The 71,182-nt window shown below is 50.3% G+C and overlaps 2 protein-coding genes across 13 annotated transcripts; both read left to right on the top strand.

Moving 5' to 3' along the window:
- Positions 1-21,336: 21,336 nt before the first annotated feature.
- LOC123089954 (lecithin-cholesterol acyltransferase-like 1) lies at positions 21,337-22,182 on the top strand. The gene has a single exon (XM_044511478.1). It carries the CDS (start codon positions 21,337-21,339, stop codon positions 22,180-22,182), a length of 846 nt encoding a protein of 281 aa, XP_044367413.1.
- Positions 22,183-22,859: 677 nt separating this feature from the next.
- On the top strand, positions 22,860-48,934 carry LOC123090979 (serine carboxypeptidase-like 7). 12 transcript variants are annotated; one of them, XR_006442699.1, is made up of 16 exons: positions 22,860-23,152; positions 23,235-23,380; positions 23,469-23,545; positions 23,655-23,777; positions 23,899-24,001; positions 24,991-25,028; positions 25,138-25,239; positions 25,336-25,416; positions 25,498-25,650; positions 25,772-25,843; positions 26,467-26,585; positions 26,678-26,791; positions 26,908-26,953; positions 27,040-27,124; positions 27,337-27,416; positions 27,515-28,110. XR_006442699.1 is itself a non-coding variant. In XM_044512365.1 (14 exons), exons 1-14 carry the CDS (start codon positions 22,962-22,964, stop codon positions 48,794-48,796), a joined length of 1,449 nt encoding a protein of 482 aa, XP_044368300.1. In that variant the 5' UTR covers positions 22,889-22,961; the 3' UTR covers positions 48,797-48,934. The 12 variants fall into 12 exon arrangements, 6 of the variants coding, with proteins under 6 accessions (XP_044368303.1, XP_044368298.1, XP_044368300.1 ...); XR_006442698.1 differs by having other exon boundaries at positions 27,497-28,110; XR_006442700.1 differs by having other exon boundaries at positions 27,251-27,416.
- Positions 48,935-71,182: the final 22,248 nt, after the last annotated feature.

Genomic DNA, 71,182 nt, shown 5'->3' with positions numbered 1-71,182 from the left:
TTTCTGAGATCAAGTTTGACCGTAAATTTAACCAACGCGACCGACTGCGGCGGGAGCAAAAATTATATCACTGAATTCGTATCGAAAATACGAATTCAATGGTATAATTTTTATTCCCGCCACAATCAGTCCCGTTGGTTAATTTTACGGTCAAATTTGAATCTCGGGAAGCGTAGACCCACTACATTGTGGAATGGAGAGAGTATTAGTTATATGTGTGTTAACCATGGTGTAGTTTAAGCAATGAACATCACGTTCATTTACAAGCCTTGTGCACCTCGTCCAACGAGAGCATCTCGTTCTAGCACACTTGCGCACGACCCAATTGGCCCAGCGCAAGTAGCTTGATCCCCCGGTTCCCAGTTACCATATCTACTAGATCGGGATTGCGCCTTGATATAAGGGTGCCAGTCCCAATATTTTGGTCAAAGCAAATAATGCTAAGTTAGTAGGAATCCTGGTTTAGCATATGCATTCGTACATAATAAAGTGAAGAAAAAACATTCAATTGTTAGAGGAGCGAGCATAGTGGTGCTCGATATCGGCATGAGATCATAAGTAGGAATCGATTTTGGTGTGTTTAGAAGACCACAAAAGATAGTCACTTGACATGAAGTTCAATACCAAAAGTGCAATCACTCGACATAAAATTCGATACCAAATGTGCGATAATAGGAGAGGGAGTAATACAAGCAAATAAAGGAGAGACAACTGCCGAGCCATAGCTACTAAGCACACTAATAGGTGGCTTCATTATTCAATTGCCTTGTCAATAAACTTTGTAGGCGCCACCACACGATCTTGATGCAAACAAATCGTGAGGTATACTGCATATCATAATTTCTATATAGAATGCACTTGCGATTTTGTAACTTACCCTCTTTTTAAAACCTATGGATGGTGAGTGTGTCCCCCCTGTCAATCTCAAAGTCAAAGACGCATATGTGAAACTCTTTGAGCCTTGATGCCTTGACAAAGTCTGGCCAATTCTTTGATAAGGTGGCCCTCTTGTATGTACCCATTATCATCCGGACGGGTCTCATAACACCTCCAGTGCTGAGTTTGACCGTGATGTCCTTGACTGGTTCGCATTTAAATGGTCCATTAGATGTAGCTCTGTGAAGTGACAAGATATGTACTAGAAAAAAAAGTGCATTGGTTACAGTTGGGTACTACGATTTGTCAGAAGTAGGGTCTTTAAGATCCATACCATCCTCTGTCCAGGAGCGACAAATGTCTTGTTCATCTTGCAAACATATTACTCGATGAGAGGATCGGTCGAACCAACGTAACGCTCAAGTCATTTGATCTCGCACGGGGAATGTCCAATTCACTTGCATAGACACACTCATATCTGAAGATGTCAAAACTACCCAGATGTGGTCCTACATAATAGCATTTGATCTTTAGCCCATGGTTAGAAAACCATCTGTAAACATGATAAATTGAGATGAGCTTGTTACCCCATGTCACAGTCCTATCACATAGACACGGTCCATCACACGTAGCCTGAACCTTTCTCTTCTTAGTGTAGTGGTGTTTCTCTTAATATTCGATAACAGAAAAAAATGGGAGGAGGGATCCTTCGGTGTCGGTGTGTGGTTGCCGCGGCCTGAGCGGCTCGAGTTGATATGGGGCGGAGGGAGAGAAGGAGAGTGTAGGGGCGCCGACGGTTGGTAGAGGGTAGACGCCGGGACTGGGGAAGACAAGATCGCCGCCGTTGGGGTTGGGATTGGGGGAGAGGGAGGCGGCGGCTGAGTTGAGTGGGAGAGGAGGAAAACCTCACTCGTTTGGATGGGGTTGGGTCGCGGGTACGTTTGGTGTGTGTGCGTGGGGGTTTTCAGTTCCGTGGTGGTTTGAACAAAATGTAGTACTCCCTCCGTCCCAAAATTCTTGTCTTATATTTGTCTATATACGGATGTATCTATTCACATTTTAGTGTTAGATACACCCGTATCTAGATAAATCTAAGACATGAATTTTGGGACGGAGGGAGTACTATCTCGAAGAGCCGGGCGGGACACACGCCAAATATCTTGGCGCGAGAATTGAGAGTCACTGTGGGTGTTTGAGGGTTATGAGCGGGAGGGCAAAGTATTTCGAAAGAAGCGTCGGCGTGGGCGGTTTGGACCTGAGCAATAATTCAGCCTGCCTTCTTCTCATTGGTCAATCAGGCCCTCCAATTGATTGCCCCCATGGAATCGATCTCAGCCACCCATCATTTTTAGATCCGACGAGAGAGACATCACTTCACGCGGATCATGCCCAGTAAAACCTATCAAACTTTCCCAACCACTCTGGTGTAAATTTCTTTCTGGGGTATCATAGATTTGATGAAAAGAAATCGGAAATATTAACGCCCACACGTGTGGGTGTTTGCACATCGCCCACACGCCTCCATCACCACTCATTTTGCCACGTAAGAATAGATGACATCAGCAGATTTTTTTTGGTTTGCGGCTTAAAAATATTGTATCTCCTAAATAAAAAAGCGAACTAAAAATCCGTTTTCACCATTAAATCCGTCTCGACGAGATCTTCAAAACTAGACCCCATGTTTGATATGTTTTGACGAATTTTTTTTTTGCCAGAAGTTGCCACGATGTTTACACTGCAGTTGCCATAGGGCTTAAACTAAAGTTGCCATGTGGCAATTTTAGTTTGTAGATCATGGCAATTTTAGTATTTTGATGATGGCAACTCCGGTACTTTGACCATGAAAATTATTTTTTGTATGAACCATGGCAATTTTACGTGCATGTATCATGGCAATTTTAGTTTATGGTTCATGGCAAGTCTAGTTTCTTAATTCCCCGTTTTATAAATGTCAAAATTTACTTTTAAATGTAGAAGAAAATAGCTGAAACATATCATGGCAACTTCAGTGTAAACATCATGACAGTTCATATGCAATAGACATGGCAACTTTTAATCCAAAAAAATTTCATCAAAACATATCAACATGGGATCTAGTTTCGAAGATCTCATCGCGAGGGATTTAATGGTGAAAACGGATTTTCAATCGGATTTTTCGTTTAAGAGATAAAACATTTTAAAAACTGAAAATCCAAAAAGATTCCTGCATGCATGCATGCGATGACGTGGCAATTTGTTTACATTAGAAACGTGTGGTGCGTCTCCCTTCCTGCCACATGTGTGGCAGTTAGTGCGACCCAAAAATTTTTAGAAAACAAGTCTACTATAAATACATGAAACTGAAAAATGTGAAAATGATTTTTTGGTAATGGCAGCCTTTAGAATTCTTTTTCGCGGTTGTTGGTCTCGTACTCTCTTACCTCCTGTGATGGTGGATCTTGTTTGTGTTGTTTCAGAACTATGTTGTGTGGCTTTATTTATAAAATCAGGCATATATGCCTCTTCTCTACAAAAAATAGAAATTATTTTTTTCCATGTGACCAAGGGGTTGCCATTTAGGAGTAGTGCTTATTTTCTTTCATACATCAAATTTTTTAGGCGTGCCTTTCATCTAACTAGACCTTGACTCGACAATGCCCCAACAACGACGAGCTTGCCCACACGGACATCCTGGCGCGCTCCCGAGTTGATTGGTGCTCAACGAGCTTCATGAGGCCCGGTCTTCTACGGGTCCTACGGACCTCCTGGCGCCGTCGCCGTCCCTCCTTAGGCACATGGCTACCTGACGCCCTACGTCTTTGGTGGACCTCCCGACGCCATTGTCGTCATCATGTTCGGTGTAGCTTCACACCACCATGCACTTCATTTGAAAGCCCCAAGCTCGCCACCTCTTCTATTGTTCATTGTTTCTGAGATAGCTCACTGCTCATGTCAAGTTGTAAGCTCGCCACCTCTTAGGTAGCACCTACAGCTATGAATCAGGGTTAGTGGCAATGACATGCACCAAGGGGGAGGTCTACACCCTTCATCCGGGAGACTGTATGCACCGGAGCCAAGGATTGGGCATTTGGACGAAAATAGATCGGGCAAGGTAATTATTCTTGTAAGCTGGCCCGTGAAGCACTAGATTATTCGCGAGGCCTTCTTGTGTAATTTTCATGTAACAAGCATGAATTTACAAGACCAATAGAACAAAAAGAGCAAGGGAATCATGGACGGGTCTTCCCTAGCTAGGGACAAATGTGGCAATGGTCAAGCTTAATTGTCACCTATTACTAAAAATTTAGGCATGATTAGACAGTCATGCCTTAGATAGTGGTGGGAGAGATTATCACATGTGGCTATTCGACACATGCCGAGTCAATTCCTTGATTGTCGATCCTAAACGCCCGCTCCGCGCGCATGAAAACAAAAAGATTCACTGGTGGAAAAAAGGCCTTTGGTCGCGGTTCGCAACTGCCATTAGTCGCGGTTGCGCAACCGCGACCGACCGGGCGCGACTAAAGGCCCCCCCCCTTTAGTCGCGGTTGCTTAAGAACCGCGACTAATGGCCCGTCCACGTGGGCGCCAGGTGGCCGTCGGGGCGGAGGACCTTTAGTCGCGGTTCTTCTGGCCAACCGCGACTAAAGGCCGCCGCAGGTTTAGGGTTTTAGCCCCCCCCCTAAACCTCCCCCCCTTAAACCTGTTTTCTGTTTAATTTGTATTGTTTTATTTCTTTTGTGCTTTATTTTAATTTTGAAGGAGTTTCATATATTCTACGGTACTACATACATGCATATGAATGTACAATTTCAAATAAATTTGAAATTAGAACCAAAAAGAATTCAAGAGGAATATAGAATATATATTCAATATCATCGGATGACCATATACAATTTTGAACAAGTTTCCATACATGATTTAATGCATATAAAGTTCTACGTCCTCGTAATAGTGTTCTCCTTTAGGATGGAGGACTTCCCTGCTGAACCATCCAGCTAGTTCCTCTTGAAGTGGTCGGAAGCGAGCTTCTGGACTAAGCATCCACCGGAGGTTATTCCTCTTAGCATTGGTATCACTCGGAACCCGCTCAGAGGTGTATCTCCGGATCATCTCACAGACATAGTATCCACATAGATTGGTCTCCGGTGGCTGAATATCCCCAGCATTCTTAGCCTTTAACATTTTGAATTCTAGCTCTTTTTTGAATTCACCGACCTTTGTATCTACGAACCGTCTCCAAACCCTACGAGGCAAAGAAAATTAAATGAACAAGAGAGTTATTAATTAGTTACTTGATATTAGGAAATGAACGAAATAGGCCGATCGATATAGAGCGCAAATGAATGAAAATAATTACTTCTGCAGCATTCTTCTCATGCCGCCCCAAAGCTTTGGATCCATATTCACAGAGTCGTGGACGAGACATTCTGAGGTGTTAACTTTAATTACTAGCAGAATCCAGTGGAACCTGCGGACACGATACATGCACAGTACGTCATGCATAACTCATCGATTAGCCGGCCACATACCATGCATGGAGTAAACAAAAGAGAATGTGCTCAAGACAGAAACACTCACTCAAAATGGTAAGGAAATAGAATATCACTTTTGAGTTCCTACTTTGTAAGAAACTGCCACATGTCTGCCTCCACGTCGGCGGGGTAACGCTCCAACACATGTCCATTAACGATGTGTGGGTCAATGAACCCAACATCATGGATGTTCCTTACTCTGCATTCCTTAATCTTCATTCTGCATGTATAATAGCGGACACAACAATATAGTTAGGACATATATATAGTGCAGGCAATATGAACGAGATGGGGTACAAATTAATAAATCACTTACAGAATGTAGCAACTGATGATAGATTTATCGAGCTCGCGCAGATTGAAAAGCTGGAACAATTCACTCAGTTCAATTTGTACATAGTAATGTTTGAAGTGATGCTCATGTCTAACTTCCGCATAAATATATTCTTTGGCGTTTTTATTTTTTATGTAACCCTTGTACCATTTCAGCAGACCTTTCATTTGTGGAGGTAGATCCTTTTCCTCCGCAGGCTCGACGAGAGGCCCATTCTTGACATATGTAATTACTACCTCCTTCACTGGCGCCTCATCAAGGCCTAACAGTTCACGAAGAGTAATACCTAAGTTGGCCGCTTGTTCTCTGGCACTCGTTACAGTCAATCCCTGTGCTGCCGCAGCTTGTATGATCTCGGGGGCATCAGGACAGAAGGCTTCCACTATAAGCGGGGCAATCGATTGTTTACTTTGTTCCCCGAGCTGGGCAACTTGTTTCCCGCTTTTTTTACTTTCGGCCTTCTCCCACTCTTTGTTCTCCTTGAACATGAGTGCCTGCCTGCGAAGTTCACGTGCATAGTCGTTAGGCAGATTCTTCGCGGCTTGGGACGGTGTGCTCAAAAATGACTTAGCCCACTTCTTTTGCTCATCAGAAAATACTGGCTTGGGCTCGGGCTCTGTTTTCTTCTTGCAGTCCGCCTTCCATTTCTCCAAATCAGCAGCCGCGGCCGCGTCGACTTCCTCGGCACTACGTTCCCAAGGCCTTGTGGGGAGAGGCTTCAGTGATGGCTCCGGTACCTTTGTGGTCTTAGGTACATAAGGGTCCGGGTTAATAATCCAGGACTGCTTCTGCTTCTTTGCCGGAGGTGGATTGGGGGGCGGCGTCTGATCACCCGCCGGACGAGGACTGGGGGGCGGCGGCTGATCACCCGCCGGACGTTGTGGACTGGGGGGCGGCGTCGGCTGACGTGACGGAGGTGTAGGTGAACCGCCACCACCACCACCACCACCACCGCCGCCACCGCCACCACCACCACCGTAGGGGGGTGGACTTGTTGTCCTTGGCGCCTCGCCTGGAAACTTGATAAACTTCTTTTGCCATAGAATGAAATGGCGCTTGACATCTCCAAGTCTTTTCTCCCCTTCAGGTGTAGCAATGTCAATCTCCAGGTCCTCAAACCCTTGGACTATGTCCTCCACCGTGACACGAGCATAGCCATCTTGAATGGGGTTGTTGTGGTGGAGTGCTCCAGGTAAACATGGTAAAGCACTGCCGATGGCTACCTTCATGGACATGTTCCCGATAGGATAATACAGATGACATTCTTTCATCTCCTTTATATCGTCCACGGGGTAGCGAGGAGGCTCCGGTGAAGTAATTTCGACCACCAGAGGCTCCGGTGCAGTAATTTGGACCACCAGAGGCTCCGGTGCAGTAATTTCGATCGTCGGTGCATCTGCACCAGCCGGTGGGGCCTCCGTGGAAGCCACGCTGCTTCTCCGCTGCTGGCTTCCGAGATCCGCTGGATGATCTTCATGCTGCACCCGAGCTGCATCTCTTTCGGCTACTAGTACACTCATGGTTTTCTTCATCACATCCATTTCCGATACCAACCGCGCCACAACATCTGCTTCCTGATCCATCTTTCTCTTACGGCTTCTGTAACCGTACGGGTCATCGTTCTGGGGGAACCCTATTTTCCACGGAATGTGCCCCATGCCTCGTACACGTCCTCCGTGTTCAGGATTCCCGAGGGCTTTTGTCAGCGCGTCGTTCTCTCTGTTGAACTTGATCTTCCCCTGTTGAGCATCCCTCATTGCGTTAATAAGGGCTTGGGTGGGTTTAATTAATTTGCCCCGGTAAACACACTCCCCTGTCTCCGGGTTCAGCGTTCCCCCATGCCCGTACCACCAGCTTTTGGCCCTTGGGTCCCATCCCTCCGTACCTGGACGGATTCCTCGCGCCCTCAGCTCGTTCTCCATCTTCTCCCACCTAGGCTCCCAAAGGCGATACCCTCCTGGCCCCATAACATGATTGTACTCCTTCTTAGCCGCATTTTCCTTATTTTTTTCGATATTTGAATGAACTGCTCCGATTTCTTTTGCTTCACAAATTCTGGCCAATCATGTTTCAGTTTCTCATATTGTCCTTTGAAATCCGGAGTCTTGTTCTGCTTGACAAAGTCATGGGCTAGATTTTGCTTGAATTTCCGGAATGCGTCGGCCATCTTATGAAGAGCGAACTGTTTGACTAGCCTCCTCCTCTCCTTGTTTTCCTCAATCTTGTTACCCTCCTCATCGAATTTGTTGTATTCCGGAGGTAGAACGAAATGTTCCATAAGCTTCTTGAAGCAATCTTTTTTTGTTCTCTTATCGACAAAAGTGAAACCATCATTTCGTGCCTTCTTTGGCTCATTCCACTCCTGGACGGTGATCGAGACGTTGTCTCTAACAATGGCTCCGCATTGGCTGACAAACTTGGTGGCGTTCTTGCGGGGCTCCAGCGGCCTGCCGGTTGCACTGTCGACAACCTCGATGGTGCATGTTTCTCCTTGTTTCATCGTTTTGGTTGCGCCACGCTTTGACGACGTACTCGATTGTTTCGACGATCCGGCCGAGGGCTAAAATAAGAAAGAGTCGCGCGCGTTAGTACACACATATTTATTCAAATCAGTTAGTTTGTATCACCAGAGGCTCAATGTATATATATACCTCGGCGCCGGAGGTGGTTGCTACTTCCATTTGAAGATCGTCGTTTATCGACGTTTGTTCGGCATCATCTTGCTGACGGCGCCCTTCATCTTCACCGTCAAGGTTCAGATAAGAAGAGATATCATCTTCTTCTTCTCCGGTCGGCACATATAGAATATCGCCGTTTATGATGCCGAACATATGTGCTTCACCGTCCGGATCATAGTTGTCCATAATCGGGTCAGCTCTATCGTCCGCCATTATGTCAGTCCTGAAAACATGTAGTAAAAACAAATTCATTAAGTGAAGAAGGGGGGCGGTGGCGGTGGCGGTGGCGAAAGGGCGGTGGCGAAAGGAGGGGGCGAGGAAGGGGTGGGAGAGGGTGTCGCGGTAGAGCGCGAGAGGGGAGGCGAGGACAACACATTTATAACCCTCGCCGTCCCCTCTCGATCCCTAAAAAAACACCGCGCGCATCGCCGCCCCCCTCGCCGCCCCTCTCCGTTTAAAAATTATTCGTGTATTTCAAAAAATTGATTTTATTAGACACAAAAAATTCTTTCACGTATTTTCACGTATTTAATTTTAAAAATTCTTTCTTTTTTTCTTCTTCCTTTTTTTTCTTCTTTCTTTTTTTCTTCTGTTGTTTTCTTCCTTTTTCTTTTTTTCTTCCTTTTTCCTTTTTTCTTCCTTTTTCTTGTTTTTCTTCTGTTTTTCTTTTGTTTTCTTCTTCCTTCTTTCTTCTTCTTCCTTTTTCCTTTTTCTTTCTTCTTCTTCTTCCTTTTTCCTTTTTCTTTCTTCTTCTTCTTCCTTTTTCTTCTTCCTTCTTCTTCTCCCACGATGGGCGGCGGGCAAGGGCAGGGCCAGCGGGCGGCGGGCAAGGGCCGGAGGACGGCAGGCAGGGCCAGCGGGCGGCGGGCGGCGGGCGGCGGGCGGCGGGCGGCGGGCGGCGGGCAAGGGCGCAAGGCGCCATGGGCAGCGGGCAAGGGCAGGGCACGGGCGGAGGCGGCGCTCACTGGGGACGGGGGCGGCGGCGCGCAGGGCTTCGGCGTCGGCGTCGGCGTCGGGGCAGGGCTTCGGCGTCGGTGTCGGCGTCGGGGCAGGGCGTCGGCGTCGGCGTCGGCCGGGGCAGCGCTTCGGCGTCGAGAGAGGAGAATGGGAAGTGGCAAAACTGCTAAGTGCAGTATTTATAGACGCACCTTTAGTCGCGGTTGGAGAGGCGGACCGCGACTAAAGGTACCCTTTAGTCGCGGCCCGCCAACCCAACCGCGACTAAAGGGTACCCTTTAGTCGCGGTCCGCCTCCCCAACCGCGACTAAAGGGTTTTGGCGCCGCCTCCGTTCCCGCGCAGAAAGACCCTTTAGTCGCGGGTGGAGAGGCGGACCGCGACTAAAGGTACCCTTTAGTCGCGGTCCGCCTCCCCAACCGCGACTAAAGGTCTGCACTAGAACTGGCGCGGTGCGGTGGGATGTTTAGTCCCACCTCGCTAGCCGAGAGGCTTCGACAGTGGTTTATAAGCGCGGCTGCGCTCACCACTTCGAGCTCCTCTCAAATGCAGGCTTACGGGCCTATTCTGTCACTATGTGCCTGTGGGCCTACTCGGCCTTCTGCGGGCCTGAATCCTGGCCCTTTAATGGGTTTCTAGTCGAATTCAGGCCGTGGTGGCCCAGCAGGTGGCATATTTTCTTTTTTTCTTCCTTTTTTCCTTTTTCCTTTTTTCTTCTGTTTTTTTCTTCTGTTTTTTTATGTTTTTCTTCTGTTTGTTTTTTCTTCTATTTTTCCTTTTTCTTCTGTTTTTTTCTTCTGTTTTTTTCTTCCTTTTTCCTTCTTTCTTCTTCTTCCTTTTTCCTTTTAAAATCAGAAAAATAAAACTAATTCATTTTAAAATCTTAAAAATACAACTATATATCAAAAAAATCAGAAAAATGAAACTAATTCATTTTAAAACCCCTTGAAGGTTTGACAAAAGGTTTGATATCCTTTTTTCCTTTTTCCTTTTTTCTTCTGTTTTTTTCTTCTGTTTTTTTATGTTTTTCTTCTGTTTGTTTTTTCTTCTGTTTTTCCTTTTTTCTTCTGTTTTTTTCTTCCTTTTTCCTTCTTTCTTCTTCTTCCTTTTTCCTTTTAAAATCAGAAAAATAAAACTAATTCATTTTAAAATCTTAAAAATACAATTATATATCAAAAAAATCAGAAAAATAAAACTAATTCATTTTAAAACCCCTTGAAGGTTTGACAAAAGGTTTGATACAATAAATTATTACACATCATTTCTTCTCTTGTGTCCCTGCTTGCTTACGATTGTGCCGTATCCATGGAGCATCCTCATCATTTAACTTAATGCTTGGGTCGGTGTTCACTTTGAAGGGCGGAATTTCAGCAAACATATTATAATCTTCTGACACGTCTGTCTTGTCCTCCACTCCCACGATGTTTCTTTTCCCTGAAAGAACAATGTGGCGCTTTGGATCATCGCATGATGCACTGATCGTTTTCTTATCTTTCCGTTTCCTCGGTTTGCTACTCATGTCCTTCACATAGAAAACCTGAGCGACATCTTTCGCTAGGACGAATGGTTCGTCAAGGTAACCAAGATTGTTGAAATCCACCATTGTCATTCCGTATTGCTGGTCCACCTTTACCCCACCTCCTGTTAGCTTGAACCATTTGCACCGGAACAAAGGGACCTTAAAGGAGGGTCCATAGTCAAGTTCCCATATCTCCTCTATGTAACCATAATATGTGACCTTTTGCCCATTCTCGGTTGCTGCATCAAAGCGGACACCACTGTTTTGGTTGGTGCTCTTTTTATCTTGGGCGATCGTGTAAAATGTATTCCCATTTATCTCGTACCCTTGGAAAGTCGTTATAGTCGAAGATGGTGTCTTGGCCAACATGTACAGCTGATCTACAACATCATTGTTATTCATTAAATGTTTTCTCAACCAACTGCCGAAAGTCTCCATGTGGGCCTTCCTAATCCAGGATTCAGGCTTCCCCGGGTTGTCCGAGCGTAAAATATTCTTGTGTTTCTCAAAGTATAGAGCCACCAAGCTGGAATTGGTCAGTACAGTGTGGTGTGCTTCAGTCAGAGAATGGCCGTCCATACATATCGTTGATTTCCTTCCGATCGTGCCTTTTCCACTTAGTCTCCCCTCGTGCCGCGATCGAGGAAGACCAATCGGCTTAAGGTCAGGAACAAAGTCAACACAAAACTCAATTACCTCCTCATTTCCATAGCCCTTGGCGATGCTTCCTTCTGGCCTAGCACGGTTACGAACATATTTCTTTAATACTCCCATGAACCTCTCGAAGGGGAACATATTGTGTAGAAATACAGGACCGAGAACGAAAATCTCTTCGACTAGGTGAACCAGGAGGTGCGTCATAATATTGAAGAAGGATGGCGGGAACACCAACTCGAAACTGACAAGACATTGGATCACATCGTTCTGTAACCGTGGTAGAACTTCTGGATTGATTACCTTCTGAGAGATTGCATTGAGGAATGCACATAGCTTCACAATGGCTACTCGAACATTTTCCGGCAGGAGCCCCCTCAAAGCAATCGGAAGCAATTGCGTCATAATCACGTGGCAGTCGTGAGACTTCAGGTTTTGGAACTTTTTCTCCGCCATGTTTATTATTCCCTTTATATTGGACGAGAATCCAGACGGGACCTTCATACTGCTCAGGCATTCAAAAAAGATGACCTTCTCTTCTTTGGTCAGAGCGTAGCTGGCACGACCTTGAAACCATTCCGGATGCCGGTCATCAGGGTCTTTCAAACGTTGCTGGTCCTGCCGTGCTTCCTTTGTATCATTTGTCTTCCCATACACGCCCAAGAAGCTTAGGAGGTTCACGCAAATATTCTTCGTAACGTGCATCACGTCGATTGCAGAGCGGACATCTAGGACTTTCCAATATTCTAGCTCCCAGAATATAGATTTCTTCTTCCACATGGCTGCGTGCCCGTCAGCTCCCTTCGGAACTGATTGTCCGCTAGGACCCTTTCCAAAGATGACTTTCAAATCCTTGACCATATCAAATACCTCAGCACCAGTGCGTTCCGTAGGCTTCGGCCGGTGATCTGCCTTGCCGTTGTAATGCTTGCCTTTCTTTCTTACTGGATGAATTTTCGGAAGAAATTGACGATGCCCAAGGTACACGTTCTTCTTACAATTTGGCAAATGTACACTTTCAGTCTCATGTAAGCAGTGCGTGCATGCATTGTATCCCTTATTTGACAGTCCCGAAAGGTTACTAAGAGCAGGCCAATCGTTGATGGTTACGAAAAGCAACGCTCGTAGGTCAAATTCCTCTTGTTTGTGCTCATCCCACACACGGACACCACCCCACAGCTGTAAAAGTTCATCAACTAATGGCCTTAGGTACACATCGATGTCGTTGCCGGGTTGCTTCGGACCTTCGATGAGCACTGGCATCATAATGAACTTCCGCTTCATGCACAACCAAGGAGGAAGGTTGTAGATGCATAGAGTCACGGGCCAGGTGCTATGGCTGGAGCTCTGCTCGCCAAAAGGATTCATGCCATCCGTACTTAGAGCAAATCTTATGTTCCTTGCGTCAGCTGCAAAATCTTTGAACCATCTGTCGATCTTTCTCCATTGCGTTCCATCTGCGGTGTGTCTCAACTCCCCGTCCGACTTACGGTCCTCTTTGTGCCATCGCAACAACTTGGCATGCTCTTTGTTCCTGAACAGACGTTTCAACCGTGGTATTATAGGAGCATACCACATCACCTTGGCGGGAACCCTCTTCCTGGGTTTCTGGCCCTCAACATCGTCACCAGGGTCATCGCCTCTGATCTTATAACGCAATGCAGTGCATACCGGGCATTCATTCAAATTCTCGTATTCACCGCGGTAGAGGATGCAGTCGTTGATGCATGCATGTATCTTCAGAACCTCTAAACCTAGAGGGCAGACAACCTTCTTTGCTTCGTACGTACTGGCGGGCAACTCGTTATCCTTTGGAAACATATTCTTCAACATTTTCAGCAAGTTTTCAAATGCCGAGTCAGCTACACCTGCCTCTGCCTTCCATTTCAGCAAATCCAGTGTGCAGCCCAACTTTTTCAGACCATCATCGCATCCGGGGTACAGCGCCTTTCTGTGATCCTCTAACATGCGATCCAAATTCTCCCTCTCCTTTTCAGTTTCGCAGCGTCTCCGTGCATCAGCAATGGTCCGACCAAGATCATCAACGGGATCATCACGTGCCTCTTCTTCACCTTCCCCTTCACCTTCAGCATCCTCCATGAAAGTATCACCGAAATGAGCAAGATAGCTTTCATCGATGAAATCATCCCCTTCTTCATCTTCTTCCATTATAACCCCTCTTTCTCCATGCTTGGTCCAACAATTATAGCTTGGCATGAAACCGTGCCGAAGCAGATGCATGTGAACATCTCTTGAGGAAGAGTAACCCTTCTGATTCTTACAGATAACACATGGACAGATAACAAAACCCCCCTGCTTGTTCGCATTAGCCACTACGAGGAAATCTTTCAAACCCGTAGTGAACTCGCCGGAGAGTCGGTTACCGTACATCCATTGCCGATTCATCTGCATTATTATAATATAAAATATATAATTAACCATCATGCATTTGTTAAACTAACTAGCTACAAACAATATAAATTAAACAATGAACTGCACACATGCATATTTTATCAATGACACACATGCATGAAAGGTTCAAGTTGCTAACCGCGATCGAGGAGGAAAAAATAAATGAGGAACCTCAAGTGTGGCTCCAACACTTCATATCATGTTTGTTTCACCCTCTTAGGGCATTTCATCAAACACCTTGTGTGCATAAGAGGAACCAAAAGCAAACCTACACCCCCTTGTGAAGCTTGTGAAGAGAAGTGGCACCAAATGGCTAAGTGAGCGTGCTGAACTGGTATATATAGGGGAGGAGCTTTAGTCGCGGTTGGCCTGGCCAACCGCGACTAAAGGCCTTTGCGCACCTTTAGTCGCGGTTGGCCTGGCCAACCGCGACTAAAGCCCCTCACGTGCACCAGCTGGCCACCGAGCGCCCTGGGCCCAGGCCTTTGGTCGCGGTTCGTCTGCCGAACCGCGACTAAAGACTTCATTAGTCGCGGTTCCTACAGTTTCGCGACTAATGGGGCTGGACGGAAGCCTCTTTTTCTACCAGTGATTTTGCATGGTGGAACGAAAAGCCTAACATATGGTTTGAATCATGCATGCATGCATGCATGGTTGAATGTAACGATTCATCAGCGAGCGAGCGAGAGGTCTGGATTTGGAAGAAGAAGAAGACGAAAAGAAAAATAAACCAACTTGTGTTGCATGCATGCATAACGGCCGGGGTAACCACAAATTACGGAACGTCCACGCCCGGTCATCGAGGAATGAAGAGCACGCTTCTTTCTTTCTTTCTTTCTTTCGGTCAAGGGAGAATTGGACTCAAGTCATCAAGATTGAATTTTAATAGGCTATTCTTTTAGGTCGAAATGTCTACGAAATAGCCACGAACATTACAAGTTATGAAAATATTTCAAAAAGCATGTGTGAAGGGAATTCTACAGGATTATATATATACGAGGACTCGCCGTCTTCCATGGCTACCCCCTCTTGTGAGTCGCCCCATACGTCATTCCGATCCAGGCTCTACAGTCATTGCCGCCCTCGACAACTCATTTCTTTGAAATTTTGCACAACCTTTTGCCTCATCTAACTCAAAAAGATATCGGCGAGGTTTTACAAGGTTTATTTATTTTTGCCAAAAGTATAACCATGAATCTGTGCTGACAGCGCATGCTATGATATATGATGCCAAAATGATTGAAACGAGGTGATTTCCCGGCGCTTTGTGGCGGAATCTGAAGATTAATTTTGGATGTATTATGTGTGTAGAAGATCTCAATCAAGAGCTGCTATGTTTAATGTATGCATGTGGGGTTATGCAACTCAAAAAAATGTTGCGAGCACTTGCACCATGGGTGAATAAAGAGTATGCATGTGGTTTGCATGGTGTTGCAAAATAATGTTAGTGGATGCTGACATCACACACTTGGTGAAGTGGAAAGCCGCATGCTGAGAGGATTAGGCTTAGTGGGTTTCAACTATTTAAGAAAACAGAAGATATCACCATAAACACCGATAAAATGCAAAACAATTAAATCAATCATACTCAGGTCGCTTGGTCAGCGGAAATGTAAAAGGAGACTACTAGGGTATGATCATAACGACACCGCCAAAAGAATGAAATATTCTCTTTTGTGTCTGACGGCATGCAACATGGAGTGTCAATAGAGCTATTAACATAAAAGGATCACATTTGCTGTACCACTCAAGATTTCATGTGATCTCATTTTAGTACGCTTCCCTTTTATTTTGAACTGTCCACGAAATAGCCATGAGCTTTACAAGTAATGGAAATATTCCAAAAGCATGTATGTAAGGAATTCCATAAGATTAGATACATCCGAGGGCATACCACCTTCCAAAGGCTACCTCCTCTTTCGAACTGTCGATCCAGGCTCCGCAGTCATCGCCGCCCTCCACAACTCATTTCCTAGAAAATTTCCGATCCAACCTTCGCGGTTATCATCGCCTGCCACACATCATTTCCTAGAAATATCGCACGAGCTTTTGCCTCAACAAACTGAACGGATATGGACGAGGTTTTACAAGGTTCATTTGTTTTTGCCATACGTACAACCATGAATCCATGCATACGAGTGATTGCCATGATATGATGCCAAAATGAATGTAATATTGGCACAGACATGAATGAAATGCAAAACGAACGAAACGACCATGCAACAATGAATCATATCGTAGGTCGCTTGGTCAACGGAAATGTAAGGAGACCACAAGGGTGTGATCTTCGACAATGTTTTTTTCTTCTTCTAATGTGTTACCGGACATTAGAAAACACATGCAAACACCACATGTTCAACAAAAGCAATCAAACAAAGACTTGGAAGTATAGTTTTTGGGAACAAGAATCACACAAGGAGTTAGCTCTTGTGAAGTGGGCGTAGTAAGTTTATTCAGCTAGAAAAAAGAGGCCTGAGTTATAGAAACTGACGCAGAATTGTCTAAAAAAACGGAAAAACTAACACCCACACGTGTGGGCGTTTGCACATCGCCCACACGTCTCCATCACCACTTATTTTGTCACATATGAACAGATGACATCAGCAGAAATCTTTTTGGTTTTGGCTTAAAAATGTTTTATCTCCTAACTAAAAAAGCAAATTAAAAATTTGTTTTCACCATTAAATCCGTCTCGACGAGATCTTCAAAACTAGACCCCATGTTGATATGTTTCGGCGAATTTTTTTTTTGCCCAAAAATTGTCATGATATTTACACTGTAGTTGCCATGGTGCTTAAACTAAAGTTGTCATGTGGCAATTTTAATTTGTAGATCATGGTAATTTTAGTTTTCGATGATGGCAATTCCAGTACTTTGACCATGAAAATATTTTTTTGCATGAACCATGGCAATTTTAAGTGCATGTATCATGGCAATTTTAGTTTATGGTGCATCGCAAGTCTAGTTTCTTAATTCTCCATTTTATAATATGTCAAAAATTACTTTTAATATAGAAGAAAATAGCCGAAACATAACATGGCAACTTTAGTGTAAACATCATGGCAATTCATCTGCAATAGACATGGCAACTTTTAACCAATTTTTTTTTCATCGAAATATATTGATATGAGATCTAGTTTTGAAGATCTCGTCGCGAGGGATTTAATGGTGAAAACGGATCTTCAATCGGATTTTTCATTTAAGAGATAAAACATTTTAAAAACTGAAGATCCAAAAAGATTTCCACATGCATGCATGCGGTGACATGGCATAGTCTGTATGTTATAGGGCGTGTGGGCGGGTTTGGCTTACACCACACGTGTGGGCGTTAGCGTTGTCAAAAAAAAAACTGAGGCAGAAGGCGTATTAGGGAAAGACGCCTGTCTCTGAAACGCGGGCACCATCGGGGAGGGGACGAACAGGGGAGGGCGCCTACGTCGACAACCGGCGTCATTCCGCTGGACGGAGAGCTCATGGGGAGTTGGTTCTTCCATCTTCCCCGTCCGGCACTACCAAGTCCACAGACGATGGCTAGCATCGACGGCAATGTCGATTTGGGTAGGTCGGGGGACGAGAGCGCAACTCTCGGGTGAAACTGGAGCGTGGGAAGCGAGGACCCACGATGGCGCGGGGGTGGTAGTTCGCTCGGAATTAGAGGAAAGTCCGGTGCTTTTTCGGTAGGAATCGACAGACAACAATGTGTGGATTTGGGCGGGGCGGACGTCGGCGGTGGGGAGAAGGAGAGGGAGAGGGCTTCTCATCTCTCCCCGGTGAAACTGGAGCGTGGATCCGCGGCGTGTGGTTGGCTCGGAATTGGCGGGAGAAAAGGCCGCTGCTTCTTCCTCCGGTGGGAATTGACGGCGGTCGCGTTGTCGGTGGGTGGGTGGGTGACGAGGAAGAGAGAGGAGGAGTGTAGGTTGGGTGGATGCGGCGGCGCTTGTGGACGTGGTTGGGGATGAGGCTGGAGCAAGCACTCCAAGTTTAAGGAGGAGGAGGAGACACTACTAGGGAAAAGCCTAGCAGCAGCGCGGGTTTTAGGTCTATCAGTAGCGCGGGCAGGAGCGCTACTGATAAGGCGCTACAGCTAAAGCTTAGCAATAGCGTGCCTAGACCCATGCTACTGCTAAATTGACTTAGTAGTAGCGCTTCTACAGAAGAGCGCTACTAGTAATTAGTAGTAGCGCTTTTCCTTGCCCGCGCTACTACTATTATTTAGTATTTTATTTATTTTTTATTTCATGTTATATTCATACACCTTTACACAAGTTTTCATACAACAGGAATTTAGAGATTGTTTTTACATCATAATGAGTTATTACATCACAGGGTGAAAGAATCGTGGACTAGTTTCAAGTGGATGTCCATCCACTTGAAAATAATCCGCGGTTCTTTCACCCAATGGTATAATAATATCATCATCATCATCATATCATTAACAACGTATCATCATAATACATCATTGTCATATAACACCTCCTCAAGATCAACTTAGCAAATTGGTCACTAGTCGTAATCACAAGTACTCCTCATTATCAACTCTAACACATTACCACATAATAAACATATTGTACCTCATAGGACCTACTACATTCGATTAAGACCTACTACATTTTCTAAGGTAAAATAGCAAAAAATAAGATAGCCCCTGACTCTCCATTATGAAGAATGGAGATTAGTCTATCTCCAATTCTTACCTTTCGCTGAATGTTACTTCCAAGAACCTTCTTGCGAATGTCCATACATTTTTTCCATTCTTTGATAAACATGTGCTCACCGGTTTTAGAAATCCGATATGCACAGGTGAGCTCCCTAGATTTACCTGGCAGTATGTTCAGAACTGTAAGGCGACCATTCAGATACATCATATGAGGCACACAATCCATCGGGAGTTTCTGTTGAAAAACATAGTAATAACTTTGTAGTTAGCAATGATGTACTAGTTTTAAAAGTATGCAAAAGATGCACGGATGTCGTAATAGTAAAAAATCTTACCAGTGTATCTCCAGAGAAGTTACCGTGGTTCAACACATGCACTAGTGGCACGTATTCACCATAATTTGGAGGAGTTCGATAATAGTTATTGTAATCCTCAAGAAGAGTACAAAATGCGATTAGATGATTTTTCTCCTTATAAGTTAATTCGGAGCCATCGGTGTAGTGGGTTTTGTCTACCATCTTCCGCATAGTCTTTGAAGAATCAAAATAAGCTGTCAATGGAAATAAGTTGTCAACTATTTTGAAATAAACAATATAAATTAGGTAATAACTATGTTTGAGAAACTCACATAGCGGTACAATCGGAAGCGTATCAACAAGGACCCAAATGTCCATATTGTCTGGCTCGATGTCAGGATCACCAAGATCCATAGTGATAATCATATCCTCATAAAAACCATACATTTTGCAAAGTGCTTCCCAATTTTGGCAACCAAAACGGGTTACGCTCTGAGCATTGCACAGATTTACTTCAAAATCCATATCATGATGGGTCCTTAGGTGTATTTTCTTTGTTTCAAAATTTTCATGGTCTTCAAAACCCATCCTCTCCAAGACATAGCGTCTTGCATGGCATGGGATAAGCTAGTCGAATTGTAAAAGATGAAAATTACTCGTTGAAATAGTTGAAGTCATGCTTAATTAAGAAAAAAACACTTGTCGTTGTTGCGTACCATTTCAACATCGAAGGTCTCCTCGAGCTTAATGCTGAAGCGCCGATCTTCATCCAGCTCAATGAATCTGTCGCACATACCTCGATCATCGTGGCACCAGCTGCACTCCCCCGGGAGATTGTCGTCGTCCGAGTACGACATTTCCTACGTTCATAATTCAAAGATTAAACTTGTACATATTCTAGCACAAGTCATGCCAGAATTCACGGAAAAATCCGACATGACCTTTGCTAAAAAAGGACATATCGAGCGCCTGAAATTTGCCGGAATAGAAATTAATCAACACTCCGGCAAAATATAGGCCACTCGGAGGTGTAAATAAAACATGAAATAATTGCTTAAACTAAAAAATAATAACAAATATGACATGTTCAACTAGTTCTATTAATTCAACTAGTTCTTACTAAATATAAACTTACTATAAATAGAAAAAAACTAGTTCTTTCTAAAAATAAAGTAGTTCAACTAGTTATTAATTTACTTACTAAACTAGTTCTATTAATTCAACTCGTTCTTACTAAATATAAACTTACTATAAATAGAAATAAACTAGTACATCTACTACTACTAATTAATATCTACTACTGCTAATTATACAACTAGTTTACCATCACTACTACTAATTAATATCCACTACTACTAAAAATCATTATCTATGAACCCTAAATTAACATCTACTACAACTAAAATCATCTACTAACTAAGCAAAGAGAGAGGGGTGGGGGAGGGGTGGGGGGCTTACAGAGGGAGAGACGATGGCGGGGAGGTGCTCGGCGACGGAGGTAGGGGCGGCGAGGACGGGCTCGGGATCGGGAGGCGGCGGTCCTGGGCGGGCTCGGGCGGCGGCGGTGTGGTCGAGAGCGGCGGCGAGCGGCGGCGGTGAGGTTGAGGGCGGGCTCGGGCGGTGGCGGTGAGGGCAGGCTCGGGCTCGGGCGGCGACGACAGGAGGGGAACAGGCCGGGGGGCAGGGGTGAAAGGAGGACTTAGCGAAATTTTGAGCCGGGATGGTTAAGTCGAAGTAGCAGTAGCACTCTTAGGAAAACGTGCTATAGCTAACTTATCTATAGCGTGTTTTAGTGAAAAACGCTACTGCTAACGAAAGCAGTTATTTCTTTTGTTTATCCCAATATCAGTAAAGCTTTGTCCTGAAAAAACGCTCTAAGTCTAAACTTTAATTAGTTGCGGTGATACTTAGCAGTAGCGAGTTTTGAGGAAAAACGCTGCTACTAAGTACTTTAGCAATAGCGCGTCCCTTGGAAGGGCGATACTACTATATCTAGCCTGGAGGCAACACCGTGGCAATTATAGTAGTAGCGCTCGTTTCACCTAGAGCGCTACTGCTACTTAGATATTAGTAGCGCTCTTTTATGAAGCTCGCTACTGCTAATTAGCAGTAGCGGCTGTTTTTAAACCATGCTGCTGCTAAGATTCTGTGTATAAGGTTTTCCCTAGTAGTGAGATGGTTCCACCGATGGCGGAGCCGAGGATGCACGGGTTGGGGAAGGAAGACGACAAGCACGTACGGCGAAGACGCGCGCGCGAGGTTTGGTCTCCTCGTTGGGATGGCGGGACGGAGATTTGGAGTAGAAAGCTCGGAGGAGGAGGAGGGAGGCAATCAGGCGTGGGAAGCACCGAAATTTGGAGCGGCCTGCCGGTCGGAATAATCTCTCGTCTCTCGTTGGTTGGCTGCAACTGCAACTCTGCAAGAGAAGAAGGAGCACGTCGATGAGACAGACAGACAAACAGAGCTCATCGAAAGCGGATGGGAGGCACCTAGAGGAGGAGGAGGAGGAGGAGGAGAGGAAAAGATGCTTTGGGTCAAATCGCGGCGGCCGGCACCGTTTTGGCCGGCGGAGAGGCTCCCTGGGAGGAGCGGCTTGGGTTGGGTTGAGAGATGGACGAACACGCCAAGATGGAGACGGAGCGGCGCACGTGAAGCGGCTTGTGACGTTGTCCGTGCCGTGGGGCAGCTCCGTGCAGGAGATGCTCACCTTCGCCTCCGGCAACACCCTTGATGTGCCCTTCGTCGACCCCTCCCTCATCCGCAACGAGCAGCGCAGCTCCGAGGGCAACCTCTGGTTGCTGCCCACGCCCAAGGTGTTTGGCAACACCACGCTCGTCGTCTCCCAGCGCCACAACCGGACCTACTCCGCCAAGAACGTCACGCAGTTCCTCAACGACATCGGGTTCGCCGACGGGGTGGAGCCGTACCGGGCGCGGATACGGCCGCTCGGCGAGGTCCTGCCGGAGTCGGGCGTGCCGGTGACATGCCTCGTGGGCACCGGCGTTGACACGGTGGAGAGCCTCATGTTCGGGGACGAGGGGTTCGACGCAGGGCCCGTCAATGTGGTGTACGGCGACGACGACGGGACGGTGAACCTCACTAGCCTCATGGGACCGATCAAGGCCTGGTCCGACTCGCCGGCGCAGGTCCTCGAGGTGGTGGAGCTGCCCAAGGTGTCGCACATGGGCATCCTCAAGGACAAGAGCGCCGTCGACCAGATCCTCAGGATTCTTGATTCCATCAACCTAAACGCCACGACCACTACCTATCATCAGTCTTATAAATAGGCTCGCAATAGGTTTTTCGGAGTTTTTTCCTTGGGAAAATGGGGAAAATGCTGCTTAGATTTGCTAGCTAGTGGCACTTGCCAGATGGGAGTAGAGATCAACTTGTATGCAGTCATCTTGTATGAAGCAAATATCCAAAAAGTCTGCCATGTGGTACAAGCTCGTTCAGAGCTAAAAAAGTAAAGTTAAGATAAAAGTTGCATAACCGGCAAAAATAGGACAAGATGACAAAACACCTAGGTCTATGTTTTTTAAACTCCTCCGTTTGGAGGAGTTTTTTTAATAAAAAAACAAGTTAAAGTTTAAAAAGGTGTTTAAGGAGTTAAATTCGTTTAGAGATGCCCCAAAAATAGTTACTCCCTTCATCTCACAATTTAAGATCACTCTATTAAAAATGTAAAAAATTGTCTTATATTTTAGGACAGATGGAGTACTCTGTATAATGAGGATTCGGTCTTTCCCTTTCCTGTTCGCTGTACTTGGACAAAATCTTGTGTATATATATATATATATATATATACACACTGGTTTTTCATCTCTACTTGTTATATATTCTGGTCGAGAAAACATTCTCCTGTCGACGGAAATGAATAAGCAGGTGAGCTTTCCTTTTCCAAAAGAAAAAGGTGACATGCCAACCACTTCCTCCACGTGACAATGCCTTCCACGCTTCTTACGTTGGTGTTCAGATCGGATCCAAATTGATTGGAGCAGCAGACAGCAGTACAGGTACGGCTGTGTGCCTAGTAGAAGCACCAAGAAAGGACGAGAGAGAGAGAATGTCCTTGAAGCTTCTCCGGCTGCGTACCGCCGGGCAATGCCACTTCCTGCCGCCGCCGCTGCTGCTGCTACATCTCGTCCCCGCCCTCCTGCTCCTGCCGCCCTCACGCCCGGCGTTGGCGGCGGCGGCGACGGTGGTCACCCACCTGCCAGGATTCGATGGCCCTCTGCCCTTCAACCTTGAAACAGGGTAAGCTCTAGGTGCGTGCCTCCACGGCTAAGCTTGGTTGAAATGGCGCCGGATTCATGGCCGGAGTGCCCGTGCGTTGCAGATACGTGGGCGTGGAGGAGGAGGCCGGGGCGGAGCTCTTCTACTATTTCGTCGAGTCGGAGAGGAGCCCCGGCACGGACCCGCTGCTCCTATGGCTCACCGGCGGTCCCCGCTGCTCGGTCATCATGGGCCTGGCCTTTGAAATCGGTCAGTTCACCAAATTGGGCTTCCAATTTCTGACATGCGTACTAGTTGCTGCTCGTATTCATCTATCCGCCATTGTTTTGCACCGTAGGTCCTCTGAAGTTTGTGTTGGCACCGTATAGTGGCGGTTTGCCGGAGTTGGTGTATAACCCATATTCATGGACAAAGGTGAGAGATTATTGATGATCATTGATGTCACTGTCTCCCTGAGATGCTCGTCGCAATGCATTTCATTTTTGACCAGTTTTATGGTTTACTGACGACAATTCTTGATTAGATGGCAAACATACTCCTGTTGGATTCACCGGTGGGTTCAGGTTTTTCGTTCGCTCGTGATCCCAAAGGCTACGATGTTGGGGACTACTCATCATCTTCGCAGGTCCAAACATTTCTGAATAAGGTGATGAGAGGCATGCCGTACCGTCATATAGTTTTGAATGGTCTCGCAAATATTTTGTTTTTGTTTTGAATGGAGAACTTCCGTGCATTGATTATTGGCCGCTCTAATCGTGGTTGTGTAGTGGTTCACGGATCACCCGCAATACCTTTCAAATCCTTTCTACATTGGTGGAGATTCATATGCTGGAAAGGTGATTCCACTTATTGGACAAGGCATTTCAGAAGGTAATTATTACTCCCTCTGTTCCAAAATAGATGACCCAACTTTGTACTAAAGTTAGTATAAAGTTGAGTCATCTATTTTGGAACAGAGGGAGTAGCTCTTTACAGCATTGCACATCTATGCGCATTCCTGAATGTATTATGACAAGCGGTTCGAAAGGAACTACAAAATCATATGTTTTTGTACAAAATTTCGAGTCATAAAGATCTGGATTTGATTCTAAAGATGGAGCTCACATTACTAACTTTATGTCAAAAACATCAAAAATATGCTCCACATTATAACCCTCCTCCAGTTTCCATTGGTGTTGCTTACATGGAAGCCACATCTTGATCGTCACAATATCTTTCCTTTCCATTTGTTTTTATAAAGAAAACTAGTATAATTGAAACTTTTGGAAAATATTGCATATGATCTATAGGTTTTAATTTACAAAAGAGAAAAATAATTCACTGGGCCAATGGTTCAATTCATTTTCACAAATAGTTGATGAGAAAAATATATTAAAATGGCACCTCAAGTTGACCAAAATTTCAAACCATTATGAATACTATAAAAAAACATAGATAATTCTATAAGCCAATTACTAAAATTTAAGCTCAGTTAGACAAACTATTTTACAAGATGATATTGTTCAAGATTTATACCTCAAAGTTTGGATGAAATCCCAAACAATTGAGAAAATAAAAAAATGATAAAAAAACTCGGTTGTTTGAATTTGAAACTGTTTGCACATTTTTAGGATAAAGTAAATGTGTATGTTGTTGCCTCAAACTCTAACATAGACAAAGGTGAGAGAGCTGATGACATGGTAATGATGTCTTGTCCGCTACATATAGGACAAAATCGGTAAAACCTGCCGGGGGGGGGGGGGGGTTACAGTCAGAACGTTTTTCTAGAGTTGTCATATGAACCGAGACGGGTAATTTGGAATTTCACCAAGAATTGAGGAGGTAATGTGGACTTACCTCTTGATTATAATATGCTCCAGGAATTGACATGAGGCAACAACCTGTTATCAATCTCAAGGCAAGTTATTATCTATCCTTTGAACATTTACATTGACAACGACAATATAATGGAAAAGAGTGCGGGACCATGTATTTATTCTGTTGCCATGTTAATGCAATTATTTTAGGGATATCTGGTTGGCAACCCTATAACAGATCCAAAGTTTGATGAAAATTACAAAATTCCAAGTGCTCATGGCTTTGGGATAATATCTGATCAAATATATGAGGTGATGCCACATTTGAACTCTTCAACAATATCATGTGATAATTTTTTGCAGTATGCTTTGATCTAAGAAGTTGTAGCATGGTTTCCTTTTGTGAAGAGTGCGGTGAAGAAGTGTAAAGGAGATTATGTTACCCCCGTGAATGAAATGTGTGTTGAAGTGTTGCATATTATCAATAATGTAAGATTCATGTATTGCTTTGTTGTTATGAAATAGTATGGTATTTCCAACATCATCTAATGTACTTCCCTTCTATCACAGCTCATTTCTGAAATTTCAATTGAACACATCTTGTACAAAAAGTGTGACGTTGTTGCGCCAAAGACCATAGATGATGCTTCAAGAAGAAAGTTTTTGTTGGAAGAATCTACCCAATTAAACAAGCCACCTGCTCGTCCAACTGTAGATTGTTTTGTCAGTCTCTCTTCATCCATGATGTGTCAATTTGATATATGAATTCCGATGAATGTGAAATATGTCACATGAGGCTGTTCTCGTAGCACAAACTTATCTAGAATTATTTTCTAAATTGCAGACATATGGTTATTACCTAGCTTACTTTTGGATGAACAACAACATGACCAGAAAAGCTATCGGGATCAAGGAGGTACACACTATGTCTTTTGCATGAAACTTATTCATAGAGTATGCATCCAAAGGTATCATTATGTAGTGTTAACTTCTTTAGATATAAAATTAGACATGGTAGGGTAAAAAATGTTGTAGAAGTAGAAAAAAGTAAAGAAAACCATCACCTTTTGAATCTTGGACTTTGCATCAACTCTATATTTACTCGTGATTTTTTTAAAACATCTAAATATGCCAGACACTTTTATAACATCCATTGACATCAAGTGGTTTGCAGTAACATAACATCAAATAGAGCTAGTATCAGTTGGATGGTTGCGACATATATACAATACACATGTTTGCTAACAGTGGGAGGTGAAGGTGAGGGCGACTGGTTTATAGGAGAGATTGGTAACTGACAACTTTGTCCAAGCCTTTATTTGCATTTTGTTTTTCCGAGTGTACACAATTTATTAATTCTAAAGTGTATGGTTCTCTTTAGATGATTCCAAAGTTTTCATACCAAAACAAAACTTGGTGCAAAGTTGAGATTTTAAGTTACTTTTTAGCTTAATACGTACCATGTAGGAGCAAACCTGGAATTCTTTTTCCAATCCACATCATTTGGAACATTATTGATGAAAGTTAATTTGGCAATAGGGAACAACCAGTGAGTGGATACAATGCAACATAGGGCTCCCCTACACGTATGAGATACCGAGCAGTATACCATACCATCTCAACCTCACTACGAGAGGTTATCGTGCACTTGTGTACAGGTAAAAACAAGGGCATGAGAATTTTTTTACCTAGTCACATTGGCTCAAAATGTTCGTTCGCACCTCATAATTTAAACTATTTGTGTGTGCAGCGGAGACCATGATCTGGAGGCACCATTTCTTGGCACACAAGCATGGATAAGATCCTTAAACTTTTCGATCGTTGATGAATGGAGAGCATGGCATCTTAGTGGGCAGGCTGCTGGGTTAAGTCTTTACATCTCCCTATTTCATATATAAGAAAAACTCCATGTCACATACCTTGTGTGCTAGCTTTCTCCACACTCTCTTTGACATGGGATGCATCTTTTCTTTTTTGTAGATTTACCATAGAATACACAAACAATATGACATTTGCCACAGTGAAGGTGATCTTGTTATCCTTTCCAAATCATGTCCATGGGAACCATACATGTTCTAACATGGTAGAGGTCATCATTCATTTTTTGTACAGGGTGCTGGTCATACTGCTCCAGAATACCGGCCTAAAGAATGTTTTGCCATGGCTCAAAGGTGGTTGGACAATGAGCCTCTCTGAGGTATATACCCCGACCACTTTATTTTCTGTATTAACACATATCATATTTACGCATTTCTTCATCTACATATGAAAAGATGAACGCGGTAATGATTTTAAATGAACTTTCTTTACTCTTCCTAGAAAGATTTGGTGTGGGAGAGAAAAGCATCCATCAAGGCTAGATTTATCTGATCAACTTTGAATGTGAATTAAATGGGCGAACTGTGTTAGGGCATCTCCAACGGCGACCCTCAAACCTCCCGCATACGTCCAGACAACGTTGTCTGGACAACGGAAGCCATCTAACACAGGTTTGTATCGGTCTGCGGCACTGTCCTTGCCGGCGGGAGGGCTCCTACTCCGTTTTTAGGTGTTTTTTGTGTCTGTTCAGGGCTTGTGTTCTGCTCAGGAAGACAAGACGGCAGCGGCTACCTGAAGTTGGAATAAGGTTCTCCCCCATCTAGCCTCCATTATGATGGCGCGTCTAGCACTATCAAAGGGCGCGTGGATGTGTGTTTTTGGCGGATCTCACGGGATTCGGTTGGCGTTTGTCTTCAGAGGATCCATTTGGATCCGGTCTTCGTTCGTCTGTGTTCATGCGTCTTCAGATTGGATCCTTCGATCTACTCTTCTCTTCATCGGCGGCGGTTGCTGTTTAGGTGTGTTGGTCCTATTGGACCTTAGCACGACGATTAATTCTCAACTATCAACTACAACAAGGTTTGCTCTGCTCCAGTGAGGGGGGGGGGGGGGGGGGGGCAACTACGGCGGCACGCCTTCGGCTCGCTCCAGTGCTTGTAGTCGTCGCTAGGTGGTCTACGGTTCTGGATGTAATTTTTTACTTCTTTTGTTCTTTGTACTTCCTTGACAGATGCTGAATAGATCGAAAGTTTTTTCCGAAAAAAAACCCCATCTCCCGTGTGAACTACCATTAAAACCTCCCTGCAGGCAACATGCATTAGTATATTCTCAAGTGAATTTTAAATCTATTTTTTGCGGCCGAAATCTTGTTGCATTTGCTTTTTTGTTGTTGTTGCGGGTAATGTTGCATTTTCTTGTGGAATGCTAAAACTCTTATCTTAAGATTACTTTTATTTTCTTGTGGAATGCTAAACTTCTCACATGATTTGAATCTTAATGAATAGATTTACACATTCTATGTAGTTTTTAGAAATCAAATATTCTTCTGTTTTGCGAATAAAGAAATCGAATCTTCAATTCCGCATCAACACGCGGGGCACCATCTAGTACAAATCAGTGAGTGCAACCACACCATGAACTTGGATTTGCTTCCGGCCAACTCTAATCACAGCATCTCGAACCCAATAACATTAAAATAACCGACCAAGTCTTTTGTTCAAACCTTTTCAAATGATCGTAGCACGTATGTATGACACGCCTTAAGTTCTCGTTGACTTTCAGTAGATGAGCATTCATCGTTGCTGCACTCATCAACGCGACGTCCACATAGACATGCCAGACAGAGCACGTCCGATTTGAACCGGCCATACCCAACCGGAGCCCCGCACCGAAACGGATGACCAAGCGAGTCAGACCTTCCGTGCTCCGCAACCAGCCCTCCACCTACGACGCCTCACGTCACTTGACACAGAACGAGTCGCCGATCCCTTCATATATAGCCCCAACGACAAGCACAAGCACAAGCACTACAATTTGTACGCCGTCTCCAGCCGCTAACAAACGGCAAAGGCGTCGCCTTCGATCAGATATGTCGGCGGCGAGCAGGGGCGTGCGCGCGCTGGCCATGCTGGGGCGGTGCGTGCGGGCGCCGTTCCGCGCGCTGGTCCGCGCGCGCGACCTCTACGTGAGCCGGATGGCGGCCTGCGCGGCGGGACGCGGGCCGGTGGGCATAGCGGCCGTGTCCCGGAGCCGGAGCCACGGGTTCCACTTCCACCACTCGGCGGGCGGCGACGGCGCCGAGGCCGACGTGCGTGAGCTCATAAGGGCCGCCTCGCACGCCGGGCCGCCCAGCCCCGCCGGCGTCGGGCCGCGGAGCCAGAGCGTGGCCATCGGGAGGATCGACGAGGACCGCCCCTGCGAGTTCGGGCTCGACGACGGTGCCGCGGCGCATGCGCTGGGCCCAAGGAGCAGGAGCTGCGCCGTCGGGTCCACGGCCAAGATGCCGCGCAGGCTCGGCGCTGTCGCGACCGCTTAACGCTCGCCGACGGCACGGATGGCGGTCCGACCGTCGACTCACTAGCTAGAAATGTGCGGAGGCGCGTAGGTGACAGTGTGCTTGAATGTACTGTACTAGTTGCCGGTCCGGACTGATGCGTCCGATTAATTTGAGTGCTACGCTCACTTGCTGCGTGTCAAAGTAGTGAAAAACTATGGAGTTTTTGTTCTTTTTCCGGCCTCAGGGACTATTCATAATATTTCAAAGCTGTCAGCTTCCTTGACCGTCGCCATTAAAGAACGGCATGCCCCAACCATGCCGGCCGGGTGGACGTGCTCAGCGACTCTCTTTTCTCTCGGACTCGAGGCGATCGATGTATCCGGTTTTCTTCATTCAACAACGGAATGTTTCGTGTTCGGTTAGATGGCGGCTGATTTGTCTTCTTTTCGAAATCAGTACTTTTTGCAAAAATCACTCCCACCTCATTAGGTTGTGCGTCATTTCGCGACTTCCTTTTTCATAGACTTGTTTATTCAAAACGTTTTAACTCATAAACCATGCAACTAAATCTCGAACCGTTTCAACCGTTGGATTCCTCGCATCGAAATCTTTCAAACTAGATCTCAGGTGTTCTTTTCCCGGCCTTGGGGTTGGATTACTAATAATATTTCAAAGTTGTTGGTTTTCTTGACCGTCACCATTAAAGAATAGACTGCGCCAACCTTACCGGCTGGGCGGACATGCATGCTCAGCGACTCTCTTGTCTCTCGGACTCCAGTCGACTATACTTCTTTCTCTATTCAACGATGGAGGAGGAGGAGGAAGGGCTCGGGGAGGAGGAAGGGGCTTGGAGACGACACCGTGGCCATGCCATGCGAAGGGCCGGTCGACCCGCTTCAATGCGGCGCAGTGACCGGAGTTGGTTTCTCAGGACGCGGCGTCCGCATTGAAGCGGCGACGCCCGAGAGGTCACGGCTGTCACGGCTGTCACCGCTGCCCTCACGTCGCACAACATTAATGCCGACCATTGCATGCTCTAGGCCAACATGAATGTGACGCGGTAACACTAGTAGAAAACAGGGCTTTGGTCCAAGCCGGGTCAGCCCATTAGTCCCGGTTCAATCACGAACCGGGACCCATGGGGGCATAGGTCCTGGTTCGTGAGGACAGGGGGACAGCCGGGCCTTGTGGGGCATTGGTCCCCGTTTGTCTGAGCCCTTTCGTCCCTGTTCCAGACACGAACAGGGACCAATGGGCCTCGTTCCTGGCCCACGACCATTGGTCCAGGTTCGTGGCTGCAACCGGGACAAAAGGGTGTCCTTTAGTCCCGGTTTCAGCCATAAACCAGGACCAATGAGATGCCTATATATACTCCCTCGCCCGCGAGCAGAGCACTCCACTGCTCTGTTTTTTTGGTTGGCCGTTGGAGAGCTTTGTGGTGCTCTAGTTCACCTCCTATGCACATGAGGTGTTCGATGAAATGCCCGAGCCACACATAAGCTTTCTCTTCTCGAAACTCCTTGTCCAAACTCCATTTTCCTCAAGATTTGTCTAGGTTTGGCGGTCCGTCCTGTCCCGTCCTCGTCCTCACCTCCGTTGATCGCCTGTGCCGATCTCGTCGTCAGCACCACCGTGGTGAGCCTCTTGATCTTATCTTCTTTCTAAAAGAAAAAAGTTCTTACTTGTATGATTTAGATAGATACTTGTGTAGTTTTCTTACTTATTATTGTTTGTTATTATATGGTGCGATGGTTTTGGTAACCGCCTCCGTTGGCTCTCCTTCTGTCTATGATTCAGATGTCGTGTGTGTATATATATATAAAATCTTTTATAACTATTAGTTTCATTTAGTGTTTATGACAATTATGCCGAACAACATGACATAGGTTTTTTTATCTAGGAGGTATGTGAAACGGAAATTTTAACCGACCATATTGTCGAGAGGTTAAATTTAGTTAAAGAAGAAAACAATTACTTGAAGGAAACATTGAAAAAAATTGAGGAGGAGAAGAAAATATTGGAGTTGCATGTTGCGGATGTCGTCGATGATCACAAGATCAAGATGGATGCAATGCATTTTGAGATTAGAAAGATTAGAAAATATGCCATTCATATTGATGCTTGGTATCATTATGCCGTTGGATCAATTGTTACCTTGGTTGCGGTTATAATCGCATTTGTTGTTGCATTGAAATGTTTTGCATTGTTTCAATGTATGATTTAATTAGATGCTCTGAAGAGCTATATGTTGTTCAATGAGAACTTTTTATGTACTTTGGTTTTAATGTGATGATGAACTTCTATTAATTAGATGCCTCACTGCTTCTGCTGCTCTCGCCCTCGGCCTCACCTTCCCACGGTGGTCACCCATCTACATGGATTCCATTGCCCTCTGCCCTTCTACCTCGAAACCGGGTAAGCAGCACTGCCTGACAGCTAACACCATCTCCAGCCGCGCCCACAATAGACCCCCCCCCCCAATCCATTTTTTTTAGCGCCGGCGGCCGAAAATCGTCCTAGTCGCGCCCCCAGGATCTCATTTAGCGCCAGTTTGGGCCGAAATAACAGTCGGCGAACCCGAGCCGTACCCAAGCATCTGGGGGCGCCCGGGGGTGCCGACAGAAGCGAAAAGGGGCGTAGGGCCGCTCTGTCGGTGAGAGGAGGCCCTTTTCCCACCGTTTCCTCCTGCTTTCCCCCTTGGCTTCCCTCTCACTCTTCATTCCTCCCGCCAATTTCCTCCTCCTCCCCTCCCAGCCGGCCGTCATGCTGCCGAAGAAGTACGTGCCCCCTGTGCCGTGACAGATGCCACCGCTTCCGCCACCTAGCCGAAACAGAGGAAGCAGAGGGCGCCCCCGTCCAAGCCCCCGGCCATGTCTAACGTTGACTGGAGGGCGGAAGTTAACCGCCGGGAGGCTGTTATCACCGACTGGCGAAATAGGGCGAATGCCAAGAAGGCCCGAGACAGGGCGGCGCTCGCGGCGGTGGCGGAGCAGGCGGAGCGCTCTGCCGAACAAACCGAGGCAGCTCGCGCGGGGATGATGAATTCGCCCGGCGGCCACGGCCTGTACACGTCCTGGAGCCAGCAAAGCGCGTCGGGTCTCCGGCCGGCTTCTCGTCGTCGCCGCAACCCTGGGGCTGCATACCCGTCGTGGCCGTCGGGCGAATTCGTCATCCCCGCGCGAGCCGCCTCGGTTTGTTCGGCCGAGCGCTCCGCCTGCTCCGCCATGGATCCGCCTGCGCGCGCAACCTCTACGTGAGCCAGATGGCGGCCTGCGCGGCGGGGCGCGAGCCGGTGGGCATAGCGGCCGTGTCCCGGAGCCGGAGCCACAGGTTCCACTTCCACTACTCGGCGGGCGTGACGGCGATGACGCCGACGTGCGTGAGCTCGTCAGGACCGCCTCGCGCGCCGGTCCGCCCAGGCCCGCCGGCATCGGGCCGCGGAGCCAGAGCGTGGCCATTGGGAGGATCGACGAGGACCGGCCATGCGAGTTCGGGCTCGACGATGACGCCGCGACGCTGGGCCCAAAAAGCAGGAGCTGCGTCGTCGGGTCCACGGCGAGGCCGGCACGCAGGCTCGGCGCTGTCGTGGCCGCTTAACGCGCGCCGACGGCACAGATGCGGGTGTATTCACTAGCTAGAAACACGCGTAGGTGACAGCGTGCTTGAATATAGCCTGCGTGTCAAGTAGTAGTGGGAAACTATGGAGGTTTTGTTCTTTTCCCGGCCTTGGGGTTTATCAATAATATTTCAAGCTGTCGGCTTTCTTGACCGTCGCCATTAAAGAACGGGCTGCGCCAACCTTGCCGGCCGGGCGGACATGCTCAGCGACACTCTTTCAAGTCGGACTCCAGGCTAAGTATATCCATTTTTCTTTATTCAACAATGATATGTTTTTTGTCCGGTCGGGCAGCGGCTGATCAGCATTCTTTTGCTCTCCGAAAACGGCATGAAAAACCTGGCATTTTTCATGACAATTTATATGGGTGTGATGATGATAAATTTAGTTTAAAAGCTAATTTGTACGAATCTGTCATGCTCATTATCTAAACTTGGTATCCTCGGCGAACATAATTTCTCATGAAAAACGTTTGATTTTTCATCCCTCTGACGTATGCTGGATATTCAGATCCTAGCTTCTTTAGGCGCATTAGCCTTCTTTTGCTTAGTGCTAATGTTTGTCGGGTAGACGAGACCATAATTTACCCGAAGGTGGCGCAACAAAGCTGCAAGGCCCAACTTACACGAATACTGCTGTTTTTTTAGAGAAAAGGCATTAGCCCGACTTTATAGATAAAGCCACCAGGCAGAGTTATACCACCAGTACCATACAACTCACAAGTTTAAAGGCCACAGAACATAAGTAACAATACAAGGCCTCCAGCCTAACATGGCACGCAGGCCAGCAAAACAGAGATCCCCAGCAGAGGAATTAGGAAGCCGTCCTCGAAGAGCGCGGAAGCAGGGAAGACGCCGTAGATTTCATTTTGGATAGCATGACGTCGAACGCCTGACGGTCCCCTTCCTTAGTCAATAATCTCCACTGCTGCAAAAAGACATTGGCTTTAAATAAGCAACTGACAGGGTTAGCCGGAAAAATGTGTTCAATCGAGAACTTGTTCCTAGTAGTCCACAGCGACCAACCGATCACAGCCCAGCCCACTAAGAAGACCCTCTTGGACTGGCCTGATAAGGAATTAGAGTATTGTCTCAGGTCCTCAAAGGAGGAGGGAGTCCAGTTAACCTGGAGCCAAAGTCTGATGCAACTCCACATGAGTCTAGCTAAGGAGCAATGGAAGAAAATATGCTCAGAGTTCTCAAGAGCCCCACATAACACGCACCTATCAGTGCCCGGCCCGTTCCTCTTCTTAATTTGATCAGCCGTCGGAAGCTTACAGCGGACATCTTGCCATAAAAAAATTAATTTTAGGGGGGATACGGGCTGACCAAAAATCCTTAAACTTCATAGAGCGGCCACCGAAAATAAGCTTCGAATAAGCCGACTTAACGGAGAAGCACCCCGAAGAGGAAAGGGGCCACACCACGGAATCCTCTTCCTCTGAGAGCAGGGGGAAGCAAGCAGTAAGGCGCTGCCAGTCTTCCAACTCTATAGGGGAAAGAGAGCGCCGGAAATCTAACACCCAACCCTGAACCAAGAGCTCAAAGATAGAGATCTCGGGATCAGCACAATAGGAGAACAGGGACGGAAAGGCAAACGCAAGCGTGGTGTCCCCGACCCACCAGTCTAACCAAAACCGAGTGGACTTACCATTCCTGACAACAAATTTGACAAGGGGCCGGAAAATCGGCGGCACTTTAACCAGCTGACGCCAAAATTGAGAACCACCAGAAGCTGAAGCAAACATAGGGCTCGAGGCGGGGAAATATTTAGATTTAAGAATCGATAGCCAGATTGGGCGATCCTCAAGAGACATTATCTTCCACCACCATTTTATCAAAAGGCAATTGTTCATAACTCTCGTATTAATAATGCCAAGACCACCCTTGTCCTTAGGGCGGCAAATGATGTTCCATCTGACCAACCTATATTTGCGTTTGTTGTCGGCAGAGTTCCAGTAAAAGGCTCCCCTATGCTTGTCGAAACCAGCATGAATTCCGCCAGACAGAAGGTAGAAACCCATAAGGAACATCGGGAGAGAAGAGAGGCACGAATTGGTAAGGGCAACCTTGCCCGCCTGCGTGTTATACCGTCCTCTCCAAGGAAGGACTCTATTGCCAACTTTCGCTACCACCGGGGCAAAATCTTTTGCCAACAGCTTGAACGGAGAAATAGGTAAGCCCAAATATTTGAGAGGGTAAGAGCCAAGGGAGCAGTTCAGAAGGTGAGCCACCCGTTGAGCTTCCAGATCCGACACCCCAGTCACAATAACCTCGCTCTTGGAAAAATTAATTTTAAGTCCCGAAAGAGCTTCGAAGCAGAGCAAAAGAAATTTCAGATTAGTGAGACTGGTCTCATTGAGCTCCACCATAATGATGGTGTCGTCCGCATATTGAAGGTGAGTAATGCCATGAGGAATAAGGTGAGAGCTCACCGGGGAAATGTGCCCAGCCAGCGCGGCACAAGAGAGGATACGAGATAAAGCATCGGTAACAAAATTGAAAAGCAAAGGGGACGCCGGATCCCCTTGTCTAAGGCCCCTACCATTAGCAAAAAAATCACTAGTTTGGCCATTTACAACCACATCCGTGTGCCCACCAGCCACAAGTTGCATCAGACTCTGCATCACCGGACCTTCGAAGCCCTTTGCCAGTAAGACTTGCCGAAGAAAATCCCAACTCACCGAGTCGTAAGCCTTCTCAAAATCGAGCTTAAGGACCACAGCCTTGGTTCCCTTAATCCGCAGATCATGGATAATCTCATGCAAGCAAAGCACCCCATCCAAGATGTATCTCCCTTTAATGAAAGCGGATTGGAAAGGGCTAATGACCCGATGCACTATTGGGGAAACTTTATTGGCCATGCCTTTAGCTGGCATCTTCGCAAAGTTGTTAATTAAAGCAATGGGCCTAAATTGCGAAATCAAGTCAGCACCTTTGATTTTAGGGATAAGGGTGAGAACCACGTAGTTGAGCCTCGAGATATCAATAATGCCCAGCCAAAATCCTTGGATAATTGCTTTAATAAGACCTTTTAGCTGAGGCCAAAATTGCCTAAAGAAAGGAATGGAGAAACCGTCATGGCCTGAAGCCGCATTAGAATTGGCGGACCTAATCGTATCGAAGATTTCCTCTTAGGAAGGGGGGGGGGGTAACAGGAGATCATTATCAGCGCTCGACAGCTGCTCATGGGGAGACCAGAAGGCCGGTGCAAGCTTAAAGCCTAGCGCAGGTTTAGCCGCTAACAAGTTAGAGAAGAATTGGACCACATGGCGAAGAATGACCAGAGGGTCAGAAACTCTAACACCATCAATCAGCAGGCTATCAATTAAGCATCTTCGACGCCTACCATTCGCAATGGCGAAGAAATAGGCAGTGGGCACATCGCCCTTAAGGGTCCAGTTAATCGTGCCTCTTTGCTTCCAATAAACTTCCTCCTGCCGATGGATATCCAAGAGCGCCTTTTCTAGACCATACCGGAGCTACCATTTGACCTAGGAGAGACCAGAAGTATCCGCACGGTCATCGAGATCGCCAATTTGGGCTACCAGCCTCGCTTTGTCACGCCTTGACTCAGCAAAGTGATTCTTAGACCATCCTCTAAGATATTTACGCAGGCAGTAGGAAACTTGATGCCAATCATCCATTGGACCAAAAGAGCGATGAGGAGAGGAAAGAAAGGCCGTAATCTTCTGAGCCAACAAGATGGAAAATCCCTCCACTAAGAGCCAAGACGCATCGAATTGAAACCTATGGCAGCCAACTGAACGAGTCCCGTCATCAAGGATTAGGGGGGTGTGATCAGATCCTACAATGGGAAGGGCACGAAGACAAACCCGGGGAAATAGAGCATCCCAGTCAGGGCAGAGGAAAACCCTATCAAGAACTGAGCGAATGGGGGAAGCTTGGCGGTTAGTCCAGGTGAACGGGCCCCAACCCTAGGGACTTCACGAATGGCAGTATCCCTAATGAAAGCATTGAAGGCCTCAGCCCGAGCACAAGAGAAGTTAGAGGAGCTCTTATCAGAGGGATATCTCAATAGGTTAAAATCACCCCCAATCAAAAGGGGAAGCTGACAGGAATCAATTTTATTATAGATCTCGTCCAAGAAATTGTAGGAGAGAGAGTGGTCTGCCGGGCCATAAACCACCATGATCTCGAGAAGAGAATTAAGGGAACGAAGGGAGACCACCGTGCTAGCCCAGTAAATACCATGGTCAAAAGCAAAAAAAATCAAATACATTAATATTAGTGCCCAGAAGAAAGCCACCCGACTGACCAACAGAGGCCACAAAATTCCAATTGAATCTATCTATCCCAGCAACAGCCGAAAGTTCACTCGGGGAGAAGGAGGGTTTAAGGGTCTCAACAAGGCCAATAAAATCGACATTTTCAGACTGCACCAGATCTTTGAGTTGATCCCTGCGCCCCCTAGCGCAGAAACCTCTGATATTCCAAAATAAGGCCTTCATCTGAAGGAGAGGTTTTTAATTCTAAGACTCGACCTACACGGAGCCTTGCAGGGTTTAACGCGCTTTCCAGCCCCACGATTCTGAACCAGGGAGACCTGACACCTGTCAGCCTCCCCCACAGCCCCCCCCCCCCCCGGCCACAACCAGAGGGGCAGACACACCAACCCCAACCTCCTTGGCTTTAGCAATGTCAGCCTGAGCTAGCTCGTTAGCCCTAATCACATTAAGTAAGGAAGAAGGGGAATCCAAACTGGAGTCTAACCAGATCCCTACATCATCTAGAATCTTAAACAGCTGTTCATCAGACTGAGACGGCAAAACTAAACGCACGGGAGACAGAACCTTAGGGGAGGAAATAGACGAAGCTGGGTGCGAACCTGAATGAGGGAGATCCCGCGCCGCCGCACGTCGAGCCGCCCGGTCAGCCACATGCTCGCCGCAGTTGGAGACCCGACCGCTCTTGCGAGCAGTAGAGGCAGGAGAACGCACAGGCACAGGGGGAGCCCGGCCGGGGGAAGCAGCCGCCGAGGACGGGCCCGAGGCCTCACCCAAATCCGCCTCCAACCTGCGGCATAGCCCAGCAGCGGACTGCCTGGAATCCCCAGACGCCCTGCTCTTAGCGGAGAACTTTTTCACCGATGATTTCTTCCTCTTCTTGGACGCCGACGGGCCACCCGGAGGCAGATCCTCAATGCCAGAAAGCGAAGGGGAGGTGGGGCGAGCAGGAATATTAGAACACGCCGCCGACAGAGGGGTGCCCTTCTCCCCGCCATAGGCCGCGACCCCACCACCCGAACCAGGCAAGGAGGACTGTGCCCCACTGCCCGCCGGAGCACAATCCTTCATCAGATCTTGATCTTCAGGAGACATCTCATCCCACTCAGACTGGGTAAAGCGAGGATCCGTGCCATGCATCGATTCGTCAGGGCATCCATCACCATCCTTGCTCTTGTCATCATTGCCGGGCGCCGGAGGTGGGGGAGGAGGGGGAGGCGAGGCAGGGCCAGGAGCACCCTCCACCTGGACCCGAAGCCGGAAGCCACCCGCCGACGGGAAAACGTCCACAGCACCACGGATGCGGATAGGGTCAACACACCAGACCCGGAGACGAGCTGGACCCAGAACAACCAGCGAGGCATGGTCAACCTCGATGGGCTTGCCGAGGAGCACCCCAAATGCCATTAGGAATGCCGATGTGCGCATATTAGGAGGAACATCATCCACTAGCACCCAAACATCGGACAGAGAAGAGATGGCCTTTGACCCATTGGAAGCAGCTTTAACCGAAACCACTAGCTTATTCAGAGGAAGTGTGAAGCTGGTACAGGAAGATATCATGCGAAGGCTCTCTTTAGAGGGAAAAGTAGCGGCAAACTCAAAATCAGATAACTGGCGAATCTGCCAATCCCACCCGCCTTCATCCCACAGCCGAAGTTCATCAAGAAGGACCTGGGAGGAAATGCGCTTGTCCTGAACAGATATGACACCCACATTGGAAAGCAAGGGGATAGGAGCAGCTATAGGAACCTCCCTATCAAGGGCAAAGAAAGAACAACCAGGAAGGCCGACACCATAGTGAACGAAAGAGGGAGGTTTGACACGGTTTTGACAATCCACTGTGAGGTGGCCATCCTCCCTATAGATGAGGCAAAAAGGAGGGTTTTCACAGCGGGACTGGAAGTGGCCAGGGCGATGACGCGCGAAGCAAGTGAGGATAGGGTTGGAGACCTGGGAATGAGGGGGGATGCGACCAGGGCCACGAGAGGGAGGAGGAGGGAGCATACCATCACCAGGAGCACCAGCACTAGCACCGGAGCCACGCCCCGCAGCACCCCCAAAGGACGCCGAGCAGGGACCCCTGACGCGCCACGAGGAAAGAAGCGAGACGGGCTACCACCAACCACCGCCAGCGCCCGCGGCGGCCCGCCACCCCGAGGGACCAACAACGGGGGCGACGAGGAAGGCCCCGAGGAAACCTCCCAACTCCCCAGCGCCGCCTGCTCCCAGGGATCGACCACAGCCACCGGAGCACCAGCAGCAGGGGGCGGAGGGACCGCCGACCCAGATCCAGAAGCACAAGGGGACACACCAGTCGTCTCCGACGCTGCCCCCGCGCCCGGAGCGAGCGAGGCATGGAGCTTGGCACGGAGCGAAGCCTCGTACTCCAGATCCGCGACGGCGTCGCCGGATCCATTGTCTTCTTAAGTAAGAGCTTGGCCAAATCATGGTCTACGTGCACTTTGAAAAGGAGCGCTGAAATCAGCCATGAATGTTTTGGAAGTATTCTTGATTGAGAAAGGTGTGGCTGCTTCCGGGTGTAGGTGCGCCCGCATGAACCATAAATTCCAAAACAATTGAAAACAAAACTGAAAGTATATGTTTTTTAACATCAAACTAGATCATCAATCGTATTTCGTTGGGCCCGAGACGCCCCCTTCGCTGCGCGCTTTCCCGGCCTCTTCTCCATCTTCGTCGACCATGTGATCTCTTTCGAGAGGGCCCTTATTGACTTAGGGCGCCTCGCCTTCCGGAGGCCATTTGGGCCCTCGGAATCTGCTGCTTGGTGCGAGCTGCTGGACTGCGTTGCCATCCACGAGCCTAGGGTGGACGGTGGCGCTGACCAGGTGCGGTTGTGCCTGGAGCCATCTGGCCAGTTCTCCACCAAGTCTCTCTACCAGGCCATCGCCCCCTCCTCCGCCCCTCTCCCCCTCTCGACGGTTTGGTCCATCCGCCTGCCTCTGGAGATCCGGATCTTCATGTGGCAATGATTCGCGGTCGGGTCCCGTCCGGGGTAGAGGTCCGCAAGCGTAATGGCCCGGGCTCAGGCATTTTGCCCCCTCTGCGGTGTTCCCGAAGACTCGAATCACATCTTCTTCTCCTGCGTGTCCGCTCAATTCGTTTGGAGCTTCTTTCGCGAAGTGGTAGGTGGAGCTTGGTGCCTCACCAACTTCCCCGACTTATTTGCCGAACTCCAGAACTCCCCTTTGTCGTCTCGCCACATTAGGTGGCTTGAGATTGGGGTCATTGCTTGGACCCTCTAGACGATCCGCAATAAGCTTGTGATCCAACACACTCCTCTTCGATGAGCTACTGACGTGATCTTCAAACTATCTGGTTTCTTGCAGCTTTGGCGGCCGCTTAGCCGCCCTCAGGACCGCGATGCCATCTTCGACTTCATTGCTGACCTGCGCTCGATGGTCGTCTGTCTGTCGCCGCCGCCCCCGCCGCCTCCGCCAGAGCCAGACTAGGCGCTTCTCGCCTCCCGGCGGCAGCCTCCTTTCTTTTTCTTTTTTCTGGGCTTGTTAAGCTGTGCCCTCAGCAGAACCTCTGTACTTATTTGTGAGACTTGGGTGTGTGTGTGGACTAGTCCTTATATGTGTGCTCTTTGGCAGTTTCCTTTATTTATAAAGGGGGCGAAAGTGTTTTTCGGTAATTGGTGTTAGTTGACTTATCTCGCCTGAGCAAGGATCATGCAAAAGGCAACGATACTCTATCATGTCTCCATTATTTTTTAATCTTCATTACATCGGTTGGATTACCTCTGATCTAGTCGTGGTACGCATATATCAAATTCCATGCAAGCCGACTCAAAAAAGAAAGAAAAAGAAAAAAGAGAAGACATGCATATCGTTACATCTTGTTCACACATCTTGTTCTAACTCCACTAGAGATGAGCTCACACATCTTGTTCAGCACGAACATGGACATGAACGACTGCCACTTCATGTTATTGGACCTACCATCCTTCTTTGCCTTTGTTGCTGCTAGCTTGATTGCAGCCGCAGCAGCGACGGCAGCAGGAGTTGGATCAACGAGCACTACTGGCACATAAAGGGAATCAGACTCGAACTGTTGGAAATATGCCCTTGAGGCAATAATAAAAGGATTATTATTATATTTCCTTGTTCGTGATAATTGTCTTTTATTCATGCTATAATTGTATTATCCGGAAATCGTAATGCACGTGTGAATACATAGACCACAACATGTCCCTAGTGAGCCTCTAGTTGACTAGCTCGTTGATCAACAGATAGTCATGGTTTCCTAACTATGGACATTGGATGTCATTGATAACGGGATCACATCATTAGGAGAATGATGTGATGGACAAGACCCAATCCTAAGCATAGCACAAGATCGTGTAGTTCGTTTTGCTAGAGCTTTCCCAATGTCAAGTATCTTTTCCTTAGACCATGAGATCATGTAACTCCCGGATACCGTAGGAGTGCTTTGGGTGTACCAAACGTTACAACGTAACTGGATGACTATAAAGGTGCACTACAGGTATCTCCGAAAGTGTCTGTTGGGTTGACACGGATCGAGACTGGGATTTGTCACTCCGTATGACGGAGAGGTATCTCTGGGCCCACTCGGTAATGCATCATCATAATGAGCTCAAAGTGACCAAGTGTCTGGTCACGGGATCATGCATTACGGTATGAGTAAAGTGACTTGCCGGTAACGAGATTGAACGAGGTATTGGGATACCGACGATCGAATCTCGGGCAAGTAACATACCGATTGACAAAGGAAATTGTATACGGGGTTGCTTGAATCCTCGACATCGTGGTTCATCCGATGAGATCATCGAGGAGCATGTGGGAGCCAACATGGGTATCCAGATCCCACTGTTGGTTATTGACCGGAGAGTAGTCTCGGTCATGTATGCGTGTCTCCCGAACCCGTAGGGTCTACACACTTAAGGTTCGGTGACTCTAGGGTTGTAAAGATATTAGTATGCAGCAAACCGAAAGTTGTTCGGAGTCCCGGATGAGATCCCAGACGTCACGAGGAGTTCCGGAATGGTCCGGAGGTAAAGAATTATATATGGGAAGTCAAGTTTCGGCCATCGGGAAAGTTTCGGGGTTCACCGGTATTGTACTAGGACCACCGGAAGGGTCCCGGGGGTCCATCGGGTGGGGCCACCTATCCCGGAGGGCCCCATGGGCTGAAGTGGGAGGGGAACCAGCCCCTAGTGGGCTAGTGCGCCCTTCCTGGGCCCCCCTCTGCGCCTAGGGTTGGGAACCCTAGGGGAGGGGGCGCCTCCACTTGCCTTGGGGGCAAGTTTCCCCCCTTTGCCGTCGCCCCCCTAGGAGATCCCATCTCCTAGGGCCGCCCCCCCTGGGGTCCCTATATAAAGAGGGGGTGGGAGGGCAGCCGCACCCTGACACCTGGCGCCTCCCTCCCCCCTTGCTACACCTCTCCCTCCCGCAAGCGCTTGGCGAAGCCCTGCGCGGAATCCTGCTGCATCCACCACCACGCCGTCGTGCTGCTGGATCTTCATCAACCTCTCCTTCCTCCTTGCTGGATCAAGAAGGAGGAGACGTCACGCTGACCGTACGTGTGTTGAATGCGGAGGTGCCGTCCGTTCGGCGCTAGGATCTCCGGTGATTTGGATCACGACGAGTACGACTCCCTCAACCACGTTCTCTTGAACGCTTCCGCTCGCGATCTACAAGGGTATGTAGATGCACTCCTCTCTCTCGTTGCTAGATGAACTCATAGATTGATCTTGGTGAATGTAGGAATTTTTTTATTTTATGCAACGTTCCCCAACACGAACACCTCTGAATTAGGTGCCATCTCGGACATAGGCTGCGAGTCCTTGACAAACGATGGAGCAAACTGGCTGTCAGACACGACAAGGGCCTGACTAAGATCTTGCGTCTGCGTGGTCATGTCCTACAATTGTAGCACACATTGACAGTGAGCATATCACACAACATACCGGACAATCCATGAAAGCAGGAGCATACATGTACATGGTTCATCACTATCATAGCAAGCACATGCTTCATCACTATCATACTAAGCATACCAGACAATCTATGAGCAGGAACATACATCTACAACAAACAACATGCTACAAATGGACCATCAATAGCTACAAATCACAGATCTAAGCATGATTCAACACAAGCACAAGGTTCAACTTCAAACTCTACTACTAATCTAGCCTACCACATGCTTGAACATCTAGCCCTACCACAAATTACAACCGCAGCGTAGCAACCAACCATATCAGCTCACAGATCAGACCATTAATGAACCATGCATCTAGATCAAATCCTAGTTGCAGCTCAAATCTAGCTAGAAGGAACAGAGAGAAAGTGGGATTGAACTCACAGAGGCCATGGCTGCAGCTTGAGGACGAGGGGGGACGATCGTGGAAGATGAACGTCGGCCGATGAAGGAGCTCCAACGCCGTGGACCACCGACCGATGAAGATGCGCCGCTTACCTGCTCGTCGGTGCCGATGCGCGTCGGCAGGAAAGCTCGAACGGAGGAAGAATGGTGGCGGGAGTTGGGGTGGTGAGGGAGGGGATAAATAGGGGTGGAGCGGCGGGAGGTGAGCCGAAATCCTCCCGCCAATTTTTCAGCGATGCGGGCGAGCTCGCGCCATCTCCCCTGCTCGCACGAGGGGAGAAGCGCGTCACCCTCCCCTGCCTCGCCCGAGCCAGGCTCGCGAGCTACTGCCGATTCTTGCGTTTCCCCTGGGTCTGGCCTGGACGTTCTTTAAGTTTCGTGTGATGCGTGCCGCACAGTGAATGCAGGAAACCAAACGGGCCAAATTCTTCCCGCCCGGGCCAGGCTGGGGCTAATGCAGGCAACAAAACACGCCCTTAATTTCTCGGGAACGACGTCTATTTGGCTACAGTCGCTACAGTGCAAGCTCTCTGGGAATCCTTTGTTGCCTTACTTTGTACTCGATTTGGTCGAGATTGACACCAGCTCTTGATTAGGCAATTTTACACCATTCGTCAAACTACTTCAGTGGCAGATTACATTGACCGCTTTGAGTTAATTATGAATCATCTCGCCTCCTACTCTGATGCTACTCATCCATATGTTTACTTGACTCGTTTTGTCGAGGGATTCCGAGAGGACATCCGGGCGGTGGTGCTGATCCAGCGAGCACCAGATTTGGATACGACCTGTGCCTGGCGCTCTTGCAAGAGGAGGTCGTGGACTCGGCGCCTACCCATCAGCAACATCCTACGCTACGCAGCACAGATGCATCACTACAGACGAGCGCGCCATTACCACTGCCACCTCCTCCACGACTACCACCTTCAGCTGCTACGACTCCTGCGGTGGATCGCCGTGGCATCGAGAGGGCGCTCACTGACACGTCCAAAGTTAAGGCCCTGCACGACTACAAGCGTGCCCGGGGCCTCTGCTTCAAGTGTGGTGAGCGGTGGGGGCATGACCACACGTGCCGCACTACTGTTCAACTACACGTCGTCGAGGAGCTGCTTGAGCTCTTCGGCATGGACGCGGTCTTCGATGAGCAAGCTACTACATCGTCTGAACCCGGCTACGAGACGACCATGGCGATTTCGCGTCATGCTCTCACCGGCGACTCTTCTCCCAAGGCATTCCAACTGCGCGCATGTATTTTGGTGGGTCGGGTTAGTCAGACGCGGACGTGACAGCTGTCTGGACACCCGCAAAGTCCCTCCGCAGTTTGTCTCGAGTTTACGGACAAAAATGCGTCCGGACCGGTCGGCAGATCGATGCAGACCTGTGTTGGATGACAAAAGAAAATTGCACACTGTGCGGTCCTGGCCGGTATAAGGAGATGCCATCACTAGCCGTTCCCGACCAGGCATGTGACCGTGGTCCCCTAAAAAATGTGACCGTGCTAACACACACGATAAAGGCACGGACATGCAACTCCGGATTCGATCAACGAAATAGAAAAAAAAGGACCAAGCCGAGGGCTAACACTTGTTGGCATTTTTTATAGGAAAAACTCCGCGAGCACCACGCGTCCAAGCCGTAGGACTTAAACTCGGGTGGGCTGTCAACAACCTCAGCTGCCCAGCCAACGGGTCGACGCCCCGTCCTCGATCAACGAAATAGAAGGTCCAGCAACTGGACTAAATTGGTGTTAGTTGACTTATCTCGCTCGAGCAAGGATCATGCAAAAGGCAACGATACTCTATCATGTCTCCGTTATTTTTCAATCTTCGTTACATCGGTTGGATTACCTCTGATCTAGTCGTGGTACGCATATATCAAATTCCATGCAAGCCGACTCAAAAAAGAAAGAAAAAGAAAAAAGAGAAGACATGCATATCGTTACATCATCGGTTTTGTTACATATGCACGCCGTGCACGCTGACAGAGACTTATCTCTATTCAACTCATTTTTGCAATATCTTAAGCATGCGTGGAACATGGATGAATAGCAATTTGGGACACTGAGGGGTAAAAAAGTCGCATGCACACGCAAATTTCAGCTGATTTCGTACATTCATTATGTATACCGTTTGGGGCCTGTTGAGCCAATCACGCATGCTTTCTTGGTGACGACATGCATATGATCCACACCGTCATTTTTTCTTGTGACATGACAACAACAAGTGAGTAGGTGATCCGTCAATCGTTCTTACTAAACGAGGTCCGTGTCTACAACTACAAGCTAGCACCCGGAAAAGCAAGCACGCAAGAAAGAAAGAACAATATGCCCGCCAAGCTTCTCCGGACGCCCACCGCCCGGCGACGCCACCACTTGCCGGTGCTGCATCTCGTTGCCGTCCTCCTGCTTGTGCCGCTCTCACGGCCGGCCTCGGCGTCGGCGTCGACGGTGGTCACCCACCTGCCAGGATTCGATGGCCCTCTCCCCTTCTACCTCGAAACCGGGTAAGCGTATTGGCATATGCACGGTGCGCCCACCGCGCTCTAGTGCGTCCTTGTTGGTTCGACGATCTTGAACTGGGCGCGAGAGTTTCTCATGGCCGGAGTTGCATGCCGTGCGTTGCAGATACGTGGGCGTGGAGGAGGAGACCGGGGCGGAGCTCTTCTACTACTTCGCCAAGTCGGAGCGGAGCCCCGGCACCGACCCCGTCATCCTGTGGCTCACCGGCGGGCCTCGCTGCTCGGGCTTCAGCGGCTTCGCCTTCGAAGTTGGTCAGTCAGCCTCTTGCTTGCCGCTCCCGGCCGGTCCGGATTTCCGTTGCAAATTAATACCTCCAAGAAGTCGGCTAATCGATGCCCATCCATGAATTAATCCATGGTCGTCTCGCACCGCAGGCCCCGTAAAGTATGTGCGGGCGCCGTACACTGGAGTTTTGCCGCGGCTGGTACAGAACCCGCTGTCATGGACCAAGGTGAGACCGACCGACGCTCATCATCCATGACGCTGATTGCTGAGCGTGTTTCTCTTCCTCTCTTCTTCTCTTCCTCAATTACTATATTTGTAGCTTAATTTGTGGTTTACTGTCAGATGGCGAGCATCATCTTCCTGGATTCGCCCGTCTGCTCGGGCTTCTCGTATGCTCGTGACCCCAAAGGCTGCGATGTCGGAGACTACTCGTCCTCTCTGCAAGTCCAAAGATTCCTGAATAAGGTGAGGATCGAGCTGGCCCACTGCCCTGTCAATAATTCAGTACTGAGTACTGACCGCTCAATGGCTGGCTGTCTATGCGTGCAGTGGTTCACTCATCACCCGCAGTACCTTTCAAATCCTTTCTACCTTGGAGGAGATTCATACGCTGGAAAGGTGATTCCACTTATTGCAACATACATGTCACAAGGTAATTTCCTCTTCCGAAACTATACAAGACTTTATAGTAGTACTTCCTCCGTTTTAAAATAAGTGTCTCAACTTTGTACTAACTCTAGTAGAAAGTTGCATTAAGCTTGAGACACTTATTCTGGAAGGGAGGGAGTAGTACATACGGCAAGTTGTGCAAAGGAAACTAGAAAAGCAAACACATTTTTTCAAATTTCTTCCGAGTCACCAAGCACTCTTTCAATTTGCTTCTACTATGCTCCAGGAACTGAAAAAAGGGACCAGCCTCTCATTAATCTCAAGGCAAGCTATTCTCTAGCCTTCAAACATTTGTTATTCTTGCAATGGCTAAAAGAGGGCAAAGAAGAGTGTGGGTTCGATCGTCGAGTCATGATGTTTCTCGTTCTTTGTTGTGTTATGCAATTATTTCCAGGGCTACCTGATCGGCAATCCTATAACAGAACCAAAGTTCGATAAAAATTTCCAAGTTCAAGGGGCTCATGGCTTTGGGATAATATCTGACCAAATATATGAGGTAATTCCAAATTCATTCACTTTGACAAAAAGTGCGGCCATAATTGTTGTTGTTGTTGTTGTTGTTGTGTATCGATCTAAAGAATTTGTAGCATATTTTCCTTTTCTTCCCGGAAGGCTGCAATGAAAAACTGCAAAGGAAATTATGTAAACCCCACGAATCAACTGTGTGCTGAGGTGCTAGAAACTGTAGACAGTGTAAGATTCATGTGCTGTCATTTTTTTCGTGAACTTATGCTATTGTCAACATGGGCTAATGAGCATCCCTTTTGCTGCAGCTCATTTCTGAAATCGCAGATGCACATGTCTTGTATAAAAAATGTGTCGTCGCCATTCCAGAGCCCATAGATGATGCCATAAGAAGAAAATTCCTGCTAGAAGAATCAATCGAGCCAAATGAAGCGCCTGGTCGACCTACCGTCGATTGTTTTGTCAGTCTTCCATTATCCTTGGATTGTTAGTTTGATTACAAGACGTGACATCAGTCTTATGGCTGTGACACTATTCTCATTCAAAAACTCATCTAGAGTTCCTTTCAAAACTGCAGACATACGGTTACTACCTGGCATACTTGTGGATGAACAACAAGATGACTAGAGATGCTCTCAGGATCAAGGAGGTAAGTCACATTATGCTTTACCAGAAAATTCTTTCAGAGTATGCATCTAGATCTAGGGTTAAAACATTGGAAGTCTAGAAGTTGTATCGTCTGAATCACTGATAATAATATTGATTGAAACGAATTCGGCAATAGGGAACAGTTGGCGAGTGGGTGAGATGCAAAAAAGAAGTCCCCTACACACAGGACATGCCAAGCAGCATACCGTACCATCGCAATCTCACCACAAGAGGTTACCGTGCACTTGTGTACAGGTGAGAGCACCAAAGCAAATTTTCTTATTCATAGTAGCTGGTATGGTAAAAAAAATCAGACCTTGTAACCAACACCTTGTGTCTGCATGAGCGCAGCGGAGACCATGATCTCCAGGTGCCTCAGCTCAGTACGCAGGCGTGGATAAGATCTTTGAACTTCTCCATTGTCGATGACTGGAGGGCATGGCATCTCGACGGCCAGGCTGCAGGGTTGAGTCACCTGACTCCCTTTTTTGCACTTGAGCATATGCAAAATAAGATATTCGTGACATATGCATTTTTTTCTGATGAGCAATACATTGTTTCTTTCTTTGCAGATTTACCATCACATATGCAAATAAGTTGACCTTTGCAACAGTAAAGGTGATCTTGTTTTCCTCTTTTAGATCATGCTTCTTGTCCATTGAACCATTATGTCATAGCTGTAATAGAGCTCATAATCGCTTGCTTGTGCAGGGTGGAGGTCATACTGCTCCAGAGTACCAGCCTGAAGAATGCTTTGCCATGGCCCAAAGGTGGCTTGACAACAAGCCACTCTGATACTTTGACAACACAAAATTTTCTCTCTTAACACAAATCCTTATATATTCAATTTGCTTCTCTCAAGCTGTAAAGATGCAGTCAATAGTGATGTAAAAAAATAGGAATGTATATCAAACGGAATTATTTTTCTCTCCACCTAACATATGTTCTGCTGCTGGTGGTGGTGGTGGTGAGGTGGGTGTGTGTGTTGGGGGGGGGGGGGGGGGGGGGGGGGGGGGGGTGGGGGGCATAAATACATTCCCCTTGGACTAATCCTCCTCGAATTGTCATATGTCTCCAAATACATATATATGAAGTCCTCAAGATAGATATGATCTAGGGTCGAAGAGTACAAATGGCAGAGTTGTGGCCTCATAACAACTCAGGATCGCGCGCTGTATTTTAGCGCTTCTACTGGAGCGGCGCATGCATAATTTTTTGTATCGACCGCTGAAGCCAGCGCTTTGCAGCGCGCGAAAAGTTGCTATTTCGTTGTAAACTTATTTGACGCGCCGCGCGGCTGCACGCCTTTGGGAGATGCTCCAAGGAAATGTCCTTGGAGCTTGTCCGGGCGCGTACCGCTGGGCAACGCCACCTCTTGCCGTTGCTGCTGCAGCATCTCGTTCCCATCCTCCTGCTGCAAGTCGACTCAAAAAAAAAAAGACATGCATACCGCTACATGATCGGTTTTGTTATACATGCACGCCTTGCACGCTGACAGAGACGTATCTCTATTCAACTCATTTTGCACTACCTTAAGCATGCGTGGAACATGGATGAGTAGCTGATTTCGTACCTTCATTATCTATACCGTTTGGGGCCTGTTGAGCCAATCACGCATGCTTTCTTGGTGACAACATGCATATGATCCACACCGTCATTTTTTCTTGTGACATGACAACAATAAGTGAGTAGGTGATCTGTCAATCATTAATACTCTACTCGAACGGGTCAAATCACTGTGATCTACTCCTTCCGTTTCAAAATAGATGATCCAACTTTATACTAACTTTAATACAAAATTGGGTCATCTATTTTGGAACGGAGGGAGTAGTACTGTAGTTCATTTAAATCGACGGGAGCAGCGCTGCTGGAGTTGTACTATAAACCAAGTCCGTGCCTACAACTACAAGTTAGCACACGAAAAAGCAAGCAAAAAAGAAAGAACAATATGCCTGTCAAGCTTCTCCGGACGCCTTTCGCTGGGCGACGCCGCCTCTTGCTGGTGCTGCAGCTCGTTCCCGGCCTCCTGCTTCTACTGCTCTCGCGCTCGGCATCGGCATCGGCGTCGGCGTCGACGGTGGTCACCCACCTGCCAGGATTCGATGGCCCTCTCCCCTTCTACCTCGAAACCGGGTAAGCCTGTCGTTGGTTCCATCTTGAAATGGGCACGAGCCTCTCATGGCCGGAATTGCATGTCGTGCATTGCAGATACGTGGGCATGGAGGAGGAGACTGGGACGTAGCTCTTCTACTACTTGGTCGAGTCGGAGAGGAGCCCCGGCACAGACCCCATCATCCTGTGGCTCACCGGCGGGCCCGGCTGCTCGGGCTTCAGCCAGTGGCGGAGCCAGGATTCGAGTATAGGGGGGCCGAGTACGTATATTGATCTAATCTCGTTGGTAATTACTTGTCGCTCCTACTAAAATTGTCGATCATTGGGGGGGGGGGGGGGGGGGGACAGGCCCCTGCTCGCCCCCTGGCTCCGCCCCTGGCTTCAGCGGCATGGTCTTCGAAGTCGGTTAGAGCATCTCTAGCAGACCCTTTAAAATCACAAACTGTAAAACTGAGATACGAGATATGGGTCGAGAAAAATGCATTTTAAGGGTTCATTTTAGCTATGACCGAATATATACTTTAAAACAAACTGTAAAACTGAGATAAAGAGCTCCTTGCTCAAGTCTGGACGCTGCCGCCCCTTCCCCAGCCGGCCATGCCCAACCCCGTCGGCCACGTCCCGTTGCCCACCAGTCGCGCCCTGTCGCCCGTCGGCCGCGCCCCGTCGCCCGTCGGCCGCGCCCCGTCACCACAACGGCCGCGCCCAGCCTCGCCGGCCACGCCCCGTCGTCTCTGCCATCCGCGCCTTGCTCTATTGCCTGCCACGCCAGCCGAGTCGTGCCCCTTTGCCTGCCGCACCGTGAGGATTCCGGCGGCCAGGCCGAGGCCATGGGAGGCCACGGCGATGTCGATCTCGTCCAATTTGAACCGGCGGCGATCGATTGCGGCGTCTAGCGGCCTTTTCCGGTGTGCGGTGATGAATTTCGGCGAGTTTAGGGCGGATTTCGGCAAACTCTGCGGCGGCGTGTTTGCTCCGACGAGGTTTGACCGGTAAACGGGGCCCCTTATGTTCGGCCTTCCAACCTCCAAATATAAGGGTTTCGGTTGTGCATTTTCGGTGGCCCTTATAAAATTTACGGGTTGGACCATTTTTACGGTTTCTGTTCTGCACACTTTTTTCGACCAAAACTGTAAAACGCAAAAATAATACGGGTTTGACCATTTATACGGGTCTGCTAGAGATGCTCTTAGTCCCTGGCAATCTGAAAGTTCTTTTTTTTTCAAAAAGTTTCAAAAAGCAGGATGACCCCCGACTTTTGTATCTGGGTAATGCATGCAGTCATTTTATTAATTAATCACAAAAGCTTATAGAGTAATACATCAGTAAGTTTGAAGTCACCAACTTGACAACATTTGTCGCTACTTCTATCCAGTTGATGAAGGGGTGCTGATAGTCTGAGCCAAACACTAAACAGACCTCGCACCAAATCCTAGCATCTAAAGCCGGAGGCTCCCACCAAGCCGCTTGCCATGTCTGGGGCACACACCGGTCTGACACACTCTCAGAGTCCGCCGCCGCCGTCTTCCACCGATCCATCTTCAGAGCAGCTACTGGCACATCGACCATGCCAGGCCTGCCATCGACGCTACCACGACGTCAGACAATGCTACCTCTCTACGCACGTCCAACAAGACGCATCTGACGTTGAGTCTCTGTTGCACCATGCGTCCATGTCGCACCACCTCCTAATCTAGATCTCAAAGTGGAGCGGCGGTTTTGTCAGTTCGCCATGGATATGTGTTTCCCCTCGCACTCGTCGAGGCGCGGCTGGCCGGCAGGGACGCCATGCTGGGGGTGGGGTGCGGCGGCGGAGAGTTGCACGTCGGTGCTGGGTAGTGTGGGCGTGCGGCGACCTCGGGTGTGAGGACCCGGGGGGAAACTCAGAGGAAATTGAGAAAGAGGGACAAAGAGATAATGGGAAGAGAAACAAAGAAACAGAGAATGGGGAAAGAAACAAAGAAACTGAGAGACAGATTCTCCAAGCTAGAGCAGAAGTCCTCCCCAGCTCGAATGAGCTTGGAATGAACACTAAAATGAGGGGGGGGGGGGGAATGAAAATAATCTGATTTCTTTGGTAAACTTTGACAAATGTTTTTAGTGCTAAATTTTTTTCATCATGCAATTACATTCGTGGGAGTCATGGCAAAAAAACAAAATGAGCACTCCAAAATGCTTTCAAAAATTGCATTTTCGGAGCATCCACTTTGTTTTTTCTTGCCTCAGACTTTCACAAATGAAATTTCATGATAAAATTTTGCAAGGATACAAAGCATTTGTCAAAGTTTGTTAAAAAATCATTTTTTATTTTTTTTACTATTTTTTTATTTTACTATTCATCAGAGAGCACCTACGACTTAGTCAGACGTGGGGACTGACCTCGGGCGACACGGGCGCCCCCTTCGCCGACACGGAGCAGAAGGTGCTCGGGTCAAGCCATGGTCGACAACGGCAGTGGTGGCATGCAGGGTTCTAACATCCGGTGGTGTGTTGGATCTAGGTGTAGATTTGTCGTGGCCTTGAGGGCTGGACCGGATCTGGCCCGTGGAGGCCCACCGCTCCGGCGGCATGTCTTCTACTGCTGCCCCAGTGATGATGCTGGCTGGCCTCAAGGATCTGTGCCCCAGGCCATGGTGGGGATCTCCGCACGTGGGCCAACATCGGTGATGCCTGGTCTTGACCGATGGCGGTTCCACTCTGGCATTGTCTGTCTCTTGGTGCATGGTTCTCGGACGCCCTATTGCTTCGGTGGTTGTGGTGGGTCCATCTTGGATGGCAGGGTGATGACCTTGAATATTGAGGCCGCGCGCTTGGGTCCGAGGCGAGCAGCGCGTCAGCGGTGGTGGGGCCTTCTCTTGGCTATAGGGGTGGTGAGGGGAGGGTGGTGGGTGATCCTGCCTCGTGGTGGCTTTGGCAGTGGTGGCTCCTTGTCTGGACCTGGAGGTCTCATGCTGGCAATGCGACCCTTTCCTCGGGTTGGGTTGGGCCGGGGGTACCTCGGACGATGGCTATGTTGAGGATCCAAGCAAAAACTCTGTGCTTTTGGTGCTGACGATGGTGATGCATCGGGTGTCAATTACCTCTTGGTGGTGTCGTTGTGGGTTTCTTCTCCATATCAGGGTTTTGGGTGAAAACCCTAGCCCGTCGTTTTGGGCTCTGCTGTGGCGCTCTGCGCCGTTACCCACTTGTGGGCATCGTCGGGGAACTCTGGCACCTTTCCGGTTGCAGTGCGTCGGCGCTTTCGGGCTTGCTTTGATCTTGGTGTGGAGCCGTTACCATCTGGAGTTCCCCTTCCTCCCCTCCGTCAACCCAACTGTAAGTAACACCCAGGCGCATAATCACCGGCCTCAGATTTCAGTCAGAAACACGTACGTGCTAGTCTTGATTCAAGTAGTCGACACATGCACGCTAGTTTTCTCATGTAAAGAATTCCATGCCCCAAGTTCACTGCACGTACGTGTTATTCAAAGTCCAACTTCATGTCCGTACATTTAATTCATTTAATTCATGTCACTTGGAACCTATCTCCTCTATGATGACAGGCACCATCAACCAGTCGTGCCACCACCATCGGCCGCACCACCTCTGACAAACCTTTCAATCTACGACCGTGATTATATATATAATTCTTTCAGATGATCTCGACCTACTGTTCAGTCATCCAAGCAATCGCCACTGAATCCTCACCCTGAAGCCCTCCCAATCGTTCGGTGGATTGGTGATGACTAATCCAATCGTGTGGGTGTGGTGGTGATCTGGGAACCATATGGTCCCAATTTTCACATAGGGCCAGTCTAGTTGTACTGTTAGTTATTGCACAGTACAGAAATAAAAGAGGTACTAGCAGGAATCAAATTCGACACAACAGAAAAGCACATCAATAAAACTGAACAAGTCACAGACACAACCGAATGGCTACTGCTTGTCAATTGCAGTGATCCCATGATTAGGACTAAGGTGGTGAGATGCATGTACCTCCAGGTCTCATAATATATAGAGCGAGCCAACATGAAAGCGGAATGTGTCGTAGCATGCTAGAGCTGTGATTAATTACATACGGTCTCCAGCAATATAGACTTGCCGCTGCTCAGAACATAGGTACGGTGATATAAGTGTGAGAACTAACTTTGTCGATGCAGCAATGCGTTGGATCAGAGTTGTCGTCAGCAGGCGTTTATTTGAATGTTGGTTGCGCCATGAACAGGGACATCATGCATGTCCACATTTAAAACAAAAAAGAGGCTAGCCAACTCACCTCCAGGATGCTCCCTCGATTGGCTCCTTCCTCGGCCGTCCGATCTGGCTTCTGGCGCGTCTGAACCGTCGGATCTTCACCTGCAGTCAAACCTAATTTCACCTCGCGGTCGTTTTCGTAGTCCAATGACTGGTGGGCTCATGTCGGGCGCTCGTTGGCTGGGTTGGCCCTTTCCGCGTGCAGGAGGATTTGCCCCAATCAGCTCGGGCGCTCCGCACCCAATCACCCGCGTCTCGCGGCTCTCGCCCCACCCCAGCAACCAAACGAGGAACCCTAGCCCCCTTTCTCCTTCCCCTCGACCCCCACGAGCCGCTGCACCCCTCCCTCTCCCTTCCGTGCGTGTGCTCGGCCAATGACGCCGCCGTCGCCCTCGGCTCCTCCTCCCATCGCTCGCGCGCATGTCGCCGCCATCGGAGAACAGGACAGTGCGGGTCGCTTCCTCCTTTTCCTCCCGCCGGATCTAAGGCGTGCGGCCGTGGAGGCGAGCCTCTCCGGTGGCGGCGGCAAAGGGCGACCACATGGATCGGTAGAGAGGGAGAGAAGGAAGGAGAGGAGGGAGGCCCGGCGACGGATGGGAGAGGGTCACCGACTGACGCCGGCGAGGTCAGGTGCGACCTGGTTTGGTGGCGGCTCGATCCATTCCTGGATCCTTCTTTTTCCACTTCCCCACTGCCTAACACCGAGGAAGAGGGCTGGCTGAGGAAGAGGGCGAGGACGCGGGGATTGAAGAGGGTGTTTGTCGGAGTAATGGGCCACGGGTAGGCTAACCCGAGCCCCAAGACATTTTTAAGACATCGGGGCAGGCAGCGCCCCTCAAGCCGAGTCCCAGACGGCGACTCCGAGATAAGCCGACTCTGGGATGGCGACCTCTAGAGAGGCCGACTCCAAGCTGGCGACCTCCAAAGAGGCCGACTTTGGAGAGTCGGCCCGTGACTCCTCCTTCATCCCGAAGTACGATACGGGGTACGGTCACGACGTGGCCATCTCCCCCCTGCTCACGAAGGGCCCGCATGGCTACAGTGAGCCGTATCGCTGGAAGATCTCCGGCGAGGCGTGGCACTGTTGCCATGCCTGCCCTGACCTCAGCCACAGTGCGCAGTACACTGTGCCCACGATGTCGGCCTGTACGACCCAGAGGCGGCGGGGCCGCCTGTCAGTGGGAGGGCCGAAGGCGGCCTGGGCGCCCGAAGACGGACCTGTGGGAGTCAGCCTCCCTGGAGTCGGCCGACTCCTCCCCAGGGCCCCACGTGCCATTAACCAGACAAGATGGAGAGTGGCGACAGTGATCGCCCGATAGACGACGGCACTGTTGCCACGACCCGATGACCAAGCCTGCGTCACCAGGAGTGTCGCTACAGTATCAAGCCTGTCCGCGCCAGAAGCCGACAGGAAGGGCGGTGGCCAGAGAGACAGACGGCTGGGACCCGCGCCCAGCCATATTACTATTGTACCCCCGGGGGGTAGGCCTATATAAACCCCTCGGGGCACCCATGCAAAGGGTTCGGACCTGAGTAGAGATAGACCAGATAGCACGGGAGGAGAGAACTAGCCTTGCTCTCTCCTGCCTCCCAAAACAGCTCTAGGAGCACCATTGTAGTCACCTTGTTTGAGTGATCATGCGGAGACCCCGCAGAGCAGCAGTAGGGGTGTTATCTCCTAGGAGAGCCCTGAAGCTGGGTAAGATCCGCCGGCGTGCATGTCTTCGCCTCATCCCGCTTCCAGGCACCGGCGACGTTCTACTCGCTCCCACTATGATAAGCCATCCTTTGGCATATGTCGTATCCAACCCCCGACATTTGGCGCCCACCGTGGGGCGAGGTGCACCGTCGTCCGGAGATCGGCTCTGGACGGGAACCCTGTTCCTTCCCGGCGAGCGCAGCCAGCCCGGCACGCCGGATGACGTCTGTGCCGACGCACTGCATGGCGCGGGAGATTGCCTGTGCGGCCAGCTGCCTCGCCGATCTTATCGGTGAGGTTCGCCTCTCCGATGAGCCTGCATCAGACGCAGGCACGAGCGCCCCCGAGAGCCTCCTCGCGGGCCTCCTCGACCAACTCCACGTCGCCGGCGAGCCTGCCGCGGACCTGGAGTCCATAGGATCCACCGATCCGATGCTGGTCGACTCCGATACCATGTCGCACGACGCGTTCCCCACCAACGTGGTGGTCTACGACGAGCCGCTCCCATACGCGGGGAGCGGCGGAAGCACCGTCACTGAGGTCCTCGTCCTCGAGCACGGCGAGCGCTCCGGCGAAGGAGCGGACGACCCGCTCGACGCGGCCCTGCGAGGCCTTGCGGCGCCGATTCCAGAGGACGCCGACGCCGAGACACTGGAGGCACTCCGCCTTCAGCTCGTCGATGGCGCGAAGAAACTGGCAAGCATGAGGCGCTTGTCAGAAGCTTACCAACGAGAGATGGATCGCGCCGTAGGCGGTTCGCCGGCTCCGACTAGGCCTAGCCGCCTAGGCGCGGTCCGACAGCGTGGCGCGGCAATCGCAAACCTCTTCGGGGCTGATCGCCCTGTGTACGCCACGCCCGCAGAGAATATCCGTGCCGCCCAGGCGGCGGCAGACGACTCGACAACTTCGAAGGCGAAGAGCGCCGCATAATGACGGAGCGAGTTCAGCAGCTCCTCGACGCGGCCGCCGCGCAGAACGGTGCCGGCTGCCGCACCGAGGCGCCGCAGCGCCAAAACGACGACCCACCGCCTCGCCGAGACCAAGGTGCGACGTCTCGGACGCCGACTGGTGGAGCCCGTGGGAAGAAGGACAAGGAGCCGGCTGTCAGCCATAGCCGGACTCACATCACCATCTAGCGCTACCAAGACGGCCGCCCTAGAGCGGTGGAGCGGCGGGACGACTACCAGCCTCCCCCTCCTCGCGGAGAAAGGCGAGTCTCCCCGCCACCCGTGGAACATCCGACTCTCGGCGACCGCCTTGGCCGCCGAGAGGGAGTCGGAGAGAATGACGCCCGCCACCGGATCGACCGACTCCACCGATCCCTGGCGCTGGAAGAAGAAGACGAGTTGGGTCCCCCCTGCTTCGGACCCCGCATCCGAGACGAGCCCTTTCCCAAAGGGTTCACGCTCCCCCGAGACACGCCTAAGTACACCGGCACCGTGAAGCCGGAGGATTGGCTGATCGACTACTCCACGCCTGTCAACATAGCGAACGGCAACAAGCGTGTTGCCGTAAGATACGTCCCGCTCATGCTCCAGGGCTCGGCCCGGACGTGGTTAAACAGTCTGAAGCCTCGCAGCATCAACAGTTGGGTTGACTTCACCGAGGCTTTTGTCCGCAACTTCACGAGCACGTACAAGCGACCTCCTAAGCCACGCCAGCTCTCCTTGTGTGTGCAAGGCCCTGACGAGTCTACTCGCGACTACCTCACGCGCTGGGGCGAACTCCGGAACTCCTGCGAGGGCGTGCATGAGGTGCAGGCCATTGAGTACTTTACTGCCGGGTGCAGAGAAGGCACCCTCCTCAAGCACAAGCTCCTCTACGACGAGCCGGAGACCCTCGACGAGCTGCTGATCACGGCGGACAAGTACGCCACGGCCGACTCCTCCATGAAGGCGGAGATTCGGGTCAGCGCAACTGGCAAAGTCGCCCCTCAGGCTCCAAGAACTCCGGCTGGAGACACCAGTCGGCGGCAGCAGCAGAATGACCAGAAGCGCAAGGCCCCGCTGCCGACTTCCAGCAGTCGGCAGGTGGCAACGGCAGAGGACCAACAACTGGAGGGACCGCCTCCCGCAAAGCGGCAGAAGGGCGGCAAGTCCAACTGGCTGCCGGCTTTCTCCTACGAGCAGACTCTGGATGGTCCTTGCAAGTTCCACAGTGGTGCGAAGCCGTCCAACCATACCACCTGGAAATGTCACTGGCTGACCAGAATCGCCAAGGGGGACGGCCTGCTCCCTCCCCCTCCTGCCGGGCCGCCTCCTCCGCAGCCGCCCCAGCAGCCGGCCGTCAGGCCAGTCGGCGCGATACAAGACGAGTTCTCAGACGAGCATGGAGCCTACGTAGTGTTCACCAGTGTAGCGGACGACCGGCGCAGCAGGCGCCAACAGCAGCAAGAAGTAAATGCAGTTGCATCAAGCACTCCAGAGTTCATGCATTGGTCCGAAAGGCCCATCAGTTGGAGCAGAGCTGATCACCCAGAGGTGATGCCGAGCCCAGGCTCTTACGCCTTGGTCCTAGGCGCCACCCTTGCCACGGACAGGCGGGCTGCTCGCTTCTCGCGAGTACTGATAGACGGAGGCAGCAGTATCAACATCCTGTACAAGGACACGATGGAGAAACTAGGAATCAAGTGAAGACAACTTCAGAGCAGCCGGACTGTGTTTCACGGAATCGTCCCCGGCCTTTCCTGTTCGCCAATCGGCAAGATCATGATAGATGTCCTCTTCGGAGACAAGGATCATTTCCGCCGAGAGCCAGTTTGGTTTGAGGTGGTGGACCTTGAAAGCCCATATCACGCATTGCTTGGCCGACCCACCCTGGCCAAGTTCATGGCGGTGCCCCACTACGCCTACCTCAAGATAAAGATGCCGAGTTCCAAGGGAATCCTAACCGTGTCCGGCGACTACAGGAAGTCGTCCGCTTGCGCGGCCGAAAGTAGTCGGCTGGCCGAGTCCTTGGTGATCGCAGCTGAGAAACGGCTTCTTGATCGGGTCGTGGCGATGGCCGGCAAGCAGCCTGAGTTGTCGCCCGACCCCAAGGAGTCGGAAGCAGAAGGATCATTCAAGCCAGCCAAGGAAACAAAGAAGATACCGTTGGACCCAGAGCACCCAGAGAAGTACGCTGTCATAGGCACTAGCCTTGACAGCAAATAGGAAGGCGAGCTCGTCGATTTCCTCCGTGAGAATCGCGACATCTTCGCATGGTCCCCTAAGGACATGCCTGGTGTCCCGACGGAATTCGCCGAGCACAAGTTACATGTCCGATCTGATATGAAGCCCGTCAGGCAGCCCTTGCGCCGCCTGTCAGAAGAGAAAAGAAGAGTTGTTGGAGAAGAAATAGCCCGGCTCCTGGCGGCCGGCTTCATTATGGAAGTATTTTTTCCAGAGTGGTTAGCAAACCCGGTACTGGTGCTAAAGAAGAACAAGCAGTGGCGGATGTGCATTGACTACACAAGCCTCAATAAAGCTTGCCCCAAGGACCCGTTTGCTCTGCCAAGAATCGATCAGGTGATAGACTCCACAGCCGGATGCGAGCTGTTGAGCTTCCTAGATGCATATTCGGGATATCACCAGATCAAGCTGAACTCGACTGACAGACTGAAGACCGCCTTCATCATGCCGTTTGGAGCCTTCTGCTACCTGACCATGACGTTCGGCTTGAGAAATGCCGGTGCCACCTTTCAGCATTGCATGCAGAAGTGCCTCCTGAAGCAACTCGGCAGAAACGCCCATGTCTATGTGGATGATGTAGTGGTGAAGACGGAGAAGCGTGGGACCTTGCTGGAGGACCTCAAGGAAACCTTCGAGAATCTACGCCGATTCCAGATCAAGCTCAACCCAGAGAAGTGCGTCTTCGGAGTACCAGCCGGCCAGCTCCTCGGTTTCCTGGTCTCCGAATGCGGCATAGAGTGCAACCCTGTGAAGATCAAGGCCATCGAGAGGATGGAAGCACCCAGACGACTGTTAGATGTGCAAAAGTTCACCGGCTGTTTGGCATCCATCAGCCGATTCATCAGTCGGCTGGGCGAGAAGGCTCTCCCCTTGTATCAGCTCATGAAGAAGACGACCTTCTTTGAGTGGACTCCCAAGGCGGACGAGGCCTTTCTCCAACTAAAGAAGATGTTTACTACTCCCCCTGTGCTGGCGGCTCCGACTCCCAAAGAGCCCATGCTCCTATACATTGCCGCCACCAGTCGAGTAGTCAGCACAGTCATGGTAGTCGAGCGCAAGGAGGAAGGCAAGGCGCTGCCTGTCCAGAGACCGGTATATTACCTGAGTGAAGTACTGTCGACCTCCAAGCAGAACTACCCCCATTACCAGAAGATGTGCTACGGCGTACATTTTGCCGCCAAGAAATTGAAGCCTTACTTCCAGGAGCATCCAATCACTGTGGTCTGCATAGCCCCGCTGGCCGAGATCATCGGAAGCCGAGATGCTTCTGGCCGAGTGGCCAAATGGGCCATTGACTTAGCTCCCTACACCATCTACTACAAGCCCCGCACCGCCATCAAGTCGCAGGCGCTGGCCGACTTCCTCGTCGACTGGGCCGAGACCCAGTACCTGCCGCCAGCACCTGACTCCACCCATTGGCGGATGCACTTTGACGGCTCCAAGATGCTCACCGGCTTGGGGGCCGGCGTCATCCTCACTTCCCCCAAGGGCGACAAGCTAAGATATGCACTGCAGATCCACTTCGCCGCCTCCAACAACGTGGCCGAGTACGAGGCGCTCATACACGGGCTCCGGCTTGCCAAAGAACTCGGCATTCGCCGGATCCTGTGTTATGGCGACTCTGACTTGGTAGTCCAACAATCATCTGGCGATTGGGATGCCAAGGACGCAAATATGGCGAGCTATCATTTCCTCGTTCAGCAGCTCAGCGGATACTTTGAGGGGTGCGAGTTCCTTCACGTGCCAAGGAACGACAACGACCAAGCAGATGCCTTGGCACGAATCGGCTCCACTCGCCAGGCAATACCATCTGGTGTCGCCCTCCGGCGCCTCTTCAAGCCTTCTATCAAGCCATCACCAGAATCAGATTCAATCTTTGTGCCGGCTCCGCCTGAGGACGCCGGACCCGACTCCAAGAAGAACACAGTCAAAGTCGGCCTGGGGACTTCAGGACCCGGCCCGGGGACTGCTGCGGCAGGATCGAAGACTCCAGAGCCAGGCCCGGGGACTGCTCCAGTCAGCCCCGGGACTTCGTCAAACCAGCAAGCGACTGCGGACTTCAACCCGCCGCCTCCCAGCCCGGCCACCCTTATCCAAGTCGCACTCGTGGCAGTCGAAGAAATAGCAGCACCTTCATGGGCCCAGCCCATCCTCAGATTCTTAGTAAACAGAGAGCTACCAACCGATGAAATCTTGGCTCGGCAAGTACAACGCCGAGCATCAGCCTACACCATAGTCAACAGAGAACTGGTCAGGCGCAGCGTTACCGGTGTCTTCCAACACTGCGTCGAGGCAGAACAAGGCCAAGCAATCCTCAGAGACATCCACGAGGGCGAGTGCGGTCACCACGCGGCCTCCAGGGCACTCGTCGCCAAAGCCTTCCGGCACGGTTTCTTCTGGCCAACCGCCCTGGAAGAGGCCAAAGAACTAGTCCAAAAGTGCAAGGGGTGCCAGATATTCCGTTCCAAGCCACTCCATCCGGCTTCCGCACTCAAGACTATCCCCATCGCCTGGCCCTTTGCAGTCTGGGGTCTGGACATGGTGGGACCATTCAAGATGGCACGAGGTGGCTTGACTCACCTGCTGGTCGCAGTAGACAAATTCACCAAGTGGGTGGAGGCGAAACCCATCAAGAAGTTGAACGGTCCGGCTGCAGTGACCTTCATTGCTGACATCACAACGCGGTACGGCATCCCACACAGCATCATCACCGACAATGGCATGAATTTTGCCAAAGGCGCCTTGGCCCGTTTCTGCGCGACACAGGGCATCCGACTGGACTTAGCGTCCGTTGCCCATCCGCAGTCAAACGACCAGGTGGAGCGAGCGGACGGCCTCGTCTTATCCGGCATCAAGCCTCGACTCATCGTCCCGCTAGAGCGATTAGCCGATTGTTGGCTTGAGGAGCTGCCAGCCGTCATCTGGAGTCTGCGCACGACTCCAAACAAGTCAACCGGCTTCACGCCCTTCTTCCTCGTCTATGGTGCCGAAGCCGTCATCCCAACGGACATAGAGTTCGACTCCCCGCGAGTCACCATGTACACCAAGGAAGAAGCAGCAGAAGCACGACAAGACGATGTCGATCTGCTGGAAGAGGGCCGGCTGTTGGTACTCAGCCGGTCTCTACCAGCAGAGCCTGCATCGATACTACAACAGGAAGGTCAGGCCAAGATCTTTCCAAGAAGGCGACCTTGTGCTCCGGCTGATCCAGCGAACAGCCGGCCAGCACAAGCTGTCGGTGCCTTGGGAAGGCCCCTTCATCATTAGCAAGGTGCTAGGAAACGACGCCTACTACCTGATCGACGCTCAGAAGCCCCGAGCACGCAAGAGGGACGACTCCAGCAAAGAAACAGAGCGCCCGTGGAATGCAAATCTTCTTCTAAGATTTTACAGTTGATGCAGTGTGTATCGCACTACCCCTTTGTATTAAAGTACTAAGACTTTGGGCCCCCCGAGACGAGCTCGGGGACTGCCCTTTTTGTTATCTGTATGATAAGCATTATGCCTTCGAGAAAATCGCTTTTGTTGCAAGCCACTTGGCACCGGGCCAGACTAGTCGGCCCGGGGACTAGCCGCCTTGCGCTATGAGGAGCTTCCCGCGGTCAGACAAGTAGTGCGCGGTGCCCAATCCGCCTCCTGGCAAAGCCGCAGCTCGCAGAGCGACTGTGAGGTGAACATGACGGGGGAAGAATGGGCACCCACATGAAAAATGGCTAAGGACCTAAAGTGTGAACATAGCGTAAGACGGCCTCCAGCATTTCTAAAGCGGAAGCCGACTCATGAGTAGCCGGCTCGCCGTCTTTATTAGATTTTATCAAGGACGGCCGACTCCTGGGTAGTCGGCCTGTCGCTTTCTATCCAACTTGCTAAGGAAACTCTAAAAACGGCCAAGTACTCGTTTTCCCGAAGTAGCCGAGCACTTGACCCAGCGACAGTCCGCGGAGCGGCTGTCCGACTGGCAAGGCAGCGACTAGGGGAAGGCGCAAAGGGAAAAGCCTAAAGAGCAGTAAGCAAGGAAAGACGAAAATCGGATAAATATTTACATAGGCCCTTGGCCGAATTTTCGAATAGAGGTTCAAGATACACCCCGCGGGCGGAACTGTTCGAAACTAACAAAGTTTTCAAGGATTGCTAAGACAGACAGGTAGAGGCAGCCTAGGAGGCGGCATCGGGGATCGAAGGATTGGAGGAGACGGCGGCGTCAGGCGCCGGGGCAGTCGGCTGGGCGGTCTCGGCTTGATCACCTCCGGTGGCGGTCGCCTTCTCTTGACGCGGCTCGTTGCTGGAGGCGCGGTCAAGCGGAGGCTGGCCGCCTGCTCCATCTTCTGGCGCCTCCGCCTCGCCTTCGTCCTCCGCCTCGTCCTCCTCCTCAGTGCTGGATTCGATCACCTCCGCCGAGTCTTCGCCATAATCCGGGTTCATTCCGAACCACTCCGGTGGCACTTCCTCGCCGCCTTCAGCCCGCTCGGGGACGAAGACGCTGGTGTCCGTGTACTCGGCGATGGCCGCAGCACGCTCGATAAGGGCGCCCTCCACGGCCTCCAGCTCGGCCTGGGCTTCTGACGGGAACGCGGCCAGACGGTCCAGGTCCAGCCCTGGATACCACGCCTTGACAAACTCCAAGGCCCGGCGCGCTCCGGCCCGGGCCGAGGAGCCCTTCCAAGCCTCAAGATGGCCGGCGGCAACCTCCAGCCAATCGGCAGTTCGGCTGGCGGTGCGCAGCACCGGCATGCCTGGCCACAAGGCGGCAACCGCTTGGGCGCCGGCATGCTGAAGCCGGCGCATCACCCGGTGAGCCGGACGAAGTCGGGCTTCAATGCTCAGAAGCTGCTCCTCAACGGTCCGTGGGGCATTGGCGGCGATCTCCTCACCGTCCGCCCTTCGCGCCGCACGAGCAGCCTCGATGGCCGGAGGGACTGCCTGCGAATGACCAGGGAAGAAGTCTGCCTAGACAAAAAGAAGCAAATCGAAAAAATCAGAAGTCAACCTGACGCATAGTCGGAAGCCTGAAGAGGCGAAAGAAACTTACCGTCAACAATATCCTCGATCTTGTGGAAATCGGAGGTCAGCATCGCCTCCCTGTCAGTCCAGGAGGAGCGCTCGCTCTCGAACTCGGCCAGGAGTGCGGTCTCTTTCTTCTCGGCCTCGTCCTGTGCCTTCTTGAGCAGCTCCTTCTGCTCGGCCAGCTGCGCCGCCAGCAGGTCGCGTTCCGTGGCGAGCTTGCCACACTCCTCCTCTTTGGCACGACAGGCGGTATTGGCCTCGCCCAGCTGCTCCTAAAGAACGGCATTGGCTTCTGAGGAACAAGGAAGAGACAAATGAGTCATTAGCAAAAAAGATCGCCGGGAAGATCCGGCCCGACTGCTCAGCAGTCGGCCCGAATCTCGGGGACTACAGCCCGCGGGTGCGCCAGCGCGCCCCCGCGAAGAAAGAAGAACTCACTCCGGCTTTCCGACAAGTCGGCAGTCCGCTTGTTCAACTCCACAACATTGCGGTTGAAGGCAGTGACGCGGAGGTTGTGGTACTCCTGCAATGAATCATTGAAGACAAAGTTAGTGTTTGGAACTCGCCAGAGGGAGTTCCGAACCGCCTGCTCAGCAGCCGGCCCGGAACTTGGGGACTACACCCAGTGGGTGCGCTGGCGCGCCCCCACAGAGAAACAAACAAGAGTCCAAAGGAAAAGAAACTTACTCGGACGGCCGATCGGGCGGCCAGATGCGCTCGGGTGCAGGCTTGAAGGGCGTCGCCCTCGGCCCGAAGCTTCGCCTGGAGTTTCAGGAGCAGTTCATTTAACGGCCCAATGCCGCCTTCGCGCACCCATGTGGTGGGCGCGGCGCTTGTGGCCTCGGCGCCTAGGGACGCCGAGCCGGCAACGCCGGTCTCCCAAGGACGCGGCGCCGAGGTCGCCCTCTCAAGACGGCGACGTATCGGCGAGGCGACTTGGAGAAGCAGCCGCGTTTCAGCCTCGTCCATAGCCGGCGGCTCTGACGGATCCACCGGATGCTTGCCGTGCGGCCTCCCAGACGGCGGTGGAGGCGGTGGTGGTGGCACAAGGGTGTTCGACATAGAAACATCGCCGCCCTCCTTCTCCACGATGGGGTCCTCAGTGCCGGCCCCTCCGGTTTGCCCCGTGAACTCCGGAGGCGGCGGTGCAGACGATAGTGGGGGGACGAGCATCGCTGATCTGTGACGCGCGGCCCCCTCGGCGTGCCGTCTCGCTGCGAGGGCAGCCTCGGCATCCTCCAGCTCCTTCTGGACGGAGGCGGCCGCCTTGTCGGCCTCCGACTTCTCCAGACGTTCGGCTTCCTCCTCCTCGCGCTTCTCCTGCGCATTTCGCTCCGTCGCCTCCCGGAGGGCGGCGGCGGGGTCGGCCCGCCGAGTATTGGCGGACGCCTCTGCCGACCCCATGACAGATGGGACGGCGACTCTCTCAAGGGAGAGAGGGGCCCTGGAGAAGATCGGAGGGAGTACGTAAACGAAGACTCGGATAAGATTCGACAAAGAAGAAGAAAGAGCATGAAGACTTACGCGGATACTAGCGGCGGCCTTCTCACTTCCCTTCGGAAGCGGTTGGCCTTCGCGGCCGCTTCCTCCCGTCTGGTCGCGGCGGCCGCCCCCTTAAGCTTCTTCATTTTGCCGCCAGGCGCACTCGGCCCGGCGTGACGCCTCTTCGCGCCGCCCTGGCTAGCGGAGGAGCCGACCTTCGGCTGGTGGCGCGGGGCGACTTCCCCTTCGGCGTCGTCGTCAGGCTAGTCATCGAAAGTGGCCGAATGCCTGAAGTCGCCTTCCGCTACTCCCCTCCGCCTTCGGCGTCAGCTTCCATTGCCGCCGCCCCCAAGTCGGGGTCGTCGACGTCGCTCTCCGCACGGTCGGGGACATACTCGTGGGGCTGTCTCGTAGCACCGGCGGCGGGCTGCATAAGAGGATTCTGGTTCAGAAGAGGCCGACAAGAGTTAGAAGCCGGAGTCGGCTGAGGAAAAAAGACAAAGCAATAGGAGGACGCGACTTACCACTGGCGGAGGGTTGTCGCGCGAGTACGGCTCCTTGCCGAACTGCCAGTCCTCCTCGTACTCGCAGTGCGCGATGTAGTTCACCATGTTCGCCACCTCCTTGCGGGGCATCTCCTTGGTGCTCATCCGACTTGGGTCTCGGGGGCCGCTCATCTAACAGATCAGGTGTGGCCGGCCTTGGAGCGGGAGAACTCGGGGCGCCACGAAGGCGGCCAGCAAGTCGGCCCCGACGAGCCCCTCCGACTGTATCAAGACTCGGAGTCACGCTACGGCGGCGGCTCCGGCAAGGGACATCGACTTGACCCTGTGGGACCAGCTAGGGAGCCTCCCGGTCAGGGGAGTGGCGTTGTAGGGCGGCAGGTTGACCCAGTTGCCGTAGGGGGAGAGGTTCTTCACGTAGAAGTACGTGCGCTGCCACATCTTCACCGACTTGATCAGCGTGATGGGAGGAAAGGGATTGTCGGCCGTCGAGCGTCGCATCGCGATGAAGGCGCCGCACTGAGCCGGCACGCCGGCGATGTGCGTACCGAGCTTAGAAGAGAATAATTCCCCCCACAGCTCGATGGTGGGGAGAAGGCCGAGGAAACCTTCGCACAGGATGGCGAAGGCGGAGAGCAGCACCACCGTGTTCGGTGTGAGGTGGTGCGGCTGAAGACTGTGGAACTCCAGGAACGAGCAGAAGAAGCCGCTTGCCGGCAGCCCCAGGCCGCGCATAAGGTGCGAGCGGAAGACGACCCGCTCGCCCTCTTCCGGCGCCGGCCGGATTTCCCCCTTCGGCGCGGTGCGGGCGCGCACGAGGTCCGCGCTGGGAAGACGATGTGTCTGGCGGAGGAACTCGATGTGTTCCTCCTCTACCTCCGAGCCGTCCCACACGCCGGAGCGCACGGCAGGGGCCGCAGCAGAGGAGCAGCTCATCGCCGCGGTATGGTGTGCTCTGGCTCAACAGCGGAGGAAGGAAGGAGAAAGAGAGCAAGATGGGGCGGGGGAGCGGGGAAGAAGGGCGCGCGAGCTGTGCCCCTCCGCTTTCCCCCGCCTACTTATAGCCCAACGGGCTGAGAAGCCGAGGGGGCGGGCGTGGGATTAACTGCGCATAACGTCCCGCACCGCCCCATGATTTACCCCACGAAGTTACTGCGCGCAGTAACGACGTGGGAAAACCAACCGTCCGCGGCCGCAACGGATCCATCCGTATGACGAGGCGTGGTAGTGGCGGGCCCCGCCTGACGGCCCGTCCCGTCGCGCGCGTGGGTGGGCAGACTGTTCTCGCCACGCGGCGCCACGCGATAGGACCGCCTCGACGGCAGCAGGGAGGCGTATCAGGCACGCCGCCTGGTTTCCCGCCGCGACTTTCGAACTGAGGCTCTTCGCCGAAACTCCGACTTTCGACAGTCGGCCCAAGAGAAGACGGCAGCCGAGTCCCGGAGTCTGCATTTATAAAGATTGAAGCTGCTGAAGCCCCACAATGCAGCGACCGCCGGGCTTCACCAGCTTCGGGGACTACTGTCGGAGTAATGGGCCACGGGTAGGCTAACCCGAGCCCCAAGACCTTTTTAAGACATCGGGGCAGGCAGCGCCCCTCAAGCCGAGTCCCAAACGGCGACTCCGAGATAAGCCGACTCTGGGATGGCGACCTCTAGAGAGGCCGACTCCAAGCTGGCGACCTCCAAAGAGGCCGACTTTGGAGAGTCGGCCCGTGACTCCTCCTTCATCCCGAAGTACGATACGGGGTACGGTCACGACGTGGCCGTCTCCCCCCTGCTCACGAAGGGCCGGCATGGCTACAGTGAGCCGTATCGCTGGAAGATCTCCGGCGAGGCGCGGCACTGTTGCCATGCCTGCACTGACCTCAGCCACAGTGCGCAGTACACTGTGCCCACGACGTCGGCCTGTACGACCCAGAGGCGGCGGGGCCGCCTGTCGGTGGGAGGGCCGAAGGCGGCCTGGGCGCCCGAAGACGGACCTGTGGGAGTCGGCCTCCCTGGAGTCGGCCGACTCCTCCCCAGGGCCCCACGTGCCATTAACCAGACAAGATGGGGAGTGGCGACAGTGATTGCCCGATAGACGGCGGCACTGTTGCCACGACCCGATGACCAAGCCTGCGTCACCAGGAGTGTCGCTACAGTATCAAGCCTGTCCGCGGGACCCGCCAGTCGGCGGGCCCCAGAAGCCGGCAGGAAGGGTGGTGGCCAGAGAGACAGACGGCTGGGACCCGCGCCCAGCCGTATTACTATTGTACCCCCGGGGGTAGGCCTATATAAACCCCCCGGGGCACCCATGCAAAGGGTTTGGACCTGAGTAGAGATAGACCAGATAGCACGGGAGGAGAGAACTAGCCTTGCTCTCTCCTGCCTCCCAAAACAGCTCTAGGAGCACCATTGTAGTCACCTTGTTTGAGTGATCATGCGGAGACCCCGCAGAGCAGCAGTTGGGGTGTTATCTCCTAGGAGAGCCCTGAAGCTAGGTCAGATCCGCCGGCGTGCATGTCTTCGCCTCATCCCGCTTCCAGGCACCGGCGACGTTCTACTCGCTCCCACCATGATAAGCCATCATTTGGCATATGTCGTATCCAACCCCCGACAGTGTTCCTGCGTTCATCGCCTGGCCAAGGACGAGGACGACGACGTGGGGTGGAGCATGTCATCCCTCTGGTTATCACCTTTCTTTCTGCTACTGGGTGAGCTTCTTCTCCCTTCTCATCAATGAGAGGTAGTTACAGTAGTTGATGTTTCACCTTGCTCCCAGGCTGAGATGAGGGTTTTCTTCACCGATTGTGGTGGCCTGAGTCAAAGATCGACAGCCAGATGCTTGTGGCTACCACACAAAACGTGCTCTCTTGCTGACCTCGAGGTCCAGACGCAATGGATTGTCTCCAAGGTATCTAGCCCGCTGTTCCTCTTGTTTCAGATCATATGTGTTAGTCTGATGTGTGCGCAAGAGAACAAAATTCGAATTGGGGAAGGGAGCTTTGAGACCAATCTAATTGTCATTCCGTATGCAGATTCTTGTTTTTGCTCTTCTCATATTTTAGGCTGGGTGTATAAGCACTAAGATGGGTTTATTAGCAATGATACAGAGTTAATAATGCCTTGCATTTCATGTCGCAAAAAATGCCTTGAATTTTGTTTTTAAAGTGTGGATCATTGGAGCTATCATGAAGATAAGCAAGCTGCTGGCTTCAGCAACGTCACATTTTTGTACTGATTAGTGAACTGGCAAGATAGAAAAGTAATTCTTCTACATCCAGATGAATGGGATGGATAGTAGTTCTGCTATGCAGAATGGTAGTGTTTCCTACACGATCTTTTGTTTGTCATGTATGCCATCACTGAGTATTGTAGAGGCTGTAGTAATCTTACACTTTATATGGATGGTTTGCAAGTTAAAGGTCTGCAAAATAATGTGCTAAACTCTTATTTGTGGGCCATGTTAGTTTGCTTGGTTTAAGTTCAGAAGCGACAATACAATGTTGTTTTTCGTCCCATGAAAGATGACAATGTTGTGCTGGTTACAAGAGCTTCCTCGTTCACAACGTCCTTCTTTCTTTGCTTTTTCTTCCTACAAGAAGATGCGAGTATTGTAATATCTTTAAAGAAGAGAGAATCTGCATTTATGAGTGCTTTCTTCTTTCTTCATTGTTACTTCAAGTTAGTGAATTCAGTTAAGTCGTACTGAGCAGACAAATGGATGAGAGGTGTTTAGAGAAAGATTTGAGCCATACATGCGCCAGGTTCTGAGAGCGTGAATGTAATCCGAATATTTTCAATTGCAAATCATTTCCTAATATTATGGTTAATTAGTTATTTCTGGTTCTTGTCCAGTGACACTCATTTGGGATGTAGTATGAGGATCAGGTGCGTCAGGAAGCAGCTCTGAATATGGTTCCCGTAGATGAAGATAAGGAGAAGGCGCTTATGTCACTGGCCAAGGTTTATGTTTCTGCCTCGGCTTTCTACTGGGTCCTGATGTTCTCAATATTTCTAGATAACCATGTTTTATTGGACTTATTGATAAAGTAAATTTTCTGGTACAAGTTTGGCTCCAAGGAAAGTTATTGTATTTACTATTAGTTTTTTTAATTTAACACCATGACTACGCCTCGATATTACAGTTGTCGTAATGGTGTGGATTGCTATATAAAGTTCTATGTTTGAAGGGATGTGTTGTAAGAAATTCTCATACATGATTCTTTAGTAGGAAGGGACTTTCAGTCCTTCGAAAAGTGAAGAGGATCATGCCTTTCTGTTGGATTTGTTTTTTTGGTTTAAGCAATCATTCAGGTTATTGAAACACTCATGTGCTTCTTTTCTTCAGTCATTACTAATGATGAGTGTCGTGTGTCTGATATGAGGAAAATGGTTTAGAGTAATTACCGGCAGGAGGATCGCTGGGTGGTAGCTGAGTGGGAGTGTTCAGATTAGGGATTACGAGTATGAAGTAGATGTGATACATTGTAACTCTTTTCACTTGTTTAATTCATCTCAAGAGGTTCTCTTTATATATATAGGCCTAACAATTAAAAAACCAATCATCCTTACATGCATACATGCATGCGTCACCCTGGAGCCAAAAACTAATTACGAGTATGCAGGTTGCAGTCCCTTGTTCTACATATAACTCGCCAACTCTACTAATTCATGTATCAGTATATGCATATATATAGTCCATTCCGAGCACAGGTGTTCGGAAGACTGGACACTTCTTGTACTTACTTGAAATTTTCTTTTCATAAAAAGTTCCTTGGAAGAGATTGCAAAGTTTAACGAGCATGTCCCTTTTACATCTATTTACAGTGTGTTTTCTTTGGGTTTCACCACATTTTTAGGTTTACATTTTTTACAGGTTGTGTATAGTATAGGAGGCATTGATGATGAAACATGAATGTCCATTGTTCTTGTCCGCTCCTGATCTCAGTAGACCTGTGTGATGTGCTCTTGATCCTTTATCTCTTCTTTTGTTA

This window comes from Triticum aestivum, chromosome 4B, assembly GCF_018294505.1.
Source record: "Triticum aestivum cultivar Chinese Spring chromosome 4B, IWGSC CS RefSeq v2.1, whole genome shotgun sequence".
Lineage (NCBI taxonomy): Eukaryota > Viridiplantae > Streptophyta > Magnoliopsida > Poales > Poaceae > Triticum > Triticum aestivum.
The sequence above is the reverse complement of the archived record's forward strand: the minus strand, read 5'-3'. Positions and strand labels throughout refer to the sequence as shown.

Excerpts from the sequence above, each read along its gene's own strand:
- LOC123089954 (XM_044511478.1), top strand. The coding sequence starts at position 21,337 with ATGAGACAGACAGACAAACAGAGCTCATCGAAAGCGGATGGGAGGCAC.
- LOC123090979 (XM_044512363.1), top strand. The coding sequence starts at position 22,962 with ATGTCCTTGAAGCTTCTCCGGCTGCGTACCGCCGGGCAATGCCACTTC. Across the intron at positions 46,446-46,561 it reads ACCCGCTGTCATGGACCAAG|ATGGCGAGCATCATCTTCCT; the intron begins GTGAGACCGACC and ends GTTTACTGTCAG. Across the intron at positions 46,872-47,114 it reads TGCAACATACATGTCACAAG|GAACTGAAAAAAGGGACCAG; the intron begins GTAATTTCCTCT and ends ACTATGCTCCAG.